The sequence below is a fragment of the Dendrobates tinctorius genome, unplaced genomic scaffold (genome assembly GCF_039654945.1).
Source record: "Dendrobates tinctorius isolate UK_male_01 unplaced genomic scaffold, ASM3965494v1 ptg000177l, whole genome shotgun sequence".
Lineage (NCBI taxonomy): Eukaryota > Metazoa > Chordata > Amphibia > Anura > Dendrobatidae > Dendrobates > Dendrobates tinctorius.
Window position 1 is genome coordinate 10664292 of NW_027361844.1, and position 72089 is coordinate 10736380.

A 72089-nucleotide genomic window follows, 5' to 3' on the forward strand; every position below is an offset into this window, starting at 1 on the left:
AAAATACATGAATTATACAATCTCTTGAAAACATAAGATGTGCCCAATTATATTACCAAGAACCATTAATCAATACTCATGAAGAGTTATTGCATACCAATAAACACATCATTGTATATTCAATCACAATCTTGTAACCCTCATGCTATACCATGGACTGCGTGCTGAATATGATTAAATATAATGTCCCTCCAACACTATAAGTGCAGGTTGCATATCCTACTAAAGCAGTGGTCAATATAAACTAAGAAGCCGTGTGAAATAACACAGACACATTGTTATTAATGCAATGGTAGTATAAAAGCAAAATAGAAAATGCAACCCAAAAATCAGTTGAAATGGTATATTTACCTTAACGTGATGAGAGTGTGCCTAGCGTCCCCCCACCCCGACGCGCGTTTCGCCACCTGCTTCCTCCGGGGGTGTGACGCGCAGACTTTGCTGCAACAGGTGGTGAGCTGACTCTCCCTTCCCTGTCTCCCATTGTTTACCATACTTTCCCTGTAGCTTCACAGGCTGAGTGCACCCAAGGACACCATCATCCATTGAGATTCCTAGGCCGGCAGATGGATGTACATGGAAGGGTTTTTGGCAATCCACTACCTCGAGTATTAGGCCCATTTTGTCCCTAGCAGCCTATCACCTATGACTGCTGCTCACTCCTCATTACTCTATCCAACAATTATAGGATGTATTAACAGAAGAATACAGTCTAGATCATGTGAAGTCATTATTGCCCTCTACTCCTCTTTGGTCAGACCTCATCTGGAATACTGTGTCCAGTTTTGGGCACCACATTTTAAAAAAGGCATCAACAAACTGGAGCAAGTTCAGAGAAGAGCGACCAGAATGGTGACCGGTCAGCAAATCATGTCCTATGAGGAACGGTTGCAGAATTTGGGAATGTTTAGCTTGCAAAAGAGAAGATTGAGGGGAGACTTAATACCTGTCTACAAATATCTCAAGGGCTGTCACAATGTAGAAGGATCATCTTTATTCTCATTTGCACAAGGAAAGACTAGAAGCAATGGGATGAAACTGAATGGGAGGAGACACAGATTAGATATTAGAAAACACTTTTTGACAGTTAGGGTGATCACTGCCACAGCCAGGCGCGGGAGCGCCGCTCTGCCATACAGTGGGATAAGGTCCTGCACCACATAAAACGTCCAGGAATCAACATTGCGCTGTAACAGCACTTTTTTGGCACCTTCCTAATTAAATTAGCTCATGGGACCACTGTATATCCTCTGCACCATTGTACTTTATTTCATATATGCACTGTAATCTAAGCGATACATGATTAAGACCCTGGCAGGGTCGAAACGTCATCTTTATGTAAATCTTTATGTAAATCTGCTCCCTAACTTAATATTTGTATCACAATAAATTTACTCTTTATGCAAGTCATTCCACTTGAGTGTGCGGTGAACATTAATCCTATTCCAATGAGTGGCACAGGCTGCCACGGGAGGTGGTGAGTTCTCCTTCAATAGAAGTCTTCAAACAGAGGCTGGACAGACATCTGTCTGGGATGATTTAGTGAATCCTGCTTTGAGCAGGGGGTTGGACCAGAAGGCCCAGGAGGTCCCTTCCAACTCTACCATTCTATGATTCTTTGATTCTATGATTCAACTGAACTGTCACTTCTCGAACTTAGCAAAAACTCTCAGTTCCCCCTCCCAAAACTGGGCCGGCCACTACAACCAACCCCTATCTAGGCTAGACCGCAGCCCCAGTGGGTTTCAACCATTTGGGGTACCACGGAGTCGAAAATCACCTCCATCACTTCTACATATGTAATTACTGGCCTTGCCCTATCCTGGATCTCCTCACACATTTCCAACCGCACATTCAGCATCTCCCACTCCCACACCACCTCCTCATCCCACCCTCTCTCTGTTGGAGTCCTCCACGGCTCTGTTTTAGGACCCCTACTCTTCACAATCTATACACTTGGTCTGGGGCAACTCATAAAGTCCCACGGATTCCAGTACCACCTTTAGGCTGATGACACTCAGATCTACCTCTCTGGCCCAGACGTCACCTCTCTGCTGTCCATAATCCCGAAGTGTCTATCAGCCATATCTTCCTTCTTCTCCTCTTGCTTCCTCAAGCTCAATGTGAACAAATCTGAACTCATCTTTCCTCCATCTCACAGATCTTCCTTATCCGACCTAGCTATAACAATTAATGACATCACACTTTTCCCAGTACCGGAAGTCCGCTGTCTCGGAGTAACCTTTGACTCTGCCCTGTCCTTCAAACAGCACATCCAAGCTCTTTCTACCTCCTGTCGCCTCCAGCTCAAAAATATTTCCAGAATCCGTCCGTTCCTCAACCCTCAATCTACTAAAACGCTTGTGCACGCCCTCATCATCTCCCGCCTCGACTACTGCAACATTCCTTTCTGTGGTCTCCCTGCTAACACCCTCGCACCTCTCCAGTCCATCCTTAACTCTGCTGCCCGACTAATTCATCTCTCTCCTCACTACTCTTCCGCTTCTTCCCTCTGCAAATCTCTTCACTGGCTCCCATTCCTTCAGCATATCCAGTTCAAATTACTAATACTGACCTACAATGTCATCTATAACCTGTCTCCCCCATATGTCTCTGAACTAATCACCCGATACCTTCCCTCACGTAATCTCCAGTCCTCCCAAGACCTCCTTCTTTCCTCCACACTTATTCGCTCCTCACCCAACCGCCTCCAAGACTTCTCCCAAACTGCCCATATTCTCTGGAATTCTTTGCCCCAACAAGTCCGACTATCAACCACATTTGGATCCTTCTGAGGAAACCTGAAAACCCACCTCTTCAAGAAAGCCTACAGCCTGCAATGATCCAACTACCTCCTTCTCTCTCACCACTACCGGTGATATCACCTCAACCAACACCGGAACTGCTGCAACCCACCAACCTACTGTCTCCTTCCCCACCATCCTGTAGCATGTAAGCCCGAAAGGGCAGGGTCCTCTCTCCCCTATGTTTCAGTCTGTCATTGTTAGTTTGTTTTCTGTAAGTGATATCTGTAATTTGTATGTAACCCCTTCTCATGTACAGCACCATGGAATCAATGGTGCTATATAAATAAATAATAATAATAATAATAATTACAGTAAGCAAGTAATCAGTTTGCCTATTCATCATCCTTGTGGTTTAACCATTTGCCTGCTGCAAGTTCTTGATTGAAAGTCTTTCTTATTAACTTTTTCTTTGCTATAAGTCTTGAATTATTTTTGCATCTACTGTTCTTGTTTGTATCTGCACACCTGGCTCTACTTCATCTGGTATTTCATGCTTCACTTGACTGTCTGACCTCCTGCTTATTATTCTGTACTTGTCCTCTGTGATCCATATACTAGGGCCCAGTCCTTCTGTACCATTGTACTGGTCTGTACTGCCCACCTTGACTTACAGCTTAGAGAATCCATTTTAAAAGGTAAGCCTGTAATAAATTTGCTGTTTAAACTATCACTAGGAGGATCTTGCTTAATATTGTTTATACTGTTAAATCAAAAATAAAACATTATGCAGTTGGCTTTTAAGCACCATCTAGTGAGTGGCAAAGGCAGCCAAAAGTTAAGTGAGTTAAAGGGAATTTGTCACCAGGTTTTTGTTTCCTAATCTGAGAGCAGCATAAGGAGAGACAGAGACTCTGATTCCAGCGATGTGACACGTACAGGACTCCTTGCTGCAGTTTATAATTGGCAGCTTTCTGCCTATGCACAGTGTACACAGCTGGCAATTGTGTGGGCGGGGTTATACTGAGCTCAGCATTTAGAGAACTGATAAAGTCACAGTTTTATCTGCAGATCTATCAAAACTGCACCAGGTAACCTCATAAGTGCTGGAATTAGAGTCTCTTCTTCCTACCTCATGCTGCTCTTGTAGGGGGTATAATATATTACGGTTATACCTTTCCATTCTCGTTCGTCGTGGTGCCGTATATTATCAGTGTATATATGTTTGTTACTATATAATGGTACTGCTATATGATTATGTGTATTACATTTCTATACAATGGTACTGCTACACTGTTATGTGTATTACCGTTTCTTGCTAAATGTATATATTTGTATAATGTTATACTTTTGTAATGCTGCTATGTTTAATAGGGTGATTGCAGTTATAACATTGGCCATGAGATGAGGGCACAGAGATCATGGGATTGTATACAGTATAGTAGGAATAGGAAACCAGCATGTGAATAGTTAAACTGTAGGAGTGGCTGCTGTGTAGGAAGTAAGTACAAAGTGTTAGGTTTAGTCAGAAGGGCCCAGGTGCCCAAACTGTACACATGGGTTATAGGCCCAGGACGCCACAGTAGACTCGTAACGTTAACAAAGCAGTGAAGCCCAGCCTTCCATGGATCCTTAGGACAGAATTACAGTAATAAATATCAATGTTGCAGCAGTTTGGAAGAGAAGAAAGAAAGTGGTCCAGGAAGAGTACAGGGTGCAGTTTGTCCAAGATGTGGCAGGTTACAGCGTGGGCTGATGCCCTTCGATCCAGAACAAAATGGACAAGGGGATCCCCAATTACAGTGAGTCTGGACAAGGAGGACGCTGCGATACCGCCAAAGGCGCTATTACTCCATAATGTAATGGAGGGCGTGGCAAGTAGTGCAGGGAAAAATGAAGGAACGTGTGATGTGCAACCTGTGGTTAATGTGTGGGGAGGACGATCCCCATATAGTGATTGGGCCGGAACCAAGGGGACCGCCATCAGGGTTCCTGAAGGAATCACACCAGGGGGATGACAAAGGGAGAGACACGACTAAGGGTGTCAGGGCAAAAGGGGGCGGGGCTAGGATAAAAGGAGCAGGGGGCACGCTCAGGTGTCAGTTGACAGAGAGCCGGACAACAGGCAGGAAGCTGTGTGAGACAGAGAGGACCAAGGGAGCGGATGGTGTGTTCTGGAGAGACTGACAGGGGTCTGTTAAAGGAAAGCTGCACACTCACCAACAAGTGACACGAGAGATTTTCACCAGCGCCCGCTCCCCTCATACGGTCGCATACAGCCGCCCCCACTGTTTCCCTCCCTGCTGTGACAAGTCCGCGACCTCCAGTGCCGACTGCGACTATAGACCATTCCGTCACAGCGGTCAGGACTCTGCCCCCCTGCCTTCTTCCACAGTTGCGGCCCTGTCATCTCCAGCCCCTAGGGACGCGATCTCGCTACAGGCGGCCGTAGAGGCCCCGTCCGGTTTGCTAAGGGACCCTGAGCAGAGGTGGGTGAACGGTTATATTTAGAGACTGCGTCATAACTTGGCGGTGAGACGAGAAGCCACAAGGAGACGCCTGTTGCACCCATCGGCATCGTTTCGTCAGGGCCTGTTGCGCCCCACCGGCATCATTTCTTCAGGGCCTGTTGTGCCCCACCGTCATCGTTTCTTCAGGGTCTGTTGCGCCCCACCAGCATCGTTTCTTCAGGGTCTGTTGCGCCCCACCGGCATAGTTTCTTCAGGGCCTGTTGCGCCCCACCGGCATCGTTTCTTCAGGGCCTGTTGCGCCCCACCGGCATCGTTTTTTCAAGGGCCTGTTGAGCCCAGCTCCATCCCGGAATATAGAGGTGTCAGGGCAGCCACATCAGTGACCTCTACGCGGCCATGCCTGTGATCCTGACAGACCCCTGGAAGGATAAGTTGTCCATGGGAAATAAGGACCCTTAGTTCAGCCGTATGTGGCCTGCAATACCCGGACTAGCCAGATTAGTCACATTTAATATAAGGAAAAGTGTTGTAAATGTTATTGAGTCCCTGCGAGTACAGTTTGTTGTTGCCTATTTGGTTTATTCAGCAAAGCCCCAGCGGCACCAATTTATAAACGTTTATTTTACAAATCACACCCAGTCTCGTGTCTCGTCACTGCATCCTGAGAACCTGTCTGAACCCTACACTTGGCGTAGTCGGCAGGATGCAGTCTCCGAGCACGGACAGTGGTGGCCCAGATCAGGGCAGGGCTGTAAACTCTACAACTAATGAGGGTCCCCGTACCAGTATTTCATTGGGGGCCATGCTGAACAACCTGCCTAGATTTTCCGGCTCCAATTCTATGTTATGGAGCTGGACAGAGCGGATGCGGGGGCTTTTTCGGATGCACCCAATGACCCCTGACTTGGAAGCCGAAGTGGCACTCATGGCCCTAGACGGGGAGGTGCGTAGGTCAGTGATGTTGAAACCTCCGGGGCACTGCAACACTTTTACACATAGTGTAACAGACCCACGGGGATTCCACTAATGTGGGAGAGTTAAGGACCCATCTGTTTAGTCGGATGCAGGCAGAAGAGGAGACGATCACTCAGTACTAGGGATGGGCGAGTCTTCTCGCTAGGACTCGTTACTCGGCGAATAGTAAGGGACTCGCTGGACTCGTTACTCGGCGAGTCTCCCAGTGATTACTCGCACAGTAACGAGTCCAATGCAAGTCAATGGCAATACTAGTTTTGTCAGAGTTTTTTTTTCTCACTCGCTAGACTCGCTATATCACATCGCTGTCAACAGCGAGTCTGAGCGAGTCTGAGCGAGTCTACGATTCCGAGTCCTGTATACTGGATTCGGGACTCGCTTATACAGAATCTGTTATGTTCCTACAAGTTTCCAAGACAGCCTATGTCAACACACAGCGATTGTGAGCGAGTCTACGAATCCCGAGTCCTGTATACTGGATTCGGGACTCGCAAATATAGAATCTGTTATGTTCCTACAAAGCTTCCGAGACAGCCTAGCGTGTTAGGTCAGAAAACTTTTTTAGATGGACAAGCATGTTAGCCAATCATATTCAGTAATGTTGGTTGTGGCAGGACTATGATAGGCATCACGATGGACAGAAGCCAATGTCATGTATGAGAGGCGAGGCTGTATATAAGCCATTTCCTCTACATTCCTGAGAGATCTGAGATAGAGCAGGGTGAGGTAGATGCTTGAGCAGATCATAGGGATTGTCAGTTAGTGTAGGGAAACTTCAAGATTCCTTATATTAAACCCAAACAGCTCTTCTGAGAGCTACCAGGAGGACAGAGGAGTACTGTGTAGACTGTAGGCAGGCAGGCAGGGAGGATCAAGCCTTACAGTGCAGTGCACAGTGCAGGGACTAGTGTGCAGCTTCACTGCTAGGTGTCAGCACACACACTTACCCCGCCAGCAAGTGACGCCTACAGCACCACCTAACTCCATCTCGGTGACTGTGCATTTGTCAACAATGTCACAAAAACCACAATTTCCCAAAAAAGAGGTTGCAAAGGGACGAGGTCGTGGCCGTAGCAGTCGTGCCCAAGAAGGCACTGGTACAGGTAGACAGATGAGGATTGATAGAGCTACCTTTCTCCTGTCTAGAATTCCCAGTACTCAACAAAAACGTGTCTTGAGGCCGGAAGAGCATGACCAGATAACATCTTGGATGGCTGATAAGACCTCGACCACTGGTTCTGGCAGTAAACAATCGTCCTTGCCAACACAGTCTAGTGTCGCTACAGACAACGCAGGGCCATCCAATCCTCAAAGTCTTCCTATTTCCTCAACCCATCGGCAGCAAGAGGAAAATTTGGACCGCGACCTTGGTCACTCCGATGATTTATTTTGTTCTTATCAGCCCTCGATTGCATCTGGCCTTTCTTTGTCACTGCCTGACGAGATACTTGAAGAAGACGTAATGTCTATTCATGGCCAAAGTTTGGAAGCACCTCGTACTGAAGAAAGCCACTTTCACCAAAGGCATACAGCATCTCAGGAGGTGGATGATGATGAGGATGATGAGACACACATCTCATCTGGCCAGCCTGCTCAGTCACATTATCCAGAAGACTTTGAAGAGGAAGGGGTGGATGATGAGACCACAGATCCTACCTGGACTGTTGACATGCATAGCCAACAGAGCAGCCAGGAGGAGGAAAGTGGCTATGTACCACCGCCAAAAGCACCAAGGCTTACTCCTTTCTCCAGAACACAAACTGTGACAACAGTTGCCCAAATTGTGTCAACTGTTGCACAAACTGTACCAACTGTTGCACAAACTGTAAACACAGTTGCCCAAACTGTGTCAACAGTTGGTGTTGTACAGAGTCATCCTCCTCTGCCTCCAATTCAACATAAAGGACGAAAAGCCATTGTGTGGGATTTTTTTAAGGATAGCACATCTGTACCAAATATGGTTATCTGTAACATCTGCCATGCAAGGCTAAGCAGAGGCCTGGGAAAAGCAAACTTGAGCACCAGCAGTATGCGTAAGCATATGTCTGTTAAGCACTCAATTCAGTGGTCGGCCCATCTGGCTTCAAAATCAGTGCCTTCTGATCCCAACACTTCCAGGCCACCTCAGATCCATCCTTCACCAGCTAGTGTTCAGGCATCAGCTCCTGTTCAAACGTACTCCTCCCAAGCTGCGGTACAAGAGAGACATGACAGTAGTCAAGCATCTGGTGAGTCTGCGACAAACGTCCAGTTGTCTGTGCCACAGATGTATGAAAGGCAGCGGAAGTACCAATCGACACACCCATTTTCCCAAAAAGTGACTGCGCAAATTGCAAAATTGTCAGCTGTGGAAATGTTGCCGTTTAGGCTTGTGGGTACAGAGTCTTTTCGGGAGTTGTTGGCTGTGGCAGCACCACGATACTCTGTACCCAGCCGATACTTTTTCTCACGCAGTGCCGTCCCCGCGTTACACCAGCACGTGGTTACCAACTTAAAGCGTGCGCTAACAAATGCTGTAACCGCCAAAGTCCACCTAACAGCGGACACGTGGACAAGTTGTTGTGGACAGGGCAGATACATCTCACTAACGGCTCACTGGATCAACCTGGTGGAGAGTGTCCCAACTTCTCCAAGTGGACCATCTGCGATACTACCAACTCCACGAATAGCGGGCACAACATCATTCCGGGTGTCTGCCTCATCATATATGTCCAGTACACAATCTGCTTCTGCAACTTCCTTGTCCACTGCTGAGCCGCCCGCACCATCATGTCCAAGTTGGGAGCTTTGCAGTACTGCTTCAGCAAGGCGACAACATGCTCTTTTGAAGCTTATCTGTCTAGGTGACACACCTCACACTGCAACTGAGCTGTGGAAAGGTCTTAAGCAACAGACTGATGAGTGGCTGGCCCCACTGCAACTACAACCAGGTCTTGTTGTGTGCGATAACGGTCGAAACCTTGTGGCGGCAATAAAGCACGGTAACCTTGTACACATGCCTTGCATGGCTCACGTGCTGAACCTAGTAGTTCAGAAATTCCTGAAAATATACCCCGAGTTATCTGACCTACTGGAGAAGGTGAGGCGAAATTGCGCCCACTTCAGACATTCCTCCACAGCAGTTGGAAGTCTTTCAGCCCTTCAAAACAAATTTAATTTGCCTAAACACAGGCTAATTTGCGACATGCCCACGCGCTGGAACTCAACATTCCATATGTTGGCAAGGTTTAATGAGCAGCAGAGGGCAATAGCAGAATATCAGCTGCAACATGCCCGTCACCCCGGAAGTCACACCAGACACATTAGTACTTTAGAGTGGGTCTGGATCGCTGACCTTTGCGAGTTGCTGGAGAACTTTGAATACTGCACCAAACTTGTCAGCGGTGATCAGTCGATTATTAGTCTCACCATCCCCATGCTCTGCCTGCTAAACGAATCCCTAATGAATCTCAAAACAGAATCTTTGAGAGCCCAGCGGATAGCTATGGAGCCAGAATTTAACATCGCTGATCCTAGCCAGCCAAGCCAATATCAGCAGGCTACATTGGGTCTGGAAGAAGAAGGTGATGATGAAGAAGATTTATTTTTCTGTGGTACTGATGTGAACCCTGATGGTACTCCCAACCCTACGTTTATGTCGGTACACCATGGGTGGGCTGAAGAGGAGGAGGTGGAGACCAATTTAGAGGCCATGATGCGTAGTGATCCTCATTCTGTTGTAACCGAGGAGATGAGTCTTTGCAGCTTAGCACACATGGCTGACTTAATGTCTCAATGTCTCTCCCAAGATCCACGCGTCATTCACATCTATGACAGCGACCTCTACTGGTTGTCAACCTTTTTGGACCCACGGTACAAAGACAAATTTCCGTTGTTGCTCTTGCAGTCACCCAGGGGCTTAACGATGGTTTATTTCAAGAGGGTTGTTGTTGACAATTTGCTGACTATATCACCGTCTGACTCCGCTATACCCCGAAGTACCAGCTCTTTGCAACAGCAGCCTTTGGTTGAGACACAAACGCCATCAATGTCAAGAAGAGGTGGGGGTAAGATGTCCACCAAGTGGGCGATGTTCAACAGACCTTCCAATCAACAACGGATCATGCCTACGGTCACCTTGAGTAGGAAACAACAATTGTCCAACATGGTGAACGAGTATGTCAGTGACAGTACCAGCTTCCTAACCGAGCCTTCTGTACCCTTTAATTACTGGGTTTCCAAGCTTCACACTTGGACAGAGCTCTCTTTGTATGCCTTGGAGGTGCTGGCCTGCCCAGCTGCTAGTGTGACATCAGAGCGTGTTTTCAGTGCCGCTGGGGGTATAGTCACTGATAGAAGGTCACGGCTTACTACTGAAAATGCCGACAGGCTGACTCTCATTAAGTTTAACAAGGACTGGATATCATCACAGTTCGTAAGCCCCCCAGACGACAGTACTCAAATGTAGAGTAACCTAATCATAATTAATATGATTGGAAGATTGCGCTTTTAACATTATGCCCTTTTAAGACAGGAAGTATCGGCATGTCCCTCAGCTCAGACGATGTGATAAGTCATGTTCCTGCAACATTTGCTGCATGATAACAAAACTACGCAATCAGTAAAAATCATTTTACTTTACAAGTGCATCCGCTTGTGAGCATTTTTCATTTTATTTTTTTTCCATACAATACAATACAGCCCCTTTGAGCTAATTTTTTGAGGCAACAAGCCTATACCTGCATCGTGGGCATTGCTTGTACTATGTTCGTAGGACAAGCAAGTATATAGTATGGGCCACGCGCCCTCCTCTATTTCAAAAAAGACTTTATTAAGCCCTTTGAGCTAATTTTTTGAGGCAACAAGCCTATGCCTGCATCGTGGGCATTGCTTGTACTATGCTCGTAGGACAAGCAAGTATATAGTATGGGCCACGCGCCCTCCTCTATTTCAAAAAAGACTTTATTAAGCCCTTTGAGCTAATTTTTTGCGGCAACAAGCCTATGCCTGCATCGTGGGCATTGCTTGTACTATGCTCGTAGGACAAGCAAGTATATAGTATTGGCCACGCGCCCTCCTCTATTTCAAAAAAGACTTTATTAAGCCCTTTGAGCTAATTTTTTGCGGCAACAAGCCTATGCCTGCATCGTGGGCATTGCTTGTACTATGCTCGTAGGACAAGCAAGTATATAGTATGGGCCACGCGCCCTCCTCTATTTCAAAAAAGACTTTATTAAGCCCTTTGAGCTAATTTTTTGAGGCAACAAGCCTATGCCTGCATCGTGGGCGTTGCTTGTACTATGATCCTGCTGGAGCCTGGCGAAGGGTCCCACTGTACGCTCCGGAGAAAACGCATAGACACGCTGTGTTGCAAGTAGACGTCCCAGCCTCTCGCATCTGTGTTCCTAGTCTGGTTGCCATAGCGAGGCATTAAGTAACCCCCCCAAACACAGGCACTATTTATTTGTCAGCAACATTTGTATGTGGAGTCATGATTTTACACATACTAACCAAGGTGCCTTCATGCGCCATGCGGGCCGTAAAGTACTTGCTAATGATGATGACTTTAAGCCCACCCACAAAACAACCTACACATCCATTACCTGAAAAAAGACATACACAAAGCTGTTTTTTGTAATTCTCTATTCACACGCCTTAACGGCAAACATGGAACAGAACAAAACAGAAAAAAACAAAAACAAATTGTGCACTGCACATTTTTTATCAAAAAAGAAAAACAAACAATAAATTAACCTACAGATGGTGGTAGGTGGGCTCATTGGGTGGGGTAGGCTGTACCTGCCCACCATCACCCTGGTCCTGGAGGAGGTCCATGGCCCCACGTATGGCCTCCGCCAAAGATTCTGACCCTGTAGGGTGGATCATCTGGGCCGGTGTGGGGAAATTGAGTAGGTCCCTGTTCCCTGCCGAGAAAGGAGGTATAGGCCTCTGGGGCGGCACATAGCTGTCCCGGGGTGTGGGCCTGTCTAGGAGGTTGGAGGGTGACAGTTGCCACCGCTCCAAAAAATGAAAGACCTCGCCAGGGTGGTTTGGGGGGCGACTGGCATCAAGGACAATGTGTATTGCTGACCTTGTCCGCAGTGCTCTCTCCACTGGAATGAGAGCCAGGAACGGTATGAGACTGCGGGCAAAGTCAGCAGCATCACATTGTCCAAGCAGGTCATTTTGTGCCCCCGGGATCAGACCATGGCTGCTGCTGCTTGCAGTTGGCCATCCTGCTTCCTCCACTGCAGGAGGTTGGCCTTGGTGGGGAGTGAGTTCTTGTGGCCCTTCAACCTCCTCTCCTTGCGGCCGGCCATGCCCCAAAGCTGGTGGTGTTGGTGGTGGTGGTGGTGCTGGTATTCCCACATCTTGTTCATCCACTTGAAGTCGGGGTGGTTCAGGGGCCTCCCTCGCCTCTTCAGGCAGCTGTGCCGGAGGATTTCTGTGCTGACGCTGCCTGCGGTAGTGAACAGCTCTGTGGCAAAATACACAAAAAATTTTGTGAATGGGTTGCATTTGGAAACAAAAACATAGGTCAAACATAAAATTTGCACGCTTTTTTGACTCTGTGTTTCTGTGTATTCTGTGTTTTCATTGTTGGCCTTAAGATGTAATTGCAGCAAATAAATTAAGGACATTTTGGCTCATGCCTCAACCAATATTCTATGTGCGGGTAGTGTTGGTCCTCGATTTTTTGACATTACATTAGAAATTTAAAAATTTGTGTGCACAATTACACTGTGCCCTGCCTTAGGCAGGACAGGTATTTAGGCACTTGATGACATATTAGTGGGCACAACTATTGCATTGACTTTTTGTTGTAACTTTATGTGGACAAAGCTATAGCCTGACACTGTGAGGCAAACACATTCTTCAGGGTTATTTGCCATCAGATGGACACTAAAAGACGCAGTGTGGGCGGCCTTGGTCTCAATACACATAACCCAGATCTATAGGGCAGGTGAGCAAGACAGGAAATGGAGTCCAGCAGCATAGGTGACACATGAGCATTCGGCGTTAGTGGCCTACACTCCTTGTTGCTGCCATGTAAGCTAATCAGGAATGTCTTGGTAAATAAAACCCACAAAACATATGGCTTGGCTTTTGAAACGACTGTAATGGACATAGAGTATGGGGTTGTTTTTGAGCAGCAGGTCACACATCGTTGGTGCCAAACAAGGTGGTGGTATGCACAGATGGACAGTTTTACAATTATTCCAACGGGGCCGAACACAAAGCCGGGAGCAGCAAGGGCAAACTTCTGGTTTCCTAAAGGACCTTGGACATAAAAGCCTGTTGCACTGAAAATATGGCCCCCTTTAGATTGATTTTATACAGCATTAAAACACTATGTTTTTCGGAGGATTCGTAATGTGGCTATCAGTTAACGACAAAAAAATTAAATTCACATGTGGGCCCTAATATCTACACCATCACCTTGCAGCCCCAAATATACCCATGGGAAAACTCACCCACACGTATTTGTAGTGATACAGGGTATGTCCTCAAATGTGTGTGACTGTGTCAACAATCTGGGATGGTGTACAAACAGTTTAGTGCAAAAGGGGTATATCCTTACAACGTTATTTAGCCGAAAAAAACACCCACAACTAAACGTGTAGGGATGTATGTGGCCCTTATGCAAGTGGAGGCCATTAGGAACACATACAAATGATGCTTACGACAGGCAAACCAGACAAGGCCACACACCTTAGAGGCCATTGCAGGGAAGAACATGGCTTTGTTCCACAAACATGCCAACAATAATAGCTAATTGTGAGGTCACGGAACATTGTGTCTGCCCACCCTGCAGAACATTGATTATTTGTCCCAACGTCACAATGTGGCTATAAATGTGTATGTCCTGGATCATTGCCAAAGGTAATAGAAATCTGTTGCACCATGGCAGAAACAAACTCCAGTGTGGGTATGCAAACCACCACACTCATTATAGAGCTTCATACGTAGACTGTGAACCCTCGTGGACAGGGTCCTCTCCTCGTGTACCTGTATGACCTGATTGTCTTCATTTACAGTTTTTTTTAGTTAACCCTTATCCTCATGTAAAGTGCCATGGAACCTAATGGCGCTATATAAATAAATAATAATAATAATAGTACACAACAGTGCTGCAGACACATACCTTGGCATACGGACCACCGGTTCTAGGAAGGACAACCGGTCGTAGTGGCGATACATCTGCCCTTGATCTGCTTCCGGTCCCCTCTCCAAGTTATTCCGGTGCTGCTTTTTATGCTGATCCCAGCAGCTCTTCCACCGTTTTGTAAGATTGTTAACTGTGAAATTATTTCAAACCGGGTTTAGACATGTGTAACATTTGAAACACAAAAAGTATGTGTACAAATCAACAATAACATTTTATTCATGTTGTGTGTGTATGTAATGTGTATGCAAGGCACAGTGACACGACAGTGTGGAACATCATCAACAGCATTACAGACATTGAGCTCACGTTGACACAATCACAAATGAGGCAGGGCACATGTCAACGCATAGAGAATGTAATAGTGCGGGCACCAGACTCCGCTCATTAGTGGTATTAATATACACCCAACCCCCTGGCCTTCAGAGCCAGGAGGACCAGCCCTTAAACTAAGTGTACTGTTGTGACCCCATCCAAATATAGGCAACCATGCGACGGCGCATGATAACACATTGAGGGTCCTGTATACCCTGCTATGGGGGCCCTGTATACCCACTGGGGGCCCTGTATACCCACTGGGGGCCCTGTATACCCACTGCTGATGGCCCTGTATACCCACTGGGGACCCTGTATACCCACTGCTGACGGCCCTGTATACCCACTGCTGGGGGCCCTGTATACCCACTGCTGGGGGCCCTGTATACCCACTGCTGGGGGCCCTGTATACCCACTGCTGGGGGCCCTGTATACCCACTGGGGGCCCTGTATACGCACTGCTGTGGGCCCTGTATACCCACTGGGGGCCCTGTATACCCACTGCTGACGGCCCTGTATACCCACTGGGGACCCTGTATACCCACTGCTGGGGGCCCTGTATACCCACTGCTGGGGGCCCTGTATACCCACTGCTGGGGGGCCTGTATACCCGCTGGGGGCCCTGTATACCCGCTGGGGCCCTGTATACCCACTGCTGGGGGCCCTGTATACCCACTGGGGGCCATGTATACCCACTAGGGGCCCTGTATACCCACTGCTGATGGCCCTGTATACCCACTGCTGGGGGCCCTGTATACCCACTGCTGGGGGCCCTGTATACCCACTGCTGGGGGCCCTGTATACCCACTGCTGGGGGCCCTGTATACCCACTGGGGACCCTGTATACCCACTGCTGGGGGCCCTGTATACCCACTGGGGGCCCTGTATACCCACTGCTGGGGGGCCTGTATACCCACGTGGGGCCTGTATACCCACTGCTGGGGGCCCTGTATACCCACTGCTGGGGGCCCTGTATACCCACTGGGGGCCCTGTATACCCACTGGGGACCCTGTATACCCACTGCTGGGGGCCCTGTATACCCACTGCTGGGGGCCCTGTATACCCACTGGGGGCCATGTATACCCACTGGGGGCCCTGTATACCCACTGCTGGGGGCCCTGTATACCCACTGGGGACCCTGTATACCCACTGCTGGGGGCCCTGTATACCCACTGGGGGCCCTGTATACCCACTGCTGGGGGGCCTGTATACCCACGTGGGGCCTGTATACCCACTGGGGGCCCTGTATACCCACTGCTGGGGGCCTGTATACCCACGGGGGCCTGTATAGCCACTGCTGGGGGGCCTTTATACCCACTGAGGGCCCTGTATACCATAATATGGGGGCATGTATACCCACTGGGGGGCCTGTATACTCTGCAGGGGGAGCTGTATACTCTGCTGGGGGGGCTGTCTACCAGTGATAGCCACTGTATACCAGGATGGCGGTCAATATGTTTTCCCAGTTTTTGGGGGCAAAAGTAGGGGGGTCGGCTTATACACGGGTCGGCTTATACACGAGTATATACGGTAAATGCAATATAACGTGTGAACACATTTAACTTACCCATATTGCTCTGTGCATCATGGCCACTGCGATGGAATGCAGGGAACATCACTTGAGCGATCTCCCTCCAGGCTGTAGTCCGCTGGATGTTATGCCCATAGGCAGGGTCAGTGGGGAGCCAAAGCAGGGGCCGAGCCTCCACCAGATCAATCAACTGCAGCGTGTTGACAGTGACACGGGCCATGATTGCTCTGTATTGCTCTGTGTGTGTGCGTATGTCAACTCGACTCGGATTATTTCCTGTTTGCTCAAAGCATGGTGTGTGCTAGAGAAAATCGCTTCCCTCGCCTCATCGGCGCTAAATAAGACAAACAAATGCGAGTTTGGACTCGGACACAGCAGCAACAAACTGTTGCGAGTGGGGTTTACAAATCGCCAATGCAAGCTCTTTCCGAGACACATCTGCGATTTGTAAATCGCACATTACTCGCTAAGACTCGCTTCCCCATTCATTAACATTGGACTCGCTAGACTCGCAACGAGTAGCGAGTCCCGGGCTCGGACTCGCTAGAGTCAAGCGATTCCGAGTAATTTAGGACTCGCCCATCACTACTCAGTACATGAATGTCCTCCAAGAATTGAATACGGCTATAGAAAGAAAGGACGGGGTAGGGGCAGGACCTGTTGACATTACCCTACGTGACCTACTGGTGACTGGACTGCGAGATCCACTAACAAAGCAGGCATTACAGGAGCAGATCAGAATGAACCCCCAAATACCCAAATAGACTTTTCAGAAGTGGGAAGAAAGGCATGGGTTCGAGAGCAAGAACAGGGGATGGCGGTCCCCGTGGGGAAGGTCCGAGGTGTGGAGGCCTCCTCGAACACAGTGGAGGAACCTCAGTGGGTGGAGGAGGTGTAGCGAGAATTGAAAAATATTAAGGGCGAGTTGGCCGAAGTAAAGAGAGGAACCGAAACTGGGACTGGACGACCTAGCTTTAACCCCGGCCCCTGGGGGTCACGCTCCCCGCGGGGTGGTCAGTCTATGCTTGCCTGGTGTTATGAGTGTGGAGAGCCAGGTCACTTCGCCCGAGAGTGTCCACGGCGTGGGAGATACCCACCCCGGCGGCCATTAAACTATAGGGCTCCGGGCTGCGGGGACGCCGCTCGGAGCCGAAAACCACAACTAGGGGTGGTGGAAGTCCCGAAGATTTGGTAGCAAAATGTCCGGTGGTTTGGGCAGAAGTGGAGGGCCTGGCCGTCCGGTGCCTGGTGGACACGGGGTCACAAGTAACCACTATGCCCGTAAGGTATTTTCAACAGAACTTCCCGGAAGCAGCAAGGCCTCAGTGGGGGCCCGTGATCAGACTAGTAGCGGCCAACCAACTGCCGGTCCCAGTTGCCGGGGTGGTGTGGGTGCAAGTGATGCTGTACGGTAAATCCCTTGGTGGCAGAGGGGTGGTACTGACTCAAGGAGAAGCTGACAAGCAACACCCCGTCGACATCCGTGCCATCTTCCGTATGTTCGCACCCGGACGACGACGAAGATTGTCTCCCAGAACACAGAGGCCCTCCACTCAGTAATGAATCATCTGACACAATTAGCCCGCCCACACCAACCAGCCCACCGATGTCCACCACCCCAGACGACTCTACCCCAGTTGAACTTAGACGCTCCGATCGGTCAACAGCCAGTAAACCCCCTGAACGATATGAACAAGACCAGTTTGTATGGCAACGAACATTGATACCTCCGCAGATTCATTTCAATAGAAAAAGACCCTCGCCCGAGGACTGGCGAGCTTACAGGGTGGGGGAATGTGGGGAGGAGGATCCCCATATAGTGATTGGTCCGGAACCAAGGGGACCGCCATCAGGGGTCCTGAAGGAATCACACCAGGGGGATGACAAAGGGAGAGACACGACTAAGAGTGTCAGGACAAAAGGGGGCGGGGCTAGGATAAAAGGAGCAGGGGGCACGCTCAGGTGTCAGTTGACAGAGAGCCAGACAACAGGCACGAAGCTGTGTGAGACAGAGAGGACCGAGGGAGCGGACGGTGTGTTCTGGAGAGACCGACAGGGGTCTGTGAAAGGAAAGCTGCGCACTCACCGACAAGTGACACGTGAGAGATTTTCACCGGCGTCCGCTCCCCTCATACGGTCGCATACAGCCGCCTCCACTGTTTTCCTCCCTGCTGTGACAAGTCCGCGACCTCCAGTGCCAGCTGCGACTAGAGACCATTCCGTTACAGCAGTCAGGACACTGCCCCCCTGCCTTCTTCCACAGTTGCGGCCCTGTCATCACCGGCCCCTGGGAACGCGATCTCGCTACAGGCGGCCATAGAGGCCCCGTCCGGTTTGCTAAGGGACCCTGAGCAGAGGTGGGTGAACGGTTATATTTAGAGACTGCGTCATAACTCGGCGGTGAGATGAGAAGCCGCAAGGAAACGCCTGTTGCACCCATCGGCATCGTTTCTTCAGGGCCTGTTGCGCCCCACCATCATCGTTTCTTCAGGGACTGTTGTGCCCCACCGGCATCGTTTCTTCAGGGCCTGTTGCGCCCCACCGTCATCATTTCTTCATGGCCTGTTGCGCCGCACCGGCATCGTTTCTTCAGATCCTGTTGCGCCCCACCGGCATCTTTTCTTCAGGGCCTGTTGTGCCCCACCGGCATCATTTCTTCAGGGCCTGTTGCGCCCCACCGGCATAGTTTCTTCAAGGGCCTGTCGAGCCCAGCTCCATCCTGGAATATCGAGGCGTCAGGGCAGCCGCATCAGCGACCTCTACGCGGCCACGCCTTTGATCCTGACAGACCCCTGGTAGGATAAGTTGTCCATAGGAAATAAGGACCCTTAGTTCGGCCGCACGTGTCCTGCAATACCCGGACTAGCCAGATTAGTCACATTTAATATAAGGAAAAGTGTTGTAAATGTTATTGAGTCTGTGCGAGGACAGTTTGTTGTTGCCTATTTGGTTTGTTCAGCAAAGCCCCAGCGGCACCAATTTATAAACGTTTATTTTACAAATCACACCCAGTCTCGTGTCTCGTCACTGCATCCTGAGAACCTGTCTGAACCCTACACCTGACGTAGTCGGCAGGATGCAGTCTCCGAGCACGGACAGTGGTGGCCCAGATCAGGGCAGGGCTGTTATCTCTACAACTAATGAGGGTCCCCGTACCAGTATTTCATTGGGGGCCATGCTGAACAACCTGCCTAGATTTTCCGGCTCCAATACTATGTTATGGAGCTGGACAGAGCGGATGCGGGGGCTTTTTCGGATGCACCCAATGACCCCTGACTTGGAAGCCGAAGTGGCACTCATGGCCCTAGACGGGGAGGTGCGTAGGTCAGTGATGTTGAAACCTCCGGGGCACTGCAACACTTTTGAAAAAGTGTTACACATAGTGTAACAGACCCACGGGGATTCCACTAATGTGGGAGAGTGAAGGACCCGTCTGTTTAGTCGGATGCAGGCAGAAGGGGAGTCGATCACTCAGTACATGAATGTCCTCCAAGAATTGAATACGGCTATAGAAAGAAAGGACAGGGTAGGGGCAGGACCTATTGACATTACCCTACGTGACCGACTGGTGACTGGACTGCGAGATCCACTAACAAAGCAGTTATTACGGGAGCAGATCAGAATGAACCCCCAAATAGACTTTTCAGAAGTGGGAAGTCAGGCATGGGTTCGAGAGCAAGAACAGGGGATGCAGTCTCGTGTCTTGTTACTGCATCCTGAGAACCTGTCTGAACCCTACAAATGCTGTGAAATACTTGGATGTGCTGAGAAATGGAAACAGAAAGATGATCAGTTTCAAGTTGAAATGGACTGTGTCTCAATTCTTGCAAAATTATCTGCAGACAGCCTTCAGTGGTGCAGAAAAGAACCTGACGAGGCTGGACCTGAGGACACAGGTATGCTGACTAAGGGACACTATGTTTATGTGAGGGGAGGACAGGGTGTGCTGGAGCAGAAGTCCTCAGCCACGACTACTACCCTTGCCAAACCTTACACTCTCATATGGGGTAGCAAAAACCTAGTTACAGAGTCCCTTAAAGTAATTTATTGCAATATCTGTACAGTCATTTTTAATCATTGGAAATATATACAGCATTAAGAAGTTATTCAGCAGAGATTCTTGGATCTAACACACTATTGATTTGAAAGGTGGACCTTTATATCAAAGCAGCACATTCCTAGTTTAAGTCCTGAGGAGACGGTGTATGACAAGTATCCTCTCTTCGGTGATCTGTGAATTACCATGCCCTGTGCTGCTTCCACTGGCATTGCGCTAGGAATTGTGTTTCTTAATTTTCCTTTGAACTATATTTGTAATAAAAAAAAAAAAAAAATATATATATATATATATATATATATATATATATATATTGTAGAATCATGTGGGAATAGTGGATGAGGGCAGGTATATCTCGCCCAGATACCTTTCCTATGTGGCCTAGTCTGGTCAGTATCTCACCTGGTTACTAATGAATAATGGGAGGTGGAAATAAAAGGATGTCAGGTGGTTGTGTGAGTGTCTCAGCCTGGGGACACAGAGAGCCTGTCTGTGTGAGAGACACACGTGAATGAAAGCAGTGCCCACAGTAACTGTGGTTTGGCTGGACGGGAGAAGCCCGCCAGTTGGTAGTTAGGTTGTACCTTGTTTAGTTAGTGCCGGACAGGCAAGGATTTGTTTTATGTTTTTATTTCCTTTATGCATTGCTTTCACCTTTAATAAACCTGACCCAGTGTCAGTTATACCCGGACCCCGGCTGTGCGCCTGAGTTTCATGCTGAACGCACGTGACCTTTGACCCCAGCAAAGGCGATCCCGGAGTGTTTATCACATTGGGGTGGAGAATGCGGGCATCACGTTGGAAGCATGAGCATGGAGGACGTGGTGAAAGCGCTGGTACAGTCCACCGCCATCCAGCAAAAAGCTAATCGGGTGATGATGGCCCAGCTGAAGGAGTTGGTGGACATGACAGCTACCGATCGTTCGCTTCTCCAGCAGGTGGCCCAGCGCCTGGCAAGCTTACCTGAGGTTAACCTGGAAGTCGAGTCGAGAGTGATTCACGTGAGTCGGTACTGGCAGAAGATGACGACCGAAGATGACGTCGAGGCATACCTGACCACGTTTGAATGGACGGCGGTGCGAGAAAAATGGCCGAAGGCACGATGGGTCGGCCTGATTGCCCCGTTTCTTTCCGATGAGGCCCAAGAGGCTTATTATGACTTAGAACCTGAAGCCGCGCAGGACTTTGACAAATTGAAAGCCGAGATCTTGGCCCGGCTGGGAGTGCCGACCGCTGTCCGTGCACAGAGAGTGCATCAATGGACTTATCAGCCGGATAAACCACCGCGGTCACAGATGTTCGACCTGATCCACGTGACGAAGAAGTGGCTACAACCCGAGGTGCTGACAGCGCCAGAGATAATCCAGAGAGTCATCATGGACAAGTACCTGAGAGCTCTACTGCCAGCCCTGAGGAAGTTGGTAAGCCATGGAAATCCTACGACGGCAGATCAACTGGTGGATCTGGTTGAACGTTACTCCGTGGCGGAAGGACTCCAAGACGACGCTACCCCACCTCGTTCTTCATCATCTCCACATAGAACCGGTAAGAATGTTCCAGGGAGTAGGGGAGAAGGAAAAATCCCTAAGACAGTGGGGGAGGAAAACAGGACTGCCCGCACTGCGAGGCCGAGAGTAACGAACTATGGTCTAAGCAAGGGGCCCGTTAGGTGTTTCCGCTGCCAAGAGATGGGCCACATTGCAGCGAACTGTCCGGTCACTGCTGAACCCATGCAATGCGACGTCACAGACTCTAAAAACCGCATGTCTATGGTTGCACGGGTAGTGAGTGTGAATGCTGGTCAAAAGGATGTGGAAAAACACTTGTGTGATTTAACTGTTGATGGCAAAAATGTGGTGGCATTGTTAAACTCAGGAAGTGTGGTGACTCTGGTGAAGGTCAGTCTGGTGTCAGCCCCGACTGGACCATCAGACAAATTTTCTGTAATGTGTGTGCATGGAGACACCTGTTCGTACCACACCACGGTCATGTGCATTACTACTTCCTATGGGTCTGTGCAACATAAAGTGGGACTTGTTCCTGCGTTATTGCATGATGTTATCTTGGGCCGGGACTTTCCCCACTTCTGGCAATTGTGGGAGAATCAGTTGATGCCCCAGGGTAATAGTGTACATGGTTCTTCTCCCAGGGCGCGTGTGGGTCCCGAACCCCTGGATGAGGTCCCCCCGGAAGACTCGGGGGAAGAGTCTGCTGAAAATGACCTGCAGTTCCCGTTTTCAGTCATGGCGGGTGATACGGAGGAGACCAGGGAAGAGGAGGAGGCCGACAGCTGTCCACCTCCCCGTTTGCCGGATTTGGAAGTTCAGAAAGATGACTTCCAAAGCGAGCAAATAAAGGATTCTACCCTTTCTCAGGCTACGACAAATGTAAAAGTGATAAATGGGGTACCCGTAGAACCTGGCTCTAGGCTGGCATATCCTTACATAGTCCTGGAGAATGATTTACTATATCAGATAGAGAAAAAGGGGGAAGACACAGTGCAACTATTAGGCTACTTTCACACATCAGGTTTTCGGCGTCAGGCGCGTTCCGGCGTCGTGCCTGTAAAATAATGCTTATCCTGTAAAATACTCAGGACTAGTTACCAGATAAAAATATAGTGGTTTATTTGGATTCTTCCATCAAAGAAAGGTTATTACAGAAAAACAGGTGAATAAAAATAGGTGAAAGAGAGATTGTCCATCAGTCCATATCAAAACAACGTGTATTCTTCTTTCTCTCCGGGATCTCACATGGCAAATGGCGTCTGTCTCAGTTCGGCTTCTTACGTAGCCATCAAGCTACATACCAGCTGTTATGTCATGTCATGGCCCAGCACAGATGACATCTTCGTGTCTGTCTCTCATGATGGTGAGGGAAGAAGACAGCGACCTCTACAGTGAGCCATGAATTATATACGTCTCTTAAAGCACGTGATCTCGGTATATATGGAGTTTGACATTTACCATGAGCCAAGCTTAAAATATGTAGTGGAGCTGACATTTACCACTTGCTAAAATAGCACATGCAATGGAAGGCAATGTCCCGTACAGAACATATAAGAATACTACTCCATAACTAATATATATATATCCATAACTAATAATATTTAACAATTCCCCCTTTTGAGGGAGACAGACATTAATTGGAACCCTCAAAATATAATGAGATCTTTTTTCTTCTTTTCTTCTTATTTGACAATATAATTTAATATCAATAACAATAATAATAATATTAGATTACCATTATAAGTACTCAATGACATAATTCATGTGAATTCATGTTATGGTAAGCCGTGAACAATATTCATATAAAATATGTATAATTATACTTCCCTAAGTCTAAATTGAAGCATCTCAGGTCCAGTCATCATCATCTGATGTCATCTGGTCTTCATTTTGATGTCTTCTGTCTTCTTCTTGGTTCTTTTAAAACCACAGTTTTTCTATAGCATATAGATGTTGTAGAAATCGTGTTGTGTATAAAATCAAAGTCTATAGATGAAATGCAGCTTTAATATCTGTGCAGTGTCATCTTTAAAAACCTGGGCTTACATTGGCTCGCCTTGGATATTCTGGAATCCTCCATCGGTACTGGTCTTTGAACAGGTGTGACGTCTTTGGTCAGCAAAGCAAGGGTTAAAATGACTCTTCCTTGCTAAACATAGCACCATAACCAGTCCTTGTCCTAATACACAGGACATATGTCAGGGTTGTAGCTTCCTGACAATTACCTTATTGTTCACCAGCCTTCATCGAAGCTTTACAGGTGATTGAAACCTCTGGAACTTGATAAGAACGTGATAACACAGTTCACATCAGCATCATAGGATCATCGTCCTCTGGTTGTCAGGTTAGACACTTTAATTGTGACTGTCAGTGGTGGATACTGCACTTGTGACTGTCAGTGGTGGATACTGCACTTGTGACTGTCAGTGGTGAATACTGCACTTGTAATTAACACAGTTCATTTCTCAGAAGTCATAGCTTTGTTACCTTCTGGGACTTCTGGATCGCGGCATTCTTCTTCTTGCAACTGATAAGAATCAATTTTAATATGAAAAGTCTTTATTAACGTAATTTCAGTATCTTGCTTGAAGTCTTCATTCCCTATTCTATACCAAATCTGGTAATTTTCCTATCCTATAATATCACAGCGTACCATAGCAATCAGTAATATCCATATAATTATCAGAATTTGTACCGTATATGGATTTCAATGTTTGAAATAATAAACCAATAATAAGTGATAATACATTATTATCCATATTCTTCATGTGATAGAACATTTTTATGTCATAGGTGTAATTATCTTTTTCAACCCATAGGTGTCACTGTGTTTTATGTAACCAGTGTTTTCATCTTTATTAATAAGGAATCTATTTATTATACAAATAATATGTAGGAATGTAAAGCCATGAACCAAAATAAGAATATATGAGTGAGCGAATGAATGAATAAAAGAATTGTTGCATATAACTCAGAAGTGAAACATTTTCCTTTGTAATGAAACCGTATCATTGCTATATTTAATGAAGCAATATTCTCAGTAGATATTACTTTACTAAATATTGGTGAAAGAATTAAATAAAAATGTAAGAATTAAAAATAAAAATAGAATAAAAAATTGAAAAATAAGAATAAGAATAAAAATAAAAATAAAAATAAGGCCTTTATGTTGATGCAGAGTAGTTATGTCTTCAGTAACATATACCCTTAATATTTCCATGATCTGGATTATTTCATAATTGTCATAAACTTGTGTTGCCAAAATATATAAATTATGCACCTTTGCATATAATATTCTCTTAGTGTAAAGAACTGACTCTTTATAATACTTATTATTATACCCAATACTTATACCATTGTACCTTATTAATTTTTTTTTCCTATTAAAATGTGTGAAGAAGAGGTATTAATCAAATATGATGATGTAGTCAGGATCAAAAACATATTTTCCCCCTTAATACCAAAAAATATTGTTCTATGAAATCATTCATTTATCAAAACCAAAATTAAAAATAATTAATGTATAAATTATGTGAATTTATACTTGCTTATACCATTATTTGTCTGAAGATGTGTAACCATCAAAATTAATTTGAATATCATAAAATTATCCTTTGGAAAAATTAATTTGCATAAACCATTTTGATGTGCGATTGCACTTTGCACTTATCCACTATTAACTAAATCAAGAAATAATAATTACTATAGAAATATATGTTGTATAGATAATATTTCATTATATATCCTAATATTCTAATAATTTAACTGATCTGCATATTTCTCCTAAAGATAAAAGCTTTTGGGGTTTTTTTTTCTTTCTCTCATGCATTCAGGATCCTGAGGCCTCACAAACATATCACATTACTCGCTCAGCAGCTGCTCATACACTCAGTCACTGTCACTCAGACTGTGTCACATATTAAGTTTAAACCAAATACCTCACATACGAAGGTGTAATGAATACACGTATTTTAACCCAAATTATCCTAATTATCAATGCATTGTAAACTATTTAAATTTAGTCTTAATATTTCTTTGAATATTCCCCACATGACATAAATATATGTATATGTATAGCTATACTTGACATTTAGGCCTGGAAAAAAAAATTCCATTGGTTTGCAAAAGTTGAGACCCCCTTAAAAATTCTTTTACTATGGAACAGGGACATAGTATACTGGTATTATTAGAACAAAGTTCAAATTTCACCTGCTGTGGTTGTCATTCAAGCCATGCAGGAAAAGCACACACACAACATATTTTAAAATGCAGTTAGTTATATGCATATTATTTCAGTGTTAAATATATAAATTCATGCAATTATTGCAACTTCCTGTGTAAATAAAGGCATAAATCCTTGTAAGAGAATTTTTCCCGATTAAGTCCTGCTTTGAAATGAAAATTCTAAGGAAACATAAAAAATAAGGTTAATATCATATTCATAATTCTAAATATTATTACTGATGTAGATTTTAATTTTCATTAAAAAATACAGTTCTACTATTTCTACTTCTACAAACACTCTATATATACTGTATGACTATGTATATATCCACAAACCATTGAACTACAGGATTATACTCTATATAATAATTACATATAACTAATACATTGCATAACACTTTTACACAATATATATAATTACTTTTTCTAGCCAATTCCTACACCCATACTTATTTCTCTGCAAAAAATATCCTGAAAGATTCTTGCCATTTTGAAGCTGATAGATTCTTGGAGCAGAGTATTCAGTTTACAGGCCATGATGTCACTCACCACCTGTCTCTGTCTGTCAAATTCGGCCATCTTGGTTACAGAAAGAAGATCAAAACTCATCATTTTTCTTAATTCAATTTGTGTCTTTTCGGTGTTCTTTTGCATCATTCCATATGGCTTATAACAAACATGTGATATTCTTTGTTCTTCATAGATTTGATTTTGGGGAAAACTCATTTTAGAAGGTTTTGCTAATGCAGGCTTCTGATAAGATTTTACTCTGCCTGTCTTTACAAAATTAGCACAATTTACTTTCCTTTCACGATTCTCGTGTTTTCTGGCAAAATCAAGGGATTGCGCACATTCAAACAAAGAATCTTTTTGTGACGCAATAACACGAGATGCAGGATTTAAAAACCAAAATTTGCTTACAAAACTCCTTATGAGGGACGGTGTTTTGACATTCTCACTCAGCATTCCATACAAACGTTCATATATGGACATGAACGTAAAAATACATTCCTTCCGACCAATCCTTAATTTTTGAAGAATATCAATATCTGGATGATTTTCATTTGATGAACAAAAAATCAGAATTTTTAATCTGTCCTTATCAGTTAAATTCTCATGTATTTCACCAGATAACTTTAAAGACAATCTCCTAGCAAAATTTACAGGGATCCACATTTTGAACAACTGATTCCTCTCCTCGTTAGATAAATCAAATTTATCAACACAACTTTCAAAAACCTCAGAGTTTCTACAAACATGGATTTTGTTTTCATATGCAGGAATTATTTTGCATATCTTTAGCAAAGTTTTTCTTACTTTACTTCGGATTTCGGCCTCTGATTCGTCTATTTTTAGTGGTACGTCTTTCCCTTGTACGTCCTCTACGTCAGTTCTGAAGTCTCCTCCTACTTCTCCATCTTGTTCCACGTCTGCAAGGTCACCTTCAATAGCTGCTGCTACTTGTAACTGTTTCTCCACATTACAGTGAATCTCGGGAATATCACTATCCTCTACACAATCATTTTTGGATTTCTCTGACACAGATCTATGAAATATATCTACCATCTGTAGAATATTTTTTAATCTCTCTCTTTCTCTATTGAAAAACTTAGAATCTAACCTCTGATTCTCGAGTTCACACTCGGCATATAAACTTAACCATAAAACTTCTGAATTAGAATTGTCTACAGACTTAAATTTCAATTTACTCTGCTTAGCATGAAAATTAACGACATCCATTTTATCTTACCTTGAAATGTCTCAGCTTGTTCCTTTGATGGACAACGCTGGGCTCCGGTCTTCACACGTCTGGCTTCAGCACGTCTGGTACTTTTGGCACTTGTAGTACTTCTCAATCCATCTGGCAATTCTTAGTCCTCACGTCTAGGTTCTGCCTGATTCTTGTGATTAGTGGAGTTCCTGACAACTTGCACATATGATTTGACGTTAGCAAAGTCCAATCCCCCTTTTGGGCAAGTTGAGGGAAATCCGCAAAAAAAATACAAAAAGTCAGATCTGGCTGGCTCTCCAATGTAAAATAATGCTTATCCTGTAAAATACTCAGGACTAGTTACCAGATAAAAATATAGTGGTTTATTTGGATTCTTCCATCAAAGAAAGGTTATTACAGAAAAACAGGTGAATAAAAATAGGTGAAAGAGAGATTGTCCATCAGTCCATATCAAAACAACGTGTATTCTTCTTTCTCTCCGGGATCTCACATGGCAAATGGCGTCTGTCTCAGTTCGGCTTCTTACGTAGCCATCAAGCTACATACCAGCTGTTATGTCATGTCATGGCCCAGCACAGATGACATCTTCGTGTCTGTCTCTCATGATGGTGAGGGAAGAAGACAGCGACCTCTACAGTGAGCCATGAATTATATACGTCTCTTAAAGCACGTGATCTCGGTATATATGGAGTTTGACATTTACCATGAGCCAAGCTTAAAATATGTAGTGGAGCTGACATTTACCACTTGCTAAAATAGCACATGCAATGGAAGGCAATGTCCCGTACAGAACATATAAGAATACTACTCCATAACTAATATATATATATCCATAACTAATAATATTTAACAGTGCCGGAGCGCCGGATCCGGCAAATGTTTTGTAAAACCGGATGTGACGGATCCGGTTTTCTGCCGGATCCGTCTTGCGCTTGACAGCCAAAACCGGATCCGTCTCATCCGGTTCATCTGGTTTTCGATCCGTATTACGCCGGATCCGGTTTTTAAAATCGCCCCTTGTGGCCTTCCGAAAGGGATTGGCTACTGAAAAACTATATATAGCGTGTTCCTACAGCCCTTCTTTGACAGGTTGTAGAGGAGAAAGTGCAGGTTGGAGAGAAGAGCAAGTTACTGGCGAAGATGGATGTTGTGATTGGAAATATTTTGAAGAATTTGGCGGATTTTACAGCGGAGGCGAATCGTTTGAGGGTGATTGTTCTGGAGAAGGAGAGAGCGAGACAGCAGCGCATCAGGAATCGTAGACTACGTTTGTGGATCCACCCCATCACAGCCAAGAGAATGACGCGTGGGGTCTATTCTACACTCTGCATGGACCTTAGACGAAACCCGGATAAATTTTTTGGATATGTTCGGATGAAAATGGAGAATTTTGATTACTTGGTGGAGCGCATTGCACACCTCATAAGAAAATCGGACACCTATTGCCGCTTCTCTGTTTCACCCGCAGAGTGTCCGATGGTGACTTTAAGGTAAGCCACATTTATTGGATATGCTCGCATCAGAGCACACTTTCACTGCAATCTTGTTGGTGGTAGTTTGCATCTCCAAGTGTTATAGCTGAGATTTGGTATGTAATGCTGTGATTTTAAACTAATTGATTGTTTTTTAATTCCCCACAGATTTCTTGCAACTGGAGAATCCCTTTCGTCACTGCATTTCCAGTACAGACTCGGGATTTCCACCATATCTGGAATAGTGAAGTACACATGCCGTGCACTGTGGGACTCCTTAGCTGAAGAGTTTTTACCAGAGCCCACAACAGAGAGGTGGATTGAAATTTCAGAAAAGTTTCAACAGATATGTCAGTTTCCGAACTGCTTGGGCGCTGTGGACGGGAAACATATCCGCATTGTAAAGCCAGCCGGATCGGGATCGGAATATTTCAATTACAAGAAATATTTTTCAATTGTCCTCATGGCAATCGCTGACGCGGAATACAAATTTATTGCTGTTGATATTGGGGCCTATGGCCGCTCCAATGACTCTCAAGTTTTCAAACTGTCTGCCATGGGGCGTAAACTGTATGGAAACACCTTCCAGTTCCCACCCCTAGACCGCTGCCGCAAACATCTGGTCTACCTATGCCATTTGTCTGTGTAGGGGATGAAGTCTTCCAGCTGTCAGAACACCTTTTGAAACCGTACGGTAGCAGAGGATTGTCAAGAACAAAACGCATTTTTAATTACCGCCTCACAAGAGCAAGAAGAATGGTTGAATGTACCTTTGGTATTCTGACAGCCAAATGGCGGGTCCTATTGACTGCGATCAACCTCAAGACAGAAACTGTGGACGAGGTGATCAAAGCTTGCGTGGTACTCCACAATTTTGTTATCTGCAAGGAACCCATTTCCATTGAGGACACCTCTGAAGAAACCACCTTGCAAGATTACCATGACATTACCACTAGAAGTTCTGTGACGGTTTCAGTAATGAGGGACAATTTTGCACTATACTTTATGTCACCTCAAGGCAGAGTACACTGGCAGGATGACAGAGTGTGAAAGATTTGTGCCCTTAACCAAACTTGTGTACCTTCTGTACCAACAGTATATACCTTTGCCAACCAAAGTTGGCTATCTTGTCATGGTCTTAATATTTTTACCTTTAGGCCACAGGTGTATACCTGGTTGTGTTTTATGCAAAGTATTTCACCTTTTAACAAAAGTTGTGTACATTGTTAAGAAATCAACAACAATAAACACAACTTTTTAGGTGATACACTTTGCTTCAAACACAACCAGGAACACAACTGTGGCAAAAAGCTAAAATCTACCCACAGTTACATACCTGGTTTTGTATACCTTTTTACCTTTGAAATACCCTGTATTTAACCTTTTTTTTAAACACATTTCGCCGCAGAAAGAAATGACAGACAACCATTGTAAAACGATAATTTAACTATTATTTAAAATATTTTTTTTTTGTAAAATGTTTTTAAAGTGAAAAAAACTTTTTTAATAAAGGTTTTAAACCAAATGGTCATTTTTATTAAAAAACACACAGTACAAATCTGTGTAGTGTGGGGTGGAAATACTGCTGGAGGGGCTGCGGGACACTTCGACACTGGGAGTGTGGAGAGAGGACTGGGATCGTGGTGGGGAAGGAACAGTTAGAGGTGAAGGTGTGGAAAAAGCTACAGAATGGGTGGACATGTGGGAGGCAGAAGAGGTGGTGGGCGGTGGAGTGGAGGGTTGGGCAGGGACTGTAGGAGCAGATGATGTTGATGGAAAGTTGTATGGGGAAGGAGTTTGGTACGGGGAAGGAGTTTGGTACGGGGCAGGTTGCTGGAAGTGGGGAGATGTCTGGTACTGGGGAGGTTGCTGGTACTGGGGAGGTGGCTGGTATGTAATAGGAGGGGGAGGATGGAAAGTGGCTGGAGGGGGTGCAGGTGGAGGAACTACTGGGGTGGGAGGAGGAGGTTGGGAGGCAACGTGCTGGAGAGCACCGTGGCATGAATGCATTACATGCATCTGCTGGGTAGGAGAGAGCGTTTCCATGCGCTCCACAACAGACCTGAAAAAGGTGTGGTTTGGCGAAGATCTTGCTTCTGAATGCATGGTTTGCAGAAGTGTCTTCACCTCCAGAATGCTGGAGTTGATCTGCTGAAAGCCTGCGGAGATTTGCTCTGACAAGACTTTTAGACAGTTCTGGAAAGATGCATTCAGATGCAAGAACTCTGGCGCATAAGTCTTTTCCTGACCCCTCTGCCGCTGCCGCCCAGTACCCGCAGGTGTACTAGAGGTGGCAGGGGCAGAAGGGTGGGGTAAAGGGAAAGCGATCTCCTCACCAGCAGCTTAATGTAATGTAGGCGGCCACGATGCTCCTGTGCTGGTGGATGGGACAGATGGGTCGAATGTGTGGGAAGGCTAGGAAGGTGCAGATGTACCGGGGCGGTCGAAGTTTTTCCGCAGTGCCGGTGTCCTCAGGGATCGCCTCAGAAGGGTCCAATCGTGCAGGCTCCCGAGTGCTGCTCACTGTGCTGTGGAATAAAGAGAAAAAAAAACAATTAAAATAGTGACATGGCATGGTCCTGGCTGAAAAAAAATTGTTACATCTAAACATTTTTTTTCACATGTGGTGTGTAATATTTACCTTCTGGTGACCATTGTATCCCGGAGGAACGACAGGGCTCGTGTGTACTTGTACTTGCTCCTGCATCCTCCAGATCTACTCGGGGCCCGCATCTCTTTATTGAACTCCTTCTTGAAACGATCCCTCACAGACCGCCACCGCTTCACAATTCTGTCCCCTGAAACGAGAAAGGACAAAGTGGTTAGTATACAACATCAGTGTTTCCCAAACTCCAGTCCTCATGGTCCCCAGGGGTCATGTTTTCAGGATTTCCATAGTAAATAGAAATCCTGAACACATGATCCGTGGGGACCACGAGGACTAGAGTTCGGGAAACACTGGTTTAAATCAAGCAACCGGTACTGTATATACTTACGCTCTTTAATCTGGGCCCGAGCATCGAGGTCCTCCCAGCGGCCCACAAGGAGCGAACAGATTTCCTCCCAGAGTCATCGGGTAACAATCAGGTCAGCATAGCGGCGGTCAGCCATATTCCATAGCGGCTCCCTTTCTCTGACGAGATCGATGAGGTGGTCCACATCAATTCCTCCATCCTCACCGTCCGAGTCGGGAGCACGCTGTGATGGCTGTTAAAGTAAAATAGAAAAATAGCAAAATTAGTCACCACACTTAAGACATGAAATAAAAAGTGTACCAAAATTTAACTTAAATATTATACTTACACGCTGGTGACCGCCGCGTTGCTGTCGCCGACAACCCTGGGAGGCACTGCGAGGACCTCTTGGCCGAGCAACAGATTGGGAAGACTAGAGAAGAAAACAAAAAATGTTATGTCTTTGGATGTAGGCATTTGTTTGCTGTGTGTGGTCAGAAAACAATGTACTGCAATGTGTTGTGTGTAGTGTGATGTTGTGTTTCTGCGATTGATGCAAAAAACTTACCAATTGTGAGCCCACTCCAGGTGTCTGTCCACCCCTTCCTTCTTCTTCTGAGAGCTCCTCTTCAGCTTGTGATTCCTGTTTTGAAATAAAAGGCAATGAATAGACATATATTACAGAGATGATGGATTTTGGAAATAAAAACTTACCGTCAAGCGCTGACGATGCGAGGGAGGGCTCCCAGAAGAAGATGTGCTGTCATGTTGCTGGCCAGACTCCATGGCTGTGGGTGGTGCTGCTGCTGTTGCTGCTGCCAGTGCTGCCAGTGCTGCCACTGCTGCATCTCTTGGGCGGCTGTTGAATAAAGAGAAACAAAGGGCCAATGAATATCTTGATATTCCATGGACCTAGTTTTGAGGAATGGGGGATTTGATAATTACCGTCTCTCATCTGCTGCTGGACTCCCCTCCCGTTGTTCAGCATGTTCCCTTTGCTGCTCCATTTGGGGTGGTGGTGGTGCTGATGGTGCTGCAGTGGTCTCCTGCCTTCTCCTGCGCCTGGTTGCTGTCTTGGGTGGCATGTTGGGTGTGGCTGAGGGTCCCACTGTCATGCTTTTATATATGTGTGCTGTGGGCAGAGCTACTGAGCATGCTCAGACCCAAAAAAACGGATCCGGCCACCGGATCCGGCTTTCGCCGGATCTGGCGCATTGCGGCGCTCATAGACTTTCATTGTGTGAAAAAGCCGGACGCGCCGGATCCGGCGTGTCCGGCTTTTTCGCCGGAGACAAAAAACGTTACAGTAGCCGTTTTTTCCAGACGCCAGATTGCGACACATTGCCGGATCCGGCGAAAACCGGATTAAACGCATGGCCATCCGGCGCGATCCGGCGCAAATGCAAGTCAATGGGGGGGAAACCGGATCCAGCATTGCATTTCGCCGGATCCGGTTTTTGTCAAAAGTGCCGGATCGCGCCTGACGGCGAAAACTGGATGTGTGAAAGAGGCCTTAGTTGTGCCAAAACCCTACCGACGGCAGGTGCTGGACCTGGCCCACAGACATGTGATGGGAGGTCACCTGGGAGTCCAGAAAACCACTGAAAGGATATTACACTGTTTTGTTTGGCAAGGCATGCATCACGATATTCGTGTATACTGTGAGTCTTGTCCTGACTGCCAAGCCTCTGCGCCTAGGCCCCAGTTCTGTAGCCCTTTGGTACCCCTACCTATTATTGAGGTCCCGTTTGAGAGGATTGGGATGGATTTAGTTGGGCCCCTTCCACGGTCTGCACGTGGACACCACCATATCCTGGTCCTCTTGGATTATGCCACTCGTTACCCGGAGGCCATCCCTTTGCGTAACACGGCCACCAAGACGATTGCCAAGGAACTGGTGCATGTGTTTAGTCGGGTCGGTATACCAAAACAGATACTCACCGACCAGGGGACTCCCTTTAGGTAATGAAGGAGCTCTGCCGGTTGTTACAAATCGAACCGTTACGCACATCCGTGTATCACCCTCAAGCAGACGGGTTGGTCGAACGGTTCAATAAAACTCTGAAGCAGATGCTGAGAAAGGCGATAGACAAGGATGGGAAGAACTGGGACTATTTACTTCCGTATTTGCTTTTGCCATCAGGGAAGTGCCCCAGTCTTCCACGGGATTCTCGCCTTTCGAGTTATTGTACGCCCGACGTCCTCGTGGACTGTTAGACGTCGTCAATTAAACCTGGGAGGGTCAGGTCACTCCATTTAAAACGGTGATAGATCACGTATCCCAAATGCAGGACCGTATTGCGGCTGTTATGCCTATCGTCAAAGAACACATGATGCAGGCTCAAGGAGCCCAAAAAAGAATCTATGATAGGGGCGCCAAGATCCGTACGTTTGCACCCGGAGATAGGGTGTTGATCCTGGTCCCCACGGTGGACAGTAAGTTCCTAGCAAAGTGGCAGGGCCCCTTTGAGATTAAGGAAAGAATTGGTGAAGTAAACTACAAACTATACCAGGCAGGTAAACGGAAACCTGAACAGGTTTATCATGTAAATCTCATAAAACCCTGGAAAGATAGGTCTGCCTTGTCAGCGGAGCTGGCCCGTCCCGTCTGCTCGCATACCGTACCGGAGGTACGGGTTGCAGAGACTCTCTCGGAGCGGCAAAAGACTGAGGTCAGGCAGTTTCTACTTCACAACCAAAAGTTTTTCTCAGAAAAACCCGGGCAGACTACGCTAATGAAACATGACATCGTAACGGAAGCTGGTGTCACAGTTCACGTGAAACCCTACAGAATTCTGGAAGCACGCCGTGAAGCCGTTTCCCGAGAAGTGAAGGCAATGTTAGAGTTAGGTGTCATTGAGGAATCGCACAGTGCTTGGTCCAGCCCGATTGTGTTAATTCCTAAACTGGACGGCACCATCCGGTTCTGCAATGACTTCAGGAAACTGAATGCAGTCTCAAAATTTGATGCCTACCCTATGCCCCGGGTCAACGAGTTAATAGATCGGTTAGGAAAAGCCCGGTATATTATGACCCTAGACCTAACAGAGGGGTATTGGCAGATCCCTCTGGCGGAGGCGGCCAGAGAAAAGACGGCATTTGCTACGCCGGAAGGTTTATTTCAGTATGTGTATATGCCGTTTGGACTGCACGGAGCACCGGCGACCTTCCAGAGACTGATGGATCGAGTCCTGAGGCCACATAGGCAGTACTCTTTGGCCTATTTGGATGACATTGTCATTTACAGCTTGGACTGGGAGACTCATCTCCAGATAGTACAAGCTGTGATTGACGACCTGTGGGAGGCAGGTCTAACCGCGAACCCCAAGAAATGTCACATCGGGCTAGAAGAAGCCCGGTATTTGGGGTATGTAATTGGGAGGGGTATTGTTAAACCCCAGGTCGATAAGATTCAAGCGGTTCAGGACTGGCCGCAACCTGTCAACAAGAAGCAGGTGCAAGCCTTTCTGGGGATCGCCGGCTATTATCGCCGGTTTATACCCAATTTTGCAGCCATCGTTCCCCCCCTGATGGATCTTACCAAAGGGAAAGACTCTGTCATAATTAATTGGAATTTAGCGGCTGAAGAAGCCTTCCATAGCCTAAAACGGGCACTTTGCTCTCAACCCGTACTGGTGACTCCGGACTTCTGCAGCAAGTTTGTGGTAGAAACGGATGCCTCTGATACTGGTATCGGGGCCGTACTGTCACAAGTGAGGGATGGAGTGGAACACCCAGTCCTCTATCTCAGCAGGAAGCTGAATAAACATGAGCAAAAGTATGCAGTCATAGAAAAAGAGTGCCTAGCCATTAAGTGGGCTCTAGAGGCCCTCAAGTATTACCTGGTGGGCCGAAAGTTCAGGCTGATCACTGACCATGCCCCTCTCAAGTGGATGCACTTGCACAAGGAACGGAATAGCCGGGTGACTCGGTGGTTCCTTGCCCTGCAGGCCTACACTTTTATGGTGGAGCACCGCCCAGGGGTACAGATGGGGAATGCAGATGCCCTGTCCCGAGTGCACTGTTTGGCGGGTGTCATTGCTCGACCGGAGTGGTCTGAGCAGAGGGGGGGATATGTGAGAATCATGTGGGAATAGTGGATGAGGGCAGGTATATCTCGCCCAAATACCTTTCCTATGTGGCCTAGTCTGGTCAGTATCTCACCTGGTTACTAATGAATAATGGGAGGCAGATATAAAAGGATGCCAGGTGGTTGTGTGAGTGTCTCAGCCTGGGGTCACAGAGAGCCTGTCTGTGTGAGAGACACACGTGAATGAAAGCAGTGCCCACGGTAACTGTGGTTTGGCTGGTCAGGAGAAGCCCGCCAGTTGGTAGTTAGGTTGTACCTTGTTTAGTTAGTGCCGGACAGGCAAGGATTTATTTTATGTTTTTATTTCCTTTATCCATTGCTTTCACCTTTAATAAACCTGACCCAGTGTCAGTTATACCCGGACCCTGGCTGTGCGCCTGAGTTTCATGCTGAACGCACGTGACCTTTGACCCCAGCAAAGGCGATCCCGGAGTGTTTTATCACAATATATATATATATATATATATATATATATATATATATTGCACAGTACAGATGGTGTTTGTAAGTCTGCAACAACAAACATGGAAATATTTCTATATTTCCAGTTATCAATCTATTCGAAAACCAATACAATACATTATAATACAGATTTTTCAAAACATTGAACAAAATGCAATTTAGGTAAAAGAAATAAGAACTCACAATTTTATTTGCAAATGTCAAGAATGGATGCATTTTCTCATCTGTGCTATTGCATTTTTGCCTTCCTCTCTTTGAGAATATCTTTCACAATCTGTTTAACCATTAAATTGTAGGCATAAAATTGCGGGACGTACTGACTGAATATAATTATGATCATTTATTTGTAACGTAGTTTTACCAAAAGCACTCAGGAAAAGATGATATGTTTTCATTGTGTGTCGCAAGGATCACTGACGGTTATATACAGTGTATATTGTATATAGTTAGATATTAGGAGTAGAAGACAGTTGAATTATAAATTCAATAACAATATGTGAATATAGTTACTTTTCTCACAGATGAGCTACAGCAATACCTTGACATACATCAGCAATAACTTGAGGATATCAACACTATGTACCGCTTGACACAGTTTCATGCCCATGACCATCTAGAAAGACGTAGACACCCTGGCGTTTATCCAAGTGGTTAAATGAAATCTGAAATGAAGACCTATCAATCTTCTAAACATCTGTTCTACGGCTGGTCTAGGACTTAAACTCTATCGGCTGGACTGCTATAGGATGCTTGGCGTTTCTTCATAGGGAAAGCAAGCACTGCTGACAAGGTATAACAAGGTCATCTATCAGCCCTCTCCTGCTTGATGCCCATGGACCCAACTGCTAATCCAAGTACTAAATCTTTTTCTATTTAATAACTTGCTCAAGGCACAAATGACTGCACATCGTGTTAAAAGATGACAAGAACGTGATGCAGAGCTTGGCTAATGGGCTTATCAGGAATGATCAATAAAGCACGATGACAAACTGCAGGACACAGTATTTCTATGTGTAGCAGCCAACAAAATGGCACACTCATCAGTATAAATACTTCACCAAAAAAACCATCCCTAATTATTGCTTGAGGTTTACACACAAGAAAAACTAAATGTAAGCACAAAAATACAATCCAGAAAAATAACTTCTGTAGATCTAATGAATGATCAGAATCTTTTACACTCAAATATTTTAGGTTATTAAATGAATGGACATGGCCAAGCATCTGACAACAGAGATTTTATTACCAGCAAACTGAGCATCAAACATGAATCTTCCTAAAGTTTTATCTATTGTAGCTATATTCAGAAATGATAAGTCTTATAACATAGTGATACAGGAGGAGCTCTCTTGTAACATTCTCATCCACTACCTGATTTGACAGCCATAGTTTTATTATTGTATCTGCTTGTAATCATGACGAAGACAGAGCTTAACGCATACACATTTTAAAGATCCAATTGAGCACAATAAAAAACTTGTCTTCAGAAAGCTCTTAATTTTTCCTCACTGGTGTCTGAAGGTGACCAGAATATCATTATGACAGCATTAATTGACAGTTTAAAACAAGCAGAAGTTCTCGGTGTATCCTTGGCATGGCAGAGCAATTCAGTGCACCGTACCACTTACTTATTTACACCTATCTACTCCCCCTTCTTCTTGATTGGCAGCTCTGGCTTTACAAGAGAGAGAGAGAGGGGGAGATAGATGCAAGACAAGTAAATGGGAAAATGTTGTAAACTGTTCAGTCTCATCCAGGGTTCACCAAGCAACTTTGCTTGGTTTGAACAGTCATTTCTTGCTGACAGAATTACTTTATGAGCTTTTTCACACATTATATTTTTGCTGCATTTTCTTCCACTCATTTTTGAAGGCTAAAAAATGCTGAATTAAACAATATAACCTAAATTAGTATCAAAATCTATATATAAGGGGTCAAAGTGCATCAATAATTTCAAGACTACCTATATAGAAATATCAAAAAGCAAAAAACACAAATATAAAAGTAAAAAATATACTGCAAATAATGCATAAAGGTAATAATAATAATAAGGGTATTTAGTAAACATAATTTTGATCAAAATAATGTACAAGCCATCCCGCCACGTCACGGCAACCCTTGTGGGACAGTCCCTACTCTAGTATTTAAAACCTTTTCACTTGCCAAGTGGCGTGAATGTGAATAAGGGTCGAGCGGCTGAACCACTAGTAACAGCTTAGGCCAGACTGGATGGCTTTCCCAGCTCAGAAAGAGGGCGGTCACACCCATATATGCCCTGAATGCACAATGAAATGAATAAAAAACAAATCTGAACTGAGAAAAGTAAGTTAATGTGTATGCACAATGTAAGTGCATATAAACACATGACCATTAACCAGAGAAAACAAAAAGCAAAAAACACAAATATAAAAGTAAAAAATCTACTGCAAATAATGCATAAAGGTAATAATAATAATAAGGGTATTTAGTAAACATAATTTTGATCAAATTATTATTACCTTTATGCATTATTTGCAGTATATTTTTTACTTTTATATTTGTGTTTTTTTCTTTTTGTTTTCTCTGGTTAATGGTCATGTGTTTATATGCACTTACATTGTGCATACACATTAACTTACTTTTCTCAGTTCAGATTTGTTTTTTATTCATTTCATTGTGCATTCAGTGCATATATGGGTGTGACCGCCCTCTTTCTGAGCTGGGAAAGCCATCCAGTCTGGCCTAAGCTGTTACTAGTGGTTCAGCCGCTCGACCCTTATTCACATTCACGCCACTTGGCAAGTGAAAAGGTTTTAAATACTAGAGTAGGGACTGTCCCACAAGGGTTGCCGTGACGTGGCGGGATGGCTTGTACATTATTTTGATCAAAATTATGTTTACTAAATACCCTTATTATTATTATTACCTTTATGCATTATTTGCAATATATTTTTTACTTTTATATTTGTGTTTTTTGCTTTTTGTTTTCTCTGGTTAATGGTCATGTGTTTATATGCACTTACATTGTGCATACACATTAACTTACTTTTCTCAGTTCAGATTTGTTTTTTATTTTTTTCTATATAGAAATATGCAAGGCTCAAAATTAATAAATAATCACCCCCTGATGAAATTTGATGCGAAACGTGCATCAAGTGTGTTTTCTTTGATAGGTAAAGTGTACTTGTCATGGTTCCACCCCTTAGGCCTCTTTCACACTTCAGTTTTTTACAATCAGTCACAATCCGCCAGGTTTTGAAAAAAACGGATCCGCAATTTTCTTTTGAGGATCCGTTTTTTTCCCCATTGATTTCCATTAATGGCGGATTGTGACGGATTGCCGTCCGTTGCATGCATTTTTTTTGCGGATCCGCCAAAAGTTGCTGTCCGTCACCATCCTCAAAGATTTTAAAACGTAGCTTGCAACGTTTTTTCTCTGGCGGATCCTCCAGACACTGATTTAACCCGAAATTCTTTCTGGGTGCCGGACAAAAAAAAATTCTTCTCTCTCTCTCTCTCTCTCTCTCTCCGTCCTTTTGGCGGATTTTGACTGATGCAAAACACTGAAGTGTGAAAGAGGCCTTAGTGTGTCTGGGATGTGGTTACTGACAGCTCGGCCGTCCGATCTGGCATAGGGGTGTGCTAAAGCTGTCAGTACTTTGATTGACAACTTGGCCATCCAATCTGATACAGGGTCGTGCTGAGCTGTCGGTGTGTTGACTTGACAGCTTAACTATCCAATCTGAAACTGTGAGGCATCGGCTGTCTCATGTGTTCATTTTTCCAGTTAATGGCCAATGCTTCTTGACTGAGCTGTTTCCCAGAACACTGCCAGACGTACATTCATCTTGTTAGGCTTGTGCTTTCCTGTGCCTTGAGTTCTGTATGCTTGATCTGTTGCCTGATCTTGGACTTCGTTCTGACCATCCACCTGTTTAAGCCCTTCAGCTCTGATCTGTTATCCTCACGGTACTCTGAGCTCAGAATGTTACCTGACCACGCTTTTGTCTCTTCCTTCTATTTATGATGTACCCTCCTGGCTTCAGACTTTGGACTCCTTGACCACTCATGGCTTGGCCATGAGAAGTGACAAGCGTCACAGTACTCCATACCACGGTGCATTACTATGATTATGTGAACTTTCATGTGATATCTCTCACTCCCTGTTTACCTACTTATTTTTGCTTGTACCTTTTGAGTATCTGTCCTCAGTATTGATTGTACACAATATAACTATTGATTTGCAGTATTCGCAAAAGGAGTTTTGTCATTACTACTTAACTACCTTTGGTATTTTATATGTCTGACTTTTACATGTCTATTTTTATATTTTTAATTATTATGTTATCCAATAAATAATATATTTTTATTGATCTTGAGTCTTGCACATTTATACTTAGGCATTATTAAACAGTATCAGCAAAATGAATGAGATTTCTAAAAATCACACAACGCCTATCTAAATCTTCTCATCACTTGATGAAAGTGCACTTGAACTATTGAACTTAAGACAATATGCTGTTTTCTTAAAAATGCATAGGGATATACCTTATAGACATTGGAAATTCTATACCTAATTTATTCTTACATTATGCTTGTGCTTTCTGTAGTCTTCCATAGAGTTACACTACATTGTTTGTCATTTTGCTGTCATATTATTCAGTATATTTACTTTAAGGGCTCATACCCATCACTGTTTAAAAAATCGGTCTGATGTTGTTCCTGAAAAATCAGACAACTGTCATGCGATTCCTATGAGCGTATAATGAGATTTTCTATCACCTAGCATCCGAATAACTTTTTCGAATGACATGCAAATGCAATCCAAATGCAATGTAACGTTAACATGAACTTTTACATAGAGTAATTCTCTCTCTCTTATATATATATATATATATATATATATACACTCACTGGCCACTTTATTAGGTACACCTGTCCAACTGTGTGTTAAGACTTAATTTCTAATCAGCCAATCACATGGCGGCAACTCAGTGCATTTAGGCATGTAGACATGGTCAAGACAATCTCCTGCAGTTCAAACCGAGCATCAGTATGGGGAAGAAAGGTGATTTGAGTGCCTTTGAACGTGGCATGATTGTTGGTGCCAGAAGGGCTGGTCTGAGTATTTCAGAAACTGCTGATCTACTGGGATTTTCACGCACAACCATCTCTAGGGTTTACAGAGAATGGTCCGAAAAAGAAAAAAAATCCAGTGAGCGGCAGTTCTGTGGCCGGAAATGCCATGTTGATGCCAGAGGTCAGAGGAGAATGGGCAGACTGGTTCGAGCTGATAGAAAGGCAACAGTGACTCAAATTTCCACCCGTTACAACCAAGGTAGGCAGAAGAGCATCTCTGAACGCACAGTGCGTCGAACTTTGAGGCAGATGGGCTACAGCAGCAGAAGACCACACTGGGTACCACTCCTCTCAGCTAAGAACAGGCATCTGATGGCTACTTTCAGCAGGATAATGCGCCATGTCATAAAGCTCGATTCATCTCAGATTGGTTTCTTGAACATGACAATGAGTTCACTGTACTCAAATGGCCTCCTCAGTCACCAGATCTCAATCCAATAGAGCATCTTTGGGATGTGGTGGAACGGGAGATTCGCATCAGGGATGTGCAGCCGACAAATCTGCGCCAACTGTGTGATGCCATCATGTCAATATGGTCCAAAATCTCTGAGGAATGCTTCCAGCACCTTGTTGAATCTCTGCCACGAAGAATTGAGGCAGTTCTGAAGGCAAAAGGGGGTCCAACCCGTTACTAGCATGGTGTACCTAATAAAGTGGCCAGTGAGTGTATATATATACACTCACTGGCCACTTTATTAGGTACACCATGCTAGTAACGGGTTGGACCCCCTTTTGCCTTCAGAACTGGCTCAATTCTTCGTGGCAGAGATTCAACAAGGTGCTGGAAGCATTCCTCAGAGATTTTGGACCATATTGACATGATGGCATCACACAGTTGGCGCAGATTTGTCGGCTGCACATCCCTGATGCGAATCTCCCGTTCCACCACATCCCAAAGATGCTCTATTGGATTGAGATCTGGTGACTGAGGAGGCCATTTGAGTACAGTGAACTCATTATCATGTTCAAGAAACCAATCTGAGATGATTCGAGCTTTATGACATGGCGCATTATCCTGCTGAAAGTAGCCATCAGATGTTGGAGACATTGTGGTCATAAAGGGATGGACATGGTCAGCAACAATACTCAGGTAGGCTGTGGCGTTGCAACGATGCTCAATTGGTACCAAGGGGCCCAAAGAGTGCCAAGAAAAAATTCCCCACACCATGACACCACCACCACCAGCCTGAACCGTTGATACAAGGCAGGATGGATCCATGCTTTCATGTTGTTTACGCCAAATTCTGACCCTACCATCCGAATGTCGCAGCAGAAATCGAGACTCATCAGACCAGGCAACGTTTTTCCAATCTTCTACTGTCCAATTTCGATGAGCTTGTGCAAATTGTAGCCTCAGTTTCCTGTTCTTAGCTGAGAGGAGTGGTACCCAGTGTGGTCTTCTGCTGCTGTAGCCCATCTGCCTCAAAGTTCGACGCACTGTGCGTTCAGAGATGCTCTTCTGCCTACCTTGGTTGTAACGGGTGGCAATTTGAGTCACTGTTGCCTTTCTATCAGCTCGAACCAGTCTGCCCATTCTCCTCTGACCTCTGGCATCAACAAGGCATTTCCGGCCACAGAACTGCCGCTCACTGGATTTTTTTTCTTTTTCGGACCATTCTCTGTAAACCCTAGAGATGGTTGTGCGTGAAAATCCCAGTAGATCAGCAGTTTCTGAAATACTCAGACCAGCCCTTCTGGCACCAACAATCATGCCACGTTCAAAGGCACTCAAATCACCTTTCTTCCCCATACTGATGCTCGGTTTGAACTGCAGGAGATTGTCTTGACCATGTCTACATGCCTAAATGCACTGAGTTGCCGCCATGTGATTGGCTGATTAGAAATTAAGTCTTAACACACAGTTGGACAGGTGTACCTAATAAAGTGGCCAGTGAGTGTATATATATATATATATATATATATATACAGCTCTGGCAAAAATTAAGAGACCACCGCATAGTTTTATATCAATCGGTTTCTCTACATGTATGACAGCCATTCCATTCCAGTGTCAGTTGAATTGCAACCAGAGTACAAGAGTACACCTCATTCTACTTAATGTGCTTCTGATTAGGTGATCACCTGAAACAAATGTAATTTAATGAAGGAAAGTATAAGAAACCCTACTGTGGTGTTCACAATCCTCTTGCAATAGGACAAGTGCTAGTAATATCCCAGAAGTAATAGGAATGAAAAAATAACTTGTCTCGAGTGAGGAAAAAAGGGCTCAATTCTGCCTTTACTAGCAGAGGGATACAGTGAGCGTCATGTTGCCTCCATCCTTAAAATTTCTTATATGGCAGTCCATTACAACAATGTCAAGCAGCAGACATTGAGGACAACAAAGCTACAGACCATCAGAAGGCGAAAACGACTCTCCACTGACCGGGATGACCGTCATCTTATTCAAATGTCACTCAGCAATCGCAGGATGACACCAAGTGACCTACAAAAGAAATGGCAAATGGCAGCTGGGGTGAAATGCATGGCAAGAACGGTTCATAATAGGCTCCTAGAGGCAGGGCTCAAGTCATGTAAAGCTAGAAAAAAGTGTTTCATCAATGAGAAGCAAAAGAAGAGCCAGACTGAAGTTTGCCAAATATCATAAGGATTGGACCATAGAGGACTGGAGTAAGATAATTTTCTCTGGTGAGTCTAATTCTCAGCTTTGCCCAACAACTTGTCATCTAATAGTTAGACGGAGACCTGGAGAGGTGTACAAGCCACAGTGTCTTGCACACACTGTGAAATTTGGTGGAGGATCGGTGATGATCTGGGGATGCTTCAGCAAGGCTGGAATTGGGCAGTTTAATCTTTGCGAAGGATGTATGAATCAAGCCGCATACAAGGTTATCCTGGAAAAACAGCTGATTCCTTCTCCTTAGGCAATGTTCCCCATCTCTGAAGACTGGTTTTCCAGCAGGACAATGCGCCATGCTACACATCTAGGTCAATCAATGTGTGGATGAAGGACCACCACATCAAATCCCTGTCATGGCCAACCGAATCTCCAGACTTGAACCACCATAGAAAACCTCTGGAATGTAATCAAGAGGAAGATGGATAGTCCCAAGCAATCAAACAAAGAAAAACTGCTTAAATTTTTGTACCAGAAGTGGGATAAGGTCACCCAAAAGCAACTTATTTTCTTAGAATTATTTGAGCTCTTCAAGTACTGCATTTTTTTTATTAATTTGACCATTTCTCATTTTCTGAATACAAAATTTAGCCCTTGGAAATTGAAAGACTTGTTGTCAGTAGTTTATAGGCTAAAAAAGCAATTTACATTTTACTCAAAAATATACCTATAAAGAGAAAAATCAGACAAAATGATAATTTTGCAGTGGTCTCTTACTTTTTGCCAGAGCTGTATATTACATAGATAGATAGGAATATTTAAGTGAGATATATAATCAGTGTTTTGCATATGTAGCTTACTGTACATGTATTTAACTACTAAATAAATAATTTTCTGAAAAAAGTGGCATGGACTCTCCTAAAATGTTATTAACCAGCAGAGGGAAAGTGGACAGCTGGAGGCAGATGTTTAAAGCTTTGGAAGGGGATAATACCCATGGAGCTTCCCAGGCTATTAATATCAGCTCACAGCTGTATACTTAGTCTTTACTGGTTATTGAACTGAGTGACCACCCAAAAAAGATGTAGGGTCCACCTATAATTAATAACCAGCAAAGGCTAGGCAGACAGCTGCATGCTATTAATAGGCTAGGAAGGGGCCATGGATATTGACTCCCTCCCAGACTAAAAACATCAGCTCTCAGCTGCCCAGAAAAGGTGCATATATATTCTGGCACTTAGCCTTGCTCTTCCCACTTGCCCTGGTGTGTTGGCCAGTGAGGTGAGAGTATGAGGGTTGATGTCAGCTTTGTATTGGCAGCTGATATCAAGCCCAGAGGTTAGTAATATGGAGGCATCTATATGATGCCCCATGGCTAACCCCATACAGTAGTCGTAATGCAAATATAAAACACCTTGAATAAAGTCCTTTAATAATAAACATTTTTTCACCTGTTGCTGACTTGAAGATAATCCTTTGATGCTCATGTCCCCTGTAAAAGAGTTAAAAATAAACAACCATATTCCTCTCCTCCCCGACGATAAAATAGTAATTAATTTGTCCATAGATGATTGCAGCTTTGCTACATCTAGGCATGCTGAACCCTGGCATGATGCGAGCATTCATCATGTGAAATAGCACCAGTGAAACACGAGCTATGCAGAAGGAAGCCTTATACTGTTGAAATCATTGATTAAGCTTCGATTTTACCATGTTTCTATTGTGCGTCATAACAGATTAAAAAAACAAGCATTTTTTTGTGCATAAATCTAATATCAGCTCTAACATTATCCTAATCTGAAGCAAAGAGTATATCAGCTAAACATGGGCATTCTGAATTTAATCTGTAATCAGGCTTTGCATATTTTTACCAACCAGAGAATAGAATCACTGGAGTAAAGAGACTGGGGTCAGCACAGAACCCGCATCAGCAAGCCCTGTGTTAGCGCCTGAGGAACGCACACAATAATATAAAGCAGAGCCTAGATGCGTTCGCAGCCCGGGGTCCACCGTGCAGAGATGGTAAACTGCTGCTAGTAATAGAGGACGTGATATGGTGGTATAATAAAGGAACACACGGGGTTAACTTCACCATGTGTGTACCGAGGCAGACTGTTACCTCACAGAGCTACACGGCCACCAAACATAAATGCCGTGGCCTCTTAAGCTCACAGAGCACGGCAGTGTAAACACTAGTGTATAGTCACAGGACTCTACCCCTGAGACACTGTGTCAGAGTCCCTCTAGACTCACTAGTACCCGGCACCAGAACTGCAGTGCCAGGAGGAAAAACAATTAAATAGATAAAGCACACTATGTGCACACAGCACCGCTCCAGCGAACGCCACTAACTACCCGGACTAGGGAGGAAAGTGCAAAACTTGCGCACGGCGCCGCACAGGCGGTGGCTGTAACTAGCCGTGGTACGATAGTGCCCTGCAGTGGGCGACACTATTGGACGCTAGTGTGTGCAGAGTCTCAGGAGCACAGTGGCATGAGCACAGCCTCCCTTTGGCGCTGACCCTAACTCTGAACCCCTATGACAGCAGGCACTACCAAGGGTAGGGGTTTCCAATGAGTCAGTCACCAGATACATGAATCCATCATCATACACACCATGAATATTAGAGTCTATACTAGCGCATGGCCGTGCGGCCATGCGACTCATTTATAGCGGCGTCCTTCCGGGACCTTCTCAGTAGTGGACCAATCCGAGCAGGAATGGGACCTGCACATGTGTAAAGGGGGTGCTGTATGTGCTTTGTGCCTTCTCCTTTAATTGCTGGATATATATTGCTATGAACGGCGGAACACACTATATAAAAATATAAATAAAGTGTGTTCGCCGCTCAGGGTCCACCGTGCGGTGGATGGAAAAACAGCAGCTAGGTGATGACAGAGCACTAAGGCAGTAGTGTGCATGGGGTTAAATATCACTCAGGTGCACTATGCTAAATAGCAAATGTAACAGTGCTGAGCCTGTTAGATACACAGGAACTCAGCAGCACACAAGCGGTAGATGGTCAACGGAGTAGTTATATATAACGGCACTACATCCACAAAGACCTACCGTAGTAACTTGTGTGTAAAGCGTTGCAACCGTGAACGCACAAATAGGCTGCAACTGCAGCGCGGCGAGGATAGTGCCGCAGAGAGACACCGCTAAAACGCAAGCGCGATGTCAGACGCCTGCAGGTGTTGCTGTGAAACTATTGCGCGCTGGCGCTAATACTGGCTCTAACTCATTCCCTCACACATTTGTAATATCATAGGAATGGGGTTTCAAATGAGTCATTCACCAGATCATGCATCCATCAACAAACACACAGCAGCAAGTATGACTATACTAGCGCATGGCGGAAAAGCCATGCGCACTTTTTATAGCGAACGGGACCTTCCGGAAGTCTCCAGAACCCTGAGCTGTACCAATGGAATCAGGAGCAGGACCGGAGCACCTGACTCCGGAACTCCAATGGGAAATCGTCCCACGAGCATGCTCAGAGGATGGGATGAAGGACTTAGCCTCCGGAGAGAGTTGCTGCAAAGCAATCTCCTCTGCAATCTCTTCTGCAGTGGACAGAGAGCAGGAGACTGCAGAATGTGAGGGTCTAGATTTCTGCATAGTCAGGGCAGAAATCTGACTCCTAACATATATAATATAATATGTGTTATTGTAATGCGAAAGTAAGGTAGGGACAGCGTAGATATGTAGTTAGGACACTAGGGGGTACTGTAGAGTTAGGGAGATAAGATGCTAGATAGGATAGCAATAGTTAGCTGGTTTTGCCAGAATAGAAATAGTTAAGTAGCTGTAACAATGGGATTGTTGGTGGGAGGAGTTACCCAGAGGAGACAGAATTGTTAAAAAAAAAAAGTTAGTCAGAGTGTGTGTGAGCAGCGAACAGCGGTGCAGGCTGGAGTTACAGTCGCAGTGGAGTGTGAGAACAGGCAAGATGAGGTACAGTGGTCTGAAGAAAGTTTGAAGTTTGGCTTCTGGGGAGCAATCTCTGTCTCTGGGAGAGGCCAGGAAGAGGATCTCAGGTTGGAGTCTGGGGACACTGTCTGGAACTGTCAGGGACCTAAGGTCCAGTTGAGGCTGCGAACGGCAGTCTGGTTCTTTTGCCAAAGATGGACAATGTAGACGGCGAGCGTTCAGTGACTGCTAACAGGAGGATTCTGCAGGCCTTGGGCTCAGAGAACATGCAGGGCAAGAAGTGGCAGGGCCAGACCAGGGACTGTACAGAAGATGTCATGTTTACGTTTTACTGGAATGGAAGGACTGTAACTGTGCTGCTAGAACCTGTTTCAAATAAAACCTTAATGAAAAAGAACAAGGATTCTGCGGACATTTGTTTATGTTTGGATCCCCATGGGACACTGTATCCTGATCAGGCTCCGATCCCGCAGGTGGGTGAAGAATTGCACACATGCCGCACCAACACCAAGACACACTCCAACGTTGCAGTATCGGGGCGCCCAGGTGCTGAAGAGTTAAAGCCCCTCATCACAGCTGGCACTCGGGCCCCCATTACACATGTGACCTCCGACCTCCAATGAGAGGTCATCCCACGGGCATGCTCAGTAGGCAAAATACAGGACTTAGTCCCAGGAGCGTCTGCTTGCTGCTGATTCAAGAATTGTGTTACAGCAGAGCCTGAAGGAGCAACCAGATGCCTAGCATTAGTCTGGACAAGACCCCTGGACCGATGTCTCTGCTGAGCAGGAGTGTCTGCGGCCGCAGAGGAATGGGAGACCGCAGAGGGCATGGCTTGAGATTCCCCCTGTGCAGTGGGGGAAACTCGACACCTAACATTACCCCCCAGGCCCACCTCCCCCTTGAGCCTTGCCACGTTCAAAGGCCGCAATGAGTAGTGGAGCGCGGATGTCTTCCACTGGCTCCCAGGTCCGATCCTCTGGGCCATGATCCCTCCAATCCACCACATAATACTTTTTTCCATGTACCACCTTGCAGCCCACAATGGAGTTCACCTCAAACTCATCCGAGGACAAGCTTGATGTCCCAGCAGATGATTCAGAGAACCGGGACATGTGAACGGGCTTAAGGAGAGAAACATGGAAGGTTTCAGTGATACCCAGGCGTGGGGGAAGGGCCAGCCAGTAGACTACAGGGTTGACCTGTTCGAGGACTTTGAAAGGACCAATGTAGCGAGGTGCGATCTTAGTGGACTCGACCCGCAGCCTGATGTTATGGTCGGAGAGCCACACTAATTCGCCATGGGAGAAGGTCGGAGCGGGGTGCCGGTGTGCATCGGAGGAGGCCCTCATTCTCTCCTTGGAGGCCCGGATGGCATCCTGAGTGCGGTCCCAAATGTCATATGCCTCCAGTCTGCCACCCTAGAATCGGTGGAAGACACGGGCATAGGAACAGGGACGCAAGGATGCTGGCCGTAATTGAGGGGGAATGGGGTCTGACCGGTGGAATCAACCACAACATTGTTCAATGCAAACTCCGCCCATGGTAGCAGGGATGCCCAGTCATCCTGCCTTGCCGAGACAAAGAGTCATAGGTATGTGACCAGGGTCTGGTTGGCCCTCTCTACCAACCCGTTCGTCTCGGGATGATAGGCCGAGGAGAGATTCAGCTCAATGCTGAGGAGACTACAGAGTTCTCTCCAGAACTGAGACACAAGCTGGGGATCCTGGTCACTAACTACCTTATCCAGCACACCATGAAGGCAAAAGACATGTTTAATAAACAGCACTGCCAGACCCCATGCAGAAGGTAACCTCGCGAGAGGCACCAGATGCACCATTTTGGAGAAATGGTCGGTGACAACCCAGATAACCGTGCTGCCCCTGGACTTGGGCACGCCTGAATGTAGTCTCCGACGTCCCGGGCCATATGCGGCCACCAGTACGTTCTCGCCAGGAGCTCAGTTGTCCGCTTCATCCCAAAGTGTCCACCCACCCTGGATGAATGAGCCCTAGAGAGGACCTCCAGTCACAGACGGGCAGGGACAAAAGTCTTGCCCGGAGTTACAGACTCAAGGGCGACAGGAGCCACGGTCCTCAGGCTCTCAGATGGGACTATCAGCCGAGGCTCCTCTTCCTCCTCCTCTGATGACACCACGGAGCGGGAGAGAGCATCGGTCCGGACATTCTTCTCCCTGGAGAGAAAATGCAGGGAGAAGTGGAACCGGGAGAAGTACAAGCACCATCTGGCCTGGCGAGAATTTAGCCGCTGGGCTGTTTGTAGATAAACCAAGTTGTTGTGGTTGGTGAACACCTGGAAAGGGTGGCGAGCCCTCTCCAGGAGGTGTCTCCACTCTGAAAAGGCCAACTTCATCGCTAGCAACTCCCTGTCCCCGATGAAATAATTCCTCTCCGCCGGTGTGAAGGTCTTGGAGAAGAAGAAGCATTGGTGCTTCCGACCTTGCGAGTCCTTCTGGAACAGGAACGCTCCAGCACCGACGGAAGAGGCATCCACCTCCAGAATGAAGGGTTTATCCACATCGCGGTGATGTAGAATGGGAGTGCTAGTGAAATGGGACTTAATAGAGGAGACAGGTTCCGACCACAACTTGGAATTTGCACCCTTCTTGGTGAGGGCTACCAAGGGGGCTACCAATGTCGAGAAGTGGGGGATGAATTGGCGATAATAATATATGAACCCCATAAAGCGCTGCACCGCTTTGAGAGAATGGGGTTCCTGCCAATCCATCACCACCTGTAGCTTGGCAGGATCCATGGCCAATCCATGGGTGGAGATGATATAGCCCAGGAAAGGCAAGGACTCCTGCTCAAACACACACTTCTCCAACTTGGCATAGAGGGAGTTTGCCCGCAGGAGGTCAAAAACTTTGCAAACATCTCTCCGGTGGGAGTCAATATCTGGAGAGTAGATGAGGATATCATCCAGATAGACTACTACCGAGGTGGTAACCATATCCTGGAAGATATCATTCACAAAGTCTTGGAAGACGGCCGGGGCATTACAGAGCCGGAAGGGCATCACCAGGTATTGCGAGGTAGCGCTGTTATTCAGTTAGGGAATCCTCGCTTAGCCGCCACAAAACCAGATCCAGCACGGGTTTTCCATAAAGCAAGCATAGTCCATGAGGTTTATTCATCATCATAAACCAAAGCAATATGCAACAGCATATAACCAGCAGAGCGTCCATTATAGCTTCACTCTGTTAACCCTGTGTTCACACAGGTTGTACAATGTCCATCATACAGGCTCTCTTAGCCTCATTTATCTCACCCACGTCCGGGTCTCCTCATGGCTACTTCAGCTTACTGCAGACGTTCATTCCCTCTCCTGGGAACTCTCAGACACGTGCAGCCATTCACCACAGCCCCTCCACAGGCTGTTAGCCAGGAAGCTCCATCTCAGCGGGACCTTCTACACTGGACCAATCGGGTCCCAGCATTCACCGCATGTGACCTACCCTGACCACATTATATGGTCCATAGCCACGCCCACCGGGTCACATGACTATGACCTCATCACAGGTCCTTCACACACACATATGCACTTTACAATAGCGTTATTAAACACACCCCCTGGGTGGGTTTGTAGGTAACTAGTCCCTGACACATTGAATCAGCACCTCAGCAGTATCACTGCTGATTAACACACACATAAACCTCCATCTCAAGGCCACCCACTTTGAGATACATAACGGTAATTTAGTATCTTGCCATTCATCCACTCTCCTGGGACATCCATACAGCACCCCCTAGTGGACACAGTGGTCACTACACCACAGTATTCATAGTGCCCGTACCTGGTGTTAAATGCTGTCTTCCATTCGTCCCCCTCACGGAAGCGAATCAGGTTGTAAGCCTCCCGCAGATCAAGTTTGGTAAACACTCTCGCTCCTCGTAGCCTATCAAACAGCTCCGATATCAGGGGCAGAGGATACTTATTCTTAACGGTAGTGGCGTTAAGACCCCTGTAATCGATGCACTCTTCATTTGGACGAATGAATCCTCTTGCCAGATTCTCCCTGATGTATTGAGACATGGCCTCTGTCTCCAGGAGAGATAAGGAATAGACTCAATCCCCGGGGAGGCTCAGCACCAGGCAAGAGGTCAATAGGACAGTCATAGGGGCGGTGCGGTGGAAGGGTTTCCGCTGCCTTCTTGAAGAACACATCTGCGTACTGTTGATAGTGTTTGGGGAGAGAGGAAAGATCTGCAGGGACTTCGGTGGAAGCAACCTGAATGCACTCCCTCTGACATCTACTCTGACAGGCTTTACCCCAACTGAGAGGACCACTCTATATGAGGAGAGTGGAACCGCAACCAGGGAACCCCTAAAAGGACCTGATCGATACCCTTGGGCATGACGAGGAGAGATATCGACTCCTGATGAGATGGAGACACCGATAGTATCAACGGGGCGGTCTGGTGGGTAATTTGTGAGGGTAAAGTTGCGCTGTTCACCACCCTGACGGTAACTGGCTTGGCCATCATAACCAGAGGTATTGCATGCCGTTGAGCGAAGGCAGAAGACATGAAATTGCCCTCTGCACCGGAGTCCACGCAAACCTCCACCGCCAGAGTGGATGAACCGACCTCAAGCGTTTCCTTAAAGGTCAGCTTGGAGGAAAAAGCCGCTGATTCTAGTGAACCCCCTCCTATGTCCATTAGGGGCGAGCATTTTCCTGACCGCTGTGGGCATCGGTTGGCAAGATGACCAGACTGCCGGCAAGCATGACAGATCACAGGTGCTCGAGCAGAGCGGGACCAGGATCCCGTACAAGGAGCTCCCTGAGGCTCGGACGCCCGATTGGGAGGTTCCAGAGGTTTAGCGAAACTAGGTGCCAACCTAAACCTCTGCCTACACTGGGACCGCTCCATCCTTCGCTCGATGAAGCGAAGGTCTATACAGGTGGAGACGGTGATAAGCTCCTCTAGTGTGGCAGGAACCTCCCTGGTGGTAAGAGTATCCTTCACATGGTCAGCCAAGCCTCTCCAGAATGCTGGAATGAGGACCTTATCTGGCCACTCCAACTCAGAGGCCAGCGTCTTGAACTGGATGGCAAAGTGGCTGACCGTGGACGAGCCCTGTGATAATGCCAGCAGTTGGAGCGCGGTGTCATGGGTGACTCGCGGTCCCAGGAAGACCTGCTTCAGAGTGCCCAAGAACTGCAAGGCACTCTGTACCATATGATCACCACGCTCCCACAGCGGTGTGGCCCACTCCAAAGCCCTGCCCGACAAGAGGGAAATGACAAATCCCACCTTAGCCCGCTCAGAAGGGAATCATGCAGCCTGCAGCTCTAGCTGTATAGCGCACTGGCTCACGAAACCCCTACAAGAGGCACTATCGCCCAAGAACTTCTCGGGCAGCGGGAGGTGAGACAAAGTCGGGGGAGGGATGGCAGTGGTCACACGGGAGACAGCCTCTGTGGCTGCCTGGAGCGCGACCGCGGTAACATCCGCAGCTGAGGCTGGACGCTCAAGAGCTGCCAACCCACCCTTCAGCTGCCGGATGTACGCAAGGAGTTGCTGCTCATCCGCCATTACTAGCCAGACCCTGGCGCTAGTATAAAATTAGGGCCTGCGGAGCGCACCTAATGATATAAAGCAGAGTCCACCGTGCAGAGATGGTAAACTGCTGCTTGTAATGGAGGACGTGATATGGCATTATAATAAAGGAACACATGGGGTTAACTTCACCCTGTGTGTACCGAGGCAGACTCTGTTACCTCACAGAACCGCAAGGCCGCCAAACATAAATGCCGTGAGATGTTAAGCTCACAGAGCACGGCAGTGTGAACACTAGTGTATAGTCACAGGCCTCTACCCCTGAGACACTGTGTCAGAGTCCCTCTAGACACACTAGTGCTCGGCACCAGAACTGCAGTGCCAGGAGGAAAAACAAATAGATAAAGCGCACTATGTGCGCACAGCACCACTCCGGCGAACGCCACTAACCACCCGGACTAGGGAGGAAAGCGCTAAACTTGCGCACGGCGCCGCACAGGCGGTGACTGTAACTAGTCGTGGTACGATAGTGCCCTGCAGTGGGCGACACTATTGGACGCTAGTGTGTGCAGAGTCTCAGGAGCACAGTGGCATGAGCACAGCCACCTTTTGGCGCTGACCAAAACTTTGAAACCCTATGACAACAGGCACAACCAAGGGTAGGGGTTTCCAATGAGTCAGTCACCAGATACATGCATCCATCATCATACCATGAGTATTAAAGTCTATATTAGTGCATGGCCGTGCGGCCATGTGACTCTTTTATAGCGTCGTCCTTCCGGGACCTTCCAGTCAGGAACACCGCACTGAACTTGCTCACTGAGCCAGTGCGCGTGTCCTGAGTAAGACAACCTGTGCTCAGAGATACCTGTGGAGCGGGCAGCAGCAGAGAAGATGCGTGCTTCAGACCCACAGGACCTGAAGCATGTGACTGCTGGGGGCATGGCCTAAACTCCCGAGAGTTAGGAGCTGCAGGAAAACTCCTAGAATGGTAACTACGGAACAAAGTTACTAATAGGCATAGACAGGGAAATAAACCAGATCAGGCCGGGGTCAAAGCACAAGATAGCACGACAATTACCAAAGGTTAAAACAGAACGGATAGTCAAGACGTAGCCAAGAAGTCAGAAACCAGAGAAGCAGATATACAGTACAGAATCAACAGGCAAACTCACAGCGGGGGACAGAACTGTATCAGAACCATATAAGCTCAAGCTGTATATAAGCTCAACCATATAAGCATATAAGCTGTGAAGACTCAGACGTCAAGGTTAGATTTCAGAAAGGCAGATTTTCAGGGATTCAGAAAGAGAATTGGAGGGATCCAATGGCTGGATATCCTTAAAGACAAAAATGTCCAGGAAGGATGGGAAATCTTGAAAAATGAAATTCTCAAAGCACAATTGTTAACAATTCCAAAAAGAGGGAAGAATAGGAAGCATTTAAGGAAGCCAGGATGGATGAACGCAGAACTTAAGCACATGCTAAAAAGGAAGAAAAAAATGTTTATAAAATGGAAAGAGGGAGGCATATCTAAAGAAGAATATAATGCTGTCTGCAGAACCTGCAGGGCACAAGTCAGATTAGCTAAAGCTGACAATGAATTGAGGCTTGCAAGAGATGTCAAAACCAATAATAAAGGATTTTGGGGATATGTCAAAAGTAAAAGAAAAAAAGATGCTATAGGATTTTTACAGGATGAAAATGATGAAATGGTAAGACAGGATGTTGAGAAGGCCGAACTTTTAAATTCCTATTTTGAATCTGTTTTCTCTCAGAAAGGAAATTTAACATCAACTGTTCTTCACTGTCCTATTAAGGGAATAGAAGAATCCAGGATATCTATAAACAGAAAGATAGTGAGGAAACACTTAGCTAACCTAAATTAATTCAAGTCTCCAGGTCCAGATGAATTACACCCCAGAGTACTGAAGGAGATAGCAGAAGAAATTTTTGAACCCCTCTCCATAATCTTTGAAAATTCTTGGAGAACAGGAGAAGTCCCAGAAGACTGGAGAAGAGCAAATGTTGTTCCTATCTTCAAAAAGGGGAAGAAGGTGGACCCAGGCAACTATAGGCCGGTGAGTCTGACTTCTATACCAGGAAAGATCTTTGAACGAATTATTAAACAACATGTATGTCAGCACCTGGATAAGAATGAAGTGATTAAACAGAGTCAGCATGGGTTTGTAACTAATAAGTCATGTCAGACTAACTTAATTTCCTTCTATGACCGAATCACTGATTGGGTGGATCAAGGAAATGCTGGAGATATAGTATATCTTGACTTCAGCAAAGCATTTGACAAAGTCTCTCATACAATCCTTATTGAAAAAATGACTAAGTATGGAATGGACAAGGCAACTGTTAGGTGGATTCATAACTGGCTTAGTGATCGGACCCAAAGAGTGGTCGTAAATGGCTGCACATCCAGTTGGAAGAATGTCTCAAGTGGGGTACCACAGGGCTCTGTCCTGGGCCCTGTATTGTTCAACATCTTTATCAACGATTTAGATGAAGGAATTGAGGGTAAACTGATTAAATTTGCTGATGACACAAAGCTAGGAGGGATAGCTAATACTAGAGAAGAGAGAGAGAGGATTCAAAAAGATATAAATAAACTGGAGAAGTGGGCAGCAACTAACAGAATGGTTTTTAACAGGGAAAAATGCAAAGTACTACATCTGGGCAATAAAAATGAAAAGAGCATATACAGAATTGGAGGAATAGGCCTAAGCAACAGCACATATGAAAAAGACTTGGGTATACTAATAGATCACAGGCTGAATATGAGTCAACAGTGTGATGCAGCAGCAAAAAAAGCAAATGCAATTCTAGGATGTATTAACAGAAGCATACAGTCGAGATCACGTGAAGTCATTATTTCCCTCTACTCCTCTTTGGTCAGACCTCATCTGGAATATTGTGTCCAGTTTTGGGCGCCACATTTTAAAAAAGACATCAACAAACTGGAGCAAGTTCAGAAAAGGGCGACCAGAATGGTGACCGGTCTGCAAACCCTGTCTTATGAGGAAAGGTTGCAGGATTTGGGATTGTTTAGTTTGCAAAAGAGAAGACTGAGAGGAGACTTAATAGCTGTCTACAAATATCTAAAGGGCTGTCACATTGTAGAAGGATCAACTTTATTCTCATTTGCACAAGGAAAGACTAGAAGCAATGGAATGAAACTGAATGGGAGGAGACACAGATTAGGCTGGTTTCACACTTGCGGTTTTTTTCGCGGTATTTTAGCGCTAAATAGCACATGCGTTTTTTTTTTCCTATACTTTGCATGGGATGCGCTTATGTGTGCATACACATGCGTTTGTACGCGTTTTTCCGCGCATGCGTTTTTTTGCGGTATGCGCTTGGGCACACAAAATGCATCCTGTTGCATTTTTTGGGCGTCCGACTTGCCTCAAAAAAACGCATGCGCGCGCAATGCGTTTTTTTACAGCAAGACACCCATTATAAGTCTATGGGTGCGCATATGTGCGCATTGGCATGCTTATGTATGCGTTTTTTTGCACATGCGTTTTTTTTGTTAACCATGGAATTTAGGGGTTTGGGTTAGAGTTAGGGTTAGTTAAGGGGGTTTAGGGTTAGGGTTAGGGTCAGGGTCAGGGTTAGGGTTAGGGTTAGGGTCAGGGTCAGGGTTAGTTAGGGTTTAGGGTTTGGGTTAGGGTTAAGTATGGTTTGGTTAAGGGTTAGGGTCAGGGTTAGGGTCAGGGTTAGGGTTAGGGTTAGGGTCAGGGTTAGGGTTAGGGTTAGGGTTAGGGTCAGGGTCAGGGTTAGGGTCAGGGTTAGGGTTAGGGTTAGGGTAAGGGTCAGGGTTAGGGTTAGGGTTAGGGTCAGGGTTAGGGTTAGGGTTAGGGTTAGGGTCAGGGTTAGTAAAGTCATGGTTTGGGTTAGTGTGAGGGGCCACCTAATGTTTGGAAAAACGCAAACGCGGTAAAAACGCACTAAAAACGCATACAAACGCATAAAAACGCTGCGTTTTTTTCATGCATGCTCATAAAAATGTTTGAAAAAAACGCAGCAGTTGTATGCTTTTGTATGCTTTTTTTCAATGCGTTTTTTTGCGAGAAAAACGCGCTGCAAAAAAAAGCAAGTGTGAAATTAGCCTTAGATATTAGAAAAAACTTTTTGACAGTTAGAGTGATCAATGAGTGGAACAAGCTGCCACGAGAAGTGGTGAGTTCTTCTTCAATGGAAGTCTTCAAACAGAGGCTGGACAGACATCTGACTGGGATGATTTAGCAAATCCTGCTTTGAGCAGGGGGTTGGACCAGATGGCCCAGGAGCTCCCTTCCAACTCTACAATTCTATGATTCTATGAAGCAAGCTAGAAGACAATGAACAGGCACACAGGGGTCACAACACTCAGCCAAAGGCAAAAGTATAACTGACAGGGATTGGAGTATCTCAGGGCAATAAAAAGCTCTGCCTGAACCAAAGTGAGGCCACAATAATTAACCCCAGGTGTGCAGGTCTAAGCCTGCACTGAGCTCAAGACATTAACCCCAGACGTGCAAGTCAAAACCTGCACTGGGATCATGACACTTCCCAGTAGTGGACCAATCCGAGCAGGAATGGGACCTGTGCATGTGACCTCCGACCTCCAATGAGAGGTCGTCCCACGGGCATACTCAGTAGGAAAAATACAGGACTTAGTCCCAGGAGCGTCTGCTTGCTGCTGATTCAAGCATGGTTTTACAACAGAGCCTGAAGGAGCAACCAGACGCCTAGCATTAGCCTGGGCAAGACACCTGGACCAATGTCTCTGCTGAGCAGGAATCTCTGCGGCCTCAGAGGATTGGGAGACCGCAGAGGACATGGCTTGAGATTCCCCCGTGCAGTGGGGGAAACTCGACGCCTAACACCCTGCATGCAATCACTGACTTACCTGATTATCTTTGTCTCACTAGTGATCTCATTATTGTAGTTTACAATTATTGTATCCTTTCTGAAATGGGAATAGTCTATGCATGCTCTGTCAAAGCATTTTAGGTGGGTTTGTGCTTACACACAGCAACCATTAAAGGCATAACTAGAGTCTGATGGGCCCTGCTACGAAATTTGGACATGCCCCTTTTTCCCACGCATGTTGTTCAGATGTATGGGCCCTTGTGGCGTTCTACATCCTATAAGGACATACGTGTTCCCTCCATACTGCATTATGTAGTAATGTCCCCCATCCTGGGCACATCCTGGTATATATGGCCTCCATCCTTATATATATGTTTGCCATCCTGGTTTATATGTCCCCCTTCCTGGTATATACTGTATGTCCCACATGCTTGTATATAGTCCCCAATCCTGGGCCCACCCTGGAATATATATTACTCCCATCTTGGTATATATCTCCCATTCTAGTATATGTGTGTCCTATCCTGGTATACATGTCTCCCATCCTAGTATATGTGTCTCCCATCCTGGAATATGTGTCTCCCATCCTGGTATATATCTCCCCCATCCTGGTATATGTGTCTCCCATCCTGTAATATGTTTCTCCCATCCTGGTATATATGTCTCCCATCCTGGAATATATGTTCCCCATCCTGGGCCCATACAGGTATATATGTCCCAGCTCCTGAGCCCATCTTGGAATATATGGTCGCTATCCTGGCATATATGTTCCCTATCCTGGGCCCATCCTGGTATATATGCCCAACATCCTGGTATATATGTTCTTCACCGCTTAAAAAAAATTAAACAATTCTACTCACTTTGCCTCCACTCCAATGCTGTGAGATGTCCTCTTCTATAGCTAGCAGCTGACTTCAGCTTACAAGCCATGCGCCCCCAGTCACTGGCATGATAACTTTAGCTGATGGCCTCTGATTGGCCGGTAGCGTGTATTGCAGTGCAGGGACCTGGCGAATATCTGTGCCGCAATGCATTTCAGTTGAATGTGCATCCTCAGACACATGTTCATCTGAAGTAGGCACCTGTAGGTCCAACTTCTACATGAGCTGGAAGGTGCACATTTTTTTAATTCGCTCCCCCTATATCTGTATGAAGACATGTGGCAAAGGAGCCCATCAGTTAAACCTGATAGTGATGTTACTGAGGCATAGTTTATCTAAGTAAGGGTAAAGTTTTTCCTTGCTCAGAGTCCCACATTGGCATAAGGAGACTTATAGACTATTCTGTGTTCTTCTGAGAATTTTAATATGCAACTAGCCTCTTCAGAGAGGAAGCAGACAGAAACTCTAGTGCCACCTAGTCACTGTGTAGGGTCGGTGGGCCGAGCTGGGGGGTGGTCCCTCTCTTACCGCGCAGAGACGAAACAGAGACAAGATGGAAGCCAATTCTGGGTGCAACAAGTCCAAGTTTATTTTCACTCGCCGTCCGCTGACGGCCTCAGCAGCACACCGCACTTCCTTCACCTCACGGCCCTCCGCTTCCAGGGCCGCTTTCCACACCGTACTTTTACACTGGGGACATGTATGCATACACCGTCCCCTCTGCACTAGTCGACGCTCCTGACAGGTCCGTCACTGTGGCCGCCTTAGGCCCATAAACCAACAGCACTTCCACTGATCAGTTGTCGTGTCCAATACGGTGTCCCACACCCGGTGTCTCGTCTCTTCTGCGGTTCTTCCTGTCAAGACCACCCTCCTGACGTTCTCTCTCCTCAGTCCCCCATTACGGTTTTCCTCACAGCGCACAGACTGTCGTAGTCCTCCTGTCACCTGAGCTCCCTCTGGGGACTGGAATCTTCTGGAACCCTCCCTCAGTATTTATATCATTCCCAGTTCCCTGTAACTCCGCCCCCCATGACCAACGGTTTCCTAGCCCTAGGACTGGTAAAATGCTTCATAATTTTTAATACATATTGTAAAGAAAACACACGAAGGAGAGCCAGGGGATACGGCTATCCCCCCCGCCATCACCTATCTGTGACGGAGCTTACACAGTTGCAGCTCTCTGGTGCACCCTTACCCTCAGGTCAGTCAGGGAACTGCACCTAGGATAAGTAGTTGCTGGAGAGGCTGCCCTGTCACGTACTGGTTATTGGGGCACTCTGCAGTGAGGGCGGTATATATATCACCAGTCCCAGGCCGGGAAGATATGTATAAACCTTTGGTCCATCACTGCCAGAATTCCCCAATAACACCAGAACAATGTGTTGCCATCAGTTCTTCCTTAAATATAAGCCCCATTCATTACCAAGCTTTTATTGGGTCAGTAACCAACCCAAGGTAGCGTTTAAGTACTAGCCAAACTCACAGACTTGGGAAATCGGGTTTTGTGATAAGAGAGCAGCCCCAAATTAATTGATATTTTAATTGCCAAAAAGCGCACTAGATACTACAAATATGTACTGAGTAATATACAGATATTACAGCCAGAAGTACAGATAAAAGTAGCGTACAGGTTGGGGATAGCCGTTAGCTGTATGTGACACCCTACCATTTCTTATAACTTGTGGATGGAGGTAAGCTCTCATACCACAGGCACCTTCTTAGTTTCTGGTCTGTCTCCACGCATGATGTTGTCACGCGGGGCTTAGGTCAACTAAGGCAGAAATACCCGGGGCCCCTGTGATGTCCCTTTAACTAGGGGAAACCCTGTCTGACCCTCAACCCAGGGTTTTTGCTGAAGGTGCAAATGCCTGAGCCTCCACCCTTTCCTTATCTCCTGCTCAGCCCTAAGCTTAACCCTCCACCCTCCACCCAGTGAGGAGACAAACCACCAAAGCCCCAAACAATAAAGACAGACAGGGAGAACTTAAACTGCACCGCGCCGCATACACACAGGACTATACAGTAATGTGAACAGGGCACAACAAAACACAAATATGGGAAGGCGAGAAGGTAACAATGGATCATACGACACCAGATATGAATCTCTCTCTCTCTCCAACACCTCCACTCCAGACCGGAACCACTTGGTATGACACACAAGCTATAATCGGCGACGCCCATAGGCCAGCACGACTATTTAAAGACCGTGGGCGTGACCAAACATCCAACCTGATCTTCAGCTAGATTAACCCCCGATAGCCTGAGAAACTCAAGCCGGCGCCACTGAGGCTATAGTGGAAGGAGGTGGAACTACCTCTGCCTGCCGGACGCTGTGGTGTGAATAGCGTCCGACATGACAGATGTGACGTGGCTTCCATGACAGAACAATGACAAAGGCTAAAGGTGTGGAGCTAGCTTTTAACCCCTAGCTCGCCCCCTCCCCTATTTGTCACCGCCCCTCTAGGTTGGACTGAATTCTCCTCCCTTGAACTCCTAGCGGAAATAATTCTCAATATCTAGGATGGGTCAGAACTTCTTAATGAGAGATCCAAACGGGACGACTGACGTCTCAACGGGTTCGTCGGAGCTGGACCAATAGGGAGAGCCCAAACTTGGGTTGGCTAAGTGGTCCTGGAGAGCCAGTCTCGATAGTTCGGTATCTGGGACTGCTAAAGAGAGATGATATGCAGGGGTGCGTGAGGAGGGCTCCCATGGTTCTGGTGGTATATTGGACTTAACCCTGAGAAGCATGGTACTCTCATAATTCATCTCTGGATATCGGTGATGCTCGGTCTAGAGTTTCCATTGAAAAATAATTGATGCTGGCCACCTTGCACAAAAGACAGCAGGGGGTCTCAGCTCTGCTCCTCCTTGCCTTCATTAACACGTGGCCTCTATTTCTCTGGCATATGGGAAAGTTCTGTTCTTTTGGGAATTGTGTACTTATCTCAAAGGTAAGGGCCACATCTCCGTTGTGGGAGGGAGATCTCTGAATAATCTATGGGGCCTGAATTATTAAATCCAAAATGAAGCCTCCCTCGTCCATCACACAAGTACAGTACATTACCAAGATTAATGTTTTTACAAATGCTGAATGCCTCTTCAGAGAGGAAGAGTACTTAAAGGGAACATGTTGCCAGACTCTAGAATGCTGTATATATGTCCATATATTATACTCACCTATGGTGCGGTTCGGCCTAATGGGCATCGTTGGCCTTGATCTGGCGCCTCCTCTCTTGCGATCACTGTTATCCTTCTTGCTTTGTTTCGATGACGTGTCCTACATAATCCAGAGAGTTGCCCTCTATCGCAGGCATATTTGTCTCTAACCAGCCGAGGGCAGAGCAAAGTACTGTAGTGCATATGCACCGGTGCTCTTTGCCCGTTCCCCGTGCATGCGAATTACAGTACTTTGCTCTACCCTTGGCAGGGCAGAGAGAAGTACATCTGTGCAGTAGCGTGATAGAGAACACTGTGTGGATGACATAGGATGTGTCATTCAGATGAAGCAAGAAGTAGGATGGTGATCACAAGAAGAGAGGAGGTGTCAGATTAAGGTTAGCGACGCCAATTGGACCGGACTACACCGTATATGAGTATAATAAAAGCTCTTCTTTTTGTGTTATGCAAAGCGCATTGGGTATATACACTGTATATGCAGCATTCTAGAATGCTGTGTATGAGGGCTTACAGGTGCTGGTAACTCATGGTGACAGGTTCCCTTTAAAATCTAGCGCCAACTATTGTAAGTAGCAATTCTAAAAGTCAATATCAACCATTTAACGTGCCTCGCCATATGAATTAGGACAAAAAACAAACCAGAATCTCAATTTGCAAAGACATGTTTTAGGGTATTAGCCCTCCTTAGTGCAAAGCATTATATCTGATTAGTCTGTATGAAATGCATCTGACTGGCATCTAAGAGGTAATATCTCTTCTTGTGGAGAGTGACATGCTAAGGTAAGGAGACTTGCAGGCCATTCAAAGCTCCTTTGAGAAATTAAATATGCAAATTGCGTCTTCAGAAAGGTAGAGGTCTTGAACTCTAGTGCCACCTGTTGGAAGCAGCAATCATAAACACACAATATCAAATCTTTACCAAGCCTTGACATATTACTCATGCTTTGTGCTGAGGAGGGGCAACACCACAAAACACATGTCTGCAAACTGAGATTTCGCTTTGGCTTTTATCCTAAGTCATATAGCAAGGCTCGTTAATCGGTTGATATTGACTTTTAAGATTGCTGCTTCCAGTAGAGGGCCCTAGAGTTCAAGACATCTTCCTGTCTGAATAGGCAATTTGCATGTTTATTTTCCCAGAGGAGCATTGCATGGCCTATAAGTCTCCTTACACTTGCATGTCAGGCATGTCACTCTCCACAATGAAAGACGTTACCCCTTAGACCCTTTACAAATGCTGTCACATTAGAAACAATTTTTATTTCCAGGAACAACTTTTTAAGGATATTCATATACAACCAATTACTTCATGTTTGGCTATTAGGCTAGGAGAACATTGATGTGTTGTGCTCAGAATTATAGATCACAAGTGTGCATCTTCACATTATGACATCAGTGACCAATAACTCTATAAGTGCAGCTTCTTTATAGAGGACTTAAATAAACAAGAAAGCTGTAGAAATCCCATTTAATTAACAGCCAAGATGTTTGGACAGAGCAGCTGCATTCTGCATCTCTGGCTGCCTATTACGGTAAGCAGCTTTTACACCTTCACAAAGGATTATACTCATCAATACCGTTGAAGTTCATTAGAAACAATCCTTTTATTGACATCCTAATCAGACTTGTATAAAATATCCAGGAGAGAGGTTGGCCACCTAAATGTCAGCAAAAATAACATCAAAGCGGTTGTTTGCTTTATGGGTAGTCATGCGTGTACGTACTATGGAGCCACAGGGACTTGTGTTCCACCATATAATGTTCCCGCACCATATGTCAGTAATTTGCCCCTAGAAGCAGTGCTTTGATAAAAGAATTGGACTAAAATACATAATAAAATAAAGCATTTCCCATTTTTTTCTATTTATATGGAATTCAAGAGACAAAACACTTTTTGAAAGGGTTGTCTCATCTTCTAAAATGGGTAAAAATGCAAATTGCTTGTAAAAACAAGCAACTTTGCAGTTCAGTTCTTATTAAAAATCAACACGGTTCTCCGTATCAAAGGGACGTTTAATTATATACTATATACAGTAGCTAATTGCCTACATTACAGACCACCTCTGCAGTCTATCGGGGTGGTCTGTTACCTAGGCAAGGAGCGCGCAATTGAAGCTCTATTCTATACAGCATGCACCACTACTTTTAAAGGGAACCTGTCACCAGGAATAACGCTGTTAACCTGCAGATATAAGGTTAATCTGCAGATTAACAGTGTTATGATGCTGTCCGGCGTTTGCATGTAGAAGAATGCAGCGGGGAGAAAATTATCTTTATTTTCCCCACCAGCATTTGGTTTCATTCATTGGGTGCGGCACTGGCGCCGACTCAGTCACCGCTCTGAGTATACAGAGCGGCCGCTGGAAACAGTGCCCCTGGCCCTGACTGACAGGCGGGGGGTGAACCGTGCTGTCCCCGTTCCCATGACTGAATACAGAATGCTGGCGGGGAGAACAAAGATAATTTTCTTCCCGCTACATTCCGCAGCGTGCAGATGCCGGACAGCATCATAATGCTGTTAATCTGCAGATTAACACCATATCTTCAGGTTATCAGCGTTATTCCTGGTGACAGGTTCCCTTTACAGGTCCTGTAGAAGCGCAATGTAGCACAAAACGATCATCGTCTGACACTTGTTCCACTGTTTTATCCGCTTACTGTGGTTGTCATATTTCCACAATAAAGGATTTTTTGTATGGGATGGTGAGTGCCTATCCACTTTCTTTTGCATGGATATGTTGGATTCCTCTTTATTCATTTTGGAAGTGGCACCCGTCCTCCCTGGTGTGAATTCAGCCTCATTATCCCGAAGTTGAACAGCTGTGCCGGCGGTCCACTTTTTCTTCTGTGGTGTGCCCCCAGGTACCTGCTCTATCACGTGACATTTCACATGATCCCCTATGATAGATAACATATACAGTTTTGTGAAAAAGTGTTTGCCCCCCTTCCTGATTTCTTATTCTTTTGCATGTTTGCCACCTGTAAATGTTTCAGATCACCAAACAATTAGACAAAGATCACATAATGCAGCTTTTAAATGAAGATCTTTATTATTAAGGGAAAATGAAATTCAAACCCACTGGGACCTGTGTGAGGCTAGTTTCACATTAGCATTTCTGTGCACAGCGTACCATCTGCATGCGCAAACGCATGCAAAAACGCATTCAAAAGCATGTTTACGCAGCGTTTTTTATCCGCATCATCTTACGCATGACGCCAAAAAAAGCTACATTTGCATACGTTTTTGCATGCATTTGCGTTGTTTATGCGCATGCGTTAGAAATTTCCAATGTTTTGCAGTAGCTTTTCCTTGACATCAGACACCCAGTAGACATGTCTCATTCATGGGATTTCTGTATATACAGTATGTATGTATATATATATATATATATATATATATATATATATAGTCACACTGCACTGATGAAATCTTTGTCTTTGGCTGCTGTATCTAGCTGCAAGATCTTGACATGGACAGTGTCTATGAAGATGTGGATTTACAAATGAAATTGGCTGCTGCCTTTGCTTTTGCTTGTCAAGAACAAAGAAGAAGAGAAAGACGGAGAAGACGTCATCGCCGCTATTGGCAACATCCCATCCTTGAACTCCGAGAGAGCAGTGGAGCCTACCACTATTTGTACACAGAGCTGCGGAAAAATCCGGAGAAGTTTTTTGACTACACGAGGATGTCAGAACAGAGCTTCCACGACTTGCTACGTGTCCAAGGATCCATCGCCAGGCAGGACACACAGATCCATCGAGCAATTCCTGCTGAGGAACGTCTTTTGGTCACCCTGAGGTACGTAATGTGGAAAAAGAAATACCTTGCATTAATATGATTGCTATTAAAGCCATGTACTGATTTTTTTTTCTCACTTTCTGTTCCGCAGATTCCTGGCTACCGGAGAGACATTATCATCGCTGCATTTTCAATTCAGGATTGGAGTGCCCACACTTTCTGGGATTATTGGAGACACCTGTCGTGCATTAGGTGATGGTCAGGGGCAAGAATTCCTCCCCCAACTCACAACTGAACTCTTGCTTGAAAATGCTGAGAAATTCCAGGAAATTTGTAATTTTCCTAACTGTTTGGGGGCTGTGGACGGCAAGCACTTTAGGATTATGAAACCCGGTGGAAGTGGAACAGAGTACTTCAATTATAAAAAATACTTTTCCATTGTTCTAATGGCTATTGCGGATGCCGAGTGTAGATTTGTTGCCGTTGACATTGGCTCATTTGGATGAGGAAATGACTTCCAGACTTTCAAAAACTCTGATATGGACCGACATCTGTATGGGAATGATTTTAATTTTCTGCAGCCACGACCTCTTCCCATCACTGACAGACCGCCAATGCCTTTTGTTGTTGTTAGGAATGAGGCATTCCAAATGTGTGTCAACCTTATTAATCCCTTTCTGTCATGTGACATACTATCCCGTCCATGTGCCCTGGGACTTAATTCCCAGGGACGGGATAGTACGTCACAGCGATCAGCGACGCCCACGTGGTGAGCGCCGTTGATCGCGGCCGGGTGTCAGCTGATTATCACAGCTGACACCCGACACAACGTGTCAGGGGCGGTCACAGACCGCCCCCCAACACGTTAACCCCTTGTACACCATGATCAAACACGATCGCGGTGTACCAGGGGTTAAAGGGAAGCATCGGCAGGGAGGGGGCTCCCTCCGTGCTTCCCTGAGCCCCCCACAGCAGCGCAATGTGCAGCGCTGTTGCGGGGGCTCCATCCCTGTAGGTCCCCGAATCCAAGATGGTGACGGGGACCTTCGGGGGCCTGCAGGGAGCTGGATTCCTCTGTGCCTGCAATGCGCAGGCATGAGGAAAGACTGTGCAGTGCCTGTGACAGATCGCTGATCTGTCACAGTGATCTGTGATATGACAGATCAGCGATCTGTCACATGGCAGCTATGTCCCCACTGGGACAATGTAATAAAGTTAAAAAAAAAAGATGTAAAAGTAATTTTTAAAAAATCGCTAGATAAATTTAAAAAAAAATTCCCAAATAAATTCATTTTTTGGAAATAAAAAAAAAACATTAAAAGTACACATATTTGGTATCGCCACAACCGTAACGACCCGCCCTATAAAACTGTCCCACTAGTTAACCCCTTTAGCGAACCCCTTAAAAAATAAAAATAAAAAACTAAGCAAACAATAATGATTTATTATCATACCGCCAAATAAAAAGAGCAATAACGCGCGATCAAAAAGACGCATATAAATATCCATGGTACCGCTGAAAACGTCATCTTGTCCCGCAAGAAAACGAGCCACCATACAGCATCATCAGCAAAAAAGTAAAAAAGTTATAGCTCGCAGAATAAAGCGATGCAAAAATAATTATTTTTTATATAAAATTGTTTTCATTGCATAAAAGCGCCTAAACATAAAAAAAGACCTAATGAGGTATCGCTGTAACCGTAATGACCCGAAGAATAAAAGCACTTTATCAATTTTACCGCAGGCGGAACGGTGTAAACGCACTCCCCAAAAGAAATTCATGAAACGCTGGTTTTTGTTCATTCTGCGTCCCAAAAATCGGAATAAAAAGCGATCAAAAGATGTCACGTGTCTGAAAATGGTACCAATAAAAATGTCAACTTGTCCCGCAAAAAATAAGATCTCACATGACTCAGTGGGTCAAAATATGGAAAAATTATAGCTCTCAATATGTGGTGATGCAAAAACTATTTTTACAATAAAAAGCGTCTTTTAGCGTATGACAGCTGCCAAAAATAAAAACCCGCTATAAATAGTAACTCAAACCCATAATATCACCCCCTTAGTTAGGGAAAAATAGTAAAATTAAAAGAAAATGTATTTATTTCCATTTTCCCATTAGGGTTAGGGCTAGGGTTAGGGCTTGGGCTAGGGCTAGGGCTAGGGTTAGGGTTAGGGCTGAGATTAGGGTTAGGGGTGTGTTGGGGTTAGGGTTGGAGTTATAATTGGGGGGTTTCCACTGTTAGGGCACATCAGGTGCTCTCCAAATGCAACATGGCATCTGATCTCAATTCCAGCCATTTCTGCCTTGAAAAAGTCAAACGGCGCTCCTTCCCTTCCAAGCTCTGCCATGCGCCCAAACAGTGTTTTACCCCCATATATGGGGTACCAGCCTACTCAGGACAAATTGCAAAACAACTTTTGGGGTCCAATTTCTCCAGTTACCCTTAGGAAAATAAAAAATTGGGGGCAAAAATATCATTTTTGTGGAAAAAAATGATTTTTTTATTTTCACGCCCGGGAGTTATAAACTTCCGTGAAGCACTTGGTGGTTCAAAGTGCTCTCCACACATCTAGATAAGTTCCGTGGGGGGTCCAGTTTCCAAAATGGGGTCACTTGAGGGGAGTTTCAATAGTTTAGGTACATCAGGGGCTCTCCAACCGCACATGACACCCGCAGACCATTCCGCCCGGGCGTTATAAACTTCTGTGAAGCCCTTGGGGGTTCAAAGTGCTCACCACACATCTAGATAAGTCCCTTAGGGGGTCTAGTTTCCAAAATGGTGTCATTTGTGGGGGGTTTCCACTGTTTAGGTACATTAGGGGCTCTCCAAATGCAACATGACACTCGCAGAGCATTCCATCAAAGTCTGCATTCCAAAACGTCACTACTTCCCTTTCGAGCCCCGACGTGTGCCCATACAGTAGTTTTCTCCCACATAAGGGGTATCAGCGTACTCAGGACAAATTGGACAACAACTTTTGGGGTCCAATTTCTCCTGTTACCCGTGGAAAAATAAAAAAAATGGGGACTAAATGATCAGGTTTGTTGAAAAAATACGATTTTTTTATTTTCACGCCCGGTCGTTATAAACTTCTGTGAAGCACTGGGGGGTTCAAAGTGCTCACCACACATCTAGATAAGTTCCTTAGGGGGTCTAGTTTCCAAAATGGGGCCACTTGTGGGGGGTTTCCACTGTTTAGGTACATCAAGGGCTCTCCAAAAGCAACATGACACCCGCAGACCATTCCATCAAAGTCTGCATTCCAAAATGTCACTACTTCCCTTCCGAGCCCTGACGTGTGCCCATGCAGTAGTTTTCTCCCATATAAGGGGTATCAGCGTACTCAGGACAAATTGGACAACAAGTTTTGGGGTCCAATTTCTCCTAGTACCCTTGGGAAAATAAGAAAATTGGTGACTAAAAGATCATGTTTGTGGAAAAAATACGATTTTTTATTTTCACGCCCGGGCGTTATAAACTTCTGTGAAGCACGGGGGGTTCAAAGTGCTCACCACACATCTAGATAAGTTCCTTGGGGAGTCTAGTTTCCAAAATGGTGTCATTTGTGGGGGTTTTCCACTGTTTAGGTACATCAGGGGTTTTCCAATCGCGACATGGTGACAATTCCAGCCAAAAAAGTCAAATGGCGCTGCTTCCCTTCTGAGCTCTGCCATGTGCCCAAATAGTCGTTTACACCGACATATGGGGTATCAGCGTACTCAGGACAAATTGCACAATAACTTTTAGGGTCCTGCTACCCTTGGAAAAAGAAAAATTAGGGGTGAAAAGATCATTTTTGTGGAAAAAATATGGATTTTTAATTGTACCGCTGTACGTTAAAAACTTCTGTGAAGCCCTTGTGGGTTCAAAGTTCTCACCACATATCTAGACAAGTTCCTTGAGGGGTCTAGTTTCCAAAATGGGGTCACTTGTGGGGGGTTTCCACTGTTTAGGTACATCAGGGGCTCTCCAAATGTGGCATGGCGTCCGATCTGAATTCCAGCCAATTTTGCATTGAAAAATTCAAACGGCGCTCCTTCTCTTCTGAGCTCTACTATGCGCCGAAACAGTGGTTCCCCCCACATATCAGGTATCAGCGTACTCAGGACAAATTGCACAATAACTTTTGCAGTTCAATTTCTCCTGTTACCCTTGGTAAAATAAAAAAAAAATTGAATCTGAAGTTTTTTTGTTTGTGAAAAAAAAAGTTAAATGTTCATTTTTTTTAAAATATTCAAAAAATTCCCGTGATGCACCTGTAGGGTTAATAAACTTCTTGAATGTGGTTTTGGGCACCTTAAGGGGTGCAGTTTTTAGAATGGTGTCACTTTTGGGTATTTTCTATCATATAGACCCCTCAAAGTGGCTTCAAATGTGATGTGGTCCGTAAAAATAAAATGGTGTTGCAAAAATGAGAAATCGCTGGTCAATTTTTAACCCTTATAACTTCCTAACAAAAAAAATTTTGGTTCCAAAATTGTGCTGATTTAAAGTAAACATGTGGGAAATGTTACTTATTAAGTTTTTTGCGTGCCGTATCTCTGTGATTTAAGGGCATAAAAATTCAAAGTTGAAAAATTGCAAAATTTTAAAAATTTTTGCCAAATTTCTGTTTTTTTCACAAATAAACGCAAGTTATTTGAATGAAATTTTACCACTAACATGAAGTACAATATGTCACAAGAAAACAATGTCAGAACCACCAGGATCCATGGAAGCGTTTCAGAGTTATTACCTCATAAAGGGACAGTGGTCAAAATTGTAAAAATTGGCCTGGTCATGAACGTGCAAACCACCATTGGGGGTTAAGGGGTTAAGTCATACTCAAGTTGGAACCTAAATCACACAAAAATTTGTTTACAACTATCGACTGACAAGGGCATGAAGAACCGTGGAGTGTGCATTTGGATTACTGGTATCTAAATAGCTCATTTTGTGCACACACATTAATCTAAAAATTGACACTATTGATGAGGTTGTGAAAGCGTGTGTTGTTCTGCACAACTACATCCTGGTAAAAGAGCAACCAAACTTACAACCTGTGGAACCTGTTACATTGCATGATTACCAATTTCACCCTCTGTGAAACACAGTGGAAGTTGCCCAGATGAGGGATAAGTTTGCTGCTTACTTTGTTTCAGATAATGAACGTGTGGCATGGCAAGACGAAATGATTTAAGCTGCTAAGTAAAATGTACCAGTTATGTTTACGTTTACCTGTAATGCAAAAATTACATATGTGTTATGTTTAAATGTACCTGTGTTGTAAAAATGTACATGTAATGTTAAAATTTACCTCTAATGCTTGCTGAGTTAATAAAATACATCCAGTAAAAAAGTTCCCTCAAAAATACAATACTTATGTGTGTGATTGTGGCGGCGCATAAAGATACAAATAAAACAAGATGTAGTGCAAACAAAATACAAGTTTTATGTTTCAAAATTTAACAAAAAAGAAGGGTTAAGGTCGGGGTGATTGGATTTTGCGTCAGGGTTTACGTGAGGGTGAGATGGGGTGGACTTTGGGGGTGTGGAGCTGTGAGGATTGGGTGGTAGTTGATGAGGAAGGGGTTAC